Below are 60,948 nucleotides of genomic sequence, written 5' to 3' on the forward strand. Positions count from 1 at the left end.
AGACATGTAGTGTCTTCAGCAAAAAGAACTTCTCATACAGTTCTGGTGGGCATCCAACAGCAATGGCCATTGTCTTGTGTAGTCCTAAAGTCCTCAGTAGCCTCCCTGGCCAGCAACACGCCTGGAACTGAGCCTTTTGTTTAATAGCTTATGGCTCCTAAGGGATGCTGCATCTTTTACCATAACCTTGTGTGTTCAAACCCTGTGAAGCCCAGTCCATTTCCAATTCTGTGTTAGCATTCCACTCTTGTCCTTAAATCTGGTTTTATATGAATATAAAATTACCAACAGCCCTCTTCTGTGCACTACAGGGAAGTCAAGACTTAAAGATTCAGCCACAGAACCCACTGACAGTGTATAGTAGTTGGGATTTCATGCACACACCTCCCTCCAGATGACCATATTGGTTATGGAGGTTCCATATTAGTCTATCTACTCTTCTTCTTTCCCTGGTTCCTGGCAATGTCCTCTCAGTTGCAATCAGGAGTCACTTGTCTGTCAGTTGGATTGCATTCTCTGTCTGTCTGTCTGTCTGTCTGTCTGTCTGTCTCTCTCTCTCTCTCCTTTAATAATCTGCTTCTGCTTAAGTACTCAATACCTGTGCTTGAATTTTTTCAATGATGATGCCAAGAACCATCAGGTCCAGTGACAGGTGTAGGAAGCCATGTTGGAGCATTGTGTCCCATCAATTAGCATGGCTTCTTGCTTGTGGCTTCTGAAATTCCTTTTGTTACTTCACTTTTAGCAGATTCTCTTAGCACCACTGGAATCCAGACACCTGCTCTTCCCTACAGTCATGGCAACAGGCCTCTATGTTTTCTTACTGCCTTTATTATTTCAGTAGTCTTTCTGACCCTCTTACAGCATCGGAGTCCTTTTAGAAATGGATCTCTTTACTTACCTAGTATGCTCAAGGCCCTGGATTAGAGCCCAGGATTAGGAGGATTGGGAAACAGAAGTGGACAAGCCACCATACCTTCCCTTTGAAGCCTGCAATGGCCCTTGTCCTAATTTTGCTTTCTATGACTGTGATAAACACATGACTAAAAGCAATGGGGGGAGGGGAAGAGTTTACTTGGCTGACACTTCCACATTGTAGTCTGTCACTGAGGGAGGTCTGGGCAAGAGCTGAAGAAGGAATCTGAAGGCAGGCATTGGATCAGAGACCACGAAGGAGCACTCCTTACTGGCTTGCCAGTAACATAGAGAGGGAGACAGACAGATACGCAGAGAGAGAGAGAGGGAGAGAGAGAGAGAGAAGGAGAGAGAGAGAGAGAGAGAAGGAGAGAGAGAGAGAGAGAGAGAGAGAGAGAGAGAGAGAGAGAGAGAGAGAGAGACTATGAAAACATAGCAAGAATAGCAGGGTTATAAGGAGAAGAAGTAGCTGAGGGGAGGGAAGCCAGTGAGCTGAGGGAGTTTAGGATAGAGGAAGAGGTGAGATGACTAGGATGCTTGCATGGACTTTGAAATATGTTGCGGGTACTTGTGACACTGAGGGAGCCTGGAGGCCAGCGTGCACTTTGGTATTCTGATAGGTGCCACAGGCAGCCATTTGTTCCTTCTGCCAGAGATAAAGGGAATGGCAAGTTCCTGAGGAATGCTGGCTTTTATCTAATGTTCAGAAATTCCCCTATAGTCTGGGTTGAGCTCATTTCTAGGTATTTAAACTGCCTTTTGGAGTTTGGGGGAACTGGAGTTTCCTTTGGACCTATGCGCCCTGTCTCTCTAAAGTTGCTTTTGTCAGGGCATTTTGCCACAGCAACAGGAAAAGGAACTGAGACGGGGGCCAATCTGTTGTAACTGTTCTCCGAGCTAAGCAACTGATATCTTGGAGAGCTGAGCTGTGCCCTCTTGCAAAATGGTGGTCCCATATGGGCTTGATGACTGTTTATACCTCTTCATGGAGAGGAAGGGAGGGAACAAGACCCTCCCCTGAGTGTCCAGCTATTCCCTGCCATCTGTTATATGTAACTCTGCATAATTGCCCATGGCCATTGGGCTGGGCTAGAGTATATAGACTAAGGAATACAGGGGAGGGATGTTCCATCTATGATCTATGCGGAAGTCTTCATCCCTGCTGAGTACAGGTTTTCCAGGAGCATCCTGTTGGAGGGGAGCATCCACACCCTATACCCTTCACCAACACTCTGTAAGGAAGCCCAATAAACTCATTGGTTCCCCTAGAGTAAACTTTTGCAGAATCATGCCTCAGTTTGTCATTGGGACCTTAGGAGAAGGAGTAGACATTGCTTATATCTCCCCCTGGGAAGTAATTTTAACAACACATTTACATTTGGGATAAGCCTTCCTCCATTAAAGCTTTCTAGAAATGCTCTCATTGGTGTGCCAAGTGGTGTATCTCCTAGGTGATTCTAAATTCCATCATGTTGACTAGGTTAAGCACCACTCGGGTATATGACACCATGGTGTACAGTAGTCTCATGAGGAGCCAAAGTAGAAGAACACACCCCATTCCTGGCTTGAAAGAAACTCAGAGAATCCATCCACTATGTGATACATAAGAGATACTCATCCGGCACAGTGAGATACTCCATACCAGTTGATGTTGGGGTTTTCTAACACATACAAGAGAAGCGGGCCCACTTGTGATGCTTTGGGAAGGCGTTCCTATGGTGGTATTTTATTTGTACTGAAATGTGATTTTCATTGTATGTTAATAAATAAAGTTGCCCGGGGGTCAGAGCATGAGCGTAGCGGTGGTGGTGGTGGTGGTGGTGGTGGCGGTGGCGGTGGCGCACGTCTTTAATCCCAGCACTTGGTAGAAGAACTAGGTAGATCTCTGTGTGTTCAGGGATACAGCCAGCATTGGAGACATACGCCTTTAAGACCTGGAGGGCTGTACTTACAGGCAGTGATGAGGCAGTCATATGTTTGGGTTTACAACCAATGAGAAGGCAGAACAGAAAGACTATTTAAAGACATACACAGAGGAAGTAGCTCTCTTTCGGAGAGGTAGGAGCACCACAGGAGGTAAGATTTTAGCTCTGAGCTCTGATCTCTTGGCTTTCTCCTTTACATTGGTTCTGTGTTTCTTATTTTAATAGGACGGTTGGTTACATCTACATCTTCCTATTGAGCAGTATTCCTTACTGACTCAAAACACTCCCCTAGCATTGACTCTTGCTTCTGCCACCTAGATGAGTCTTTTGTCCTCATAGGTTTGCTGAAGGGAAAAAAAAAATCAGTGGTAGGTGTTGGGTTGAGAATTAGGGGGTTAAGCAGTAACAGGCTTGCAATAGAACAAAGACTGTGATTAAAAGAGCAGAGAGCGAGGTTTGGGCAGTGGCCACCAGGTCACAGATGTCCTTTCAGGAGATTTTGTTGCTTTGTAAGGGGTGATTTTTCTTCCATCTCCTCTGTCTCTGACCAGTCAGTGATTGGCAAGCCATCTTTCTCATTAGCAGGGTGATGTTGAACATTTCTAGCTGGGATCCTAATAACCTTGGTTGGTCGTTTCTATGAAAACAAAAACAAAAACAAAAAACAAAAAACACAAGCAAAGAAACTTTTTCCACTATGAGGAGGTGTCAGGTCCCTTCCATATTCCGTCCACAGGGTAATGCAATTGTACCAAGACAAGAGAGTGTTTGGGGTTTTTGTAAATGTAGAATATTTTTAGGGTGGCCATTGCAAAATGCATTGTTAGAGGCATATATGCTTGTTTTTGTTTTTAAGTTGACCATTGTTAGTTTGGGTTTTTTTATTTTTATTTTTAAATTTAGGACAGGGGGACATTTAGGTATGTGAGCCATACTCTAACAGGTAAGGACTAAGGGACAGTGGAAGAACCTGGCAGTCAGATCCAGCTTTGTTGTGTTAAATAGGCACCTCAGTCTTTTGTCCTAAGTTTGAAACAGATATATATATATATATATATATATATATATATATATATATATATATATATATATATATATGACAGAAGGTAAAGTTAAAAATTAGCTTTTATTTAAATTTTAAATATTGACCAAGATGGAATCTTATCAGAGCCACCATCTGGAAACTTTCTAGTTGTGTGGTTTTGATATATATGTTGTTGGGGCTTAAATGGACAAAACCCATATGTCACAGTACCTTTTTATAAGGCTATGTTGTTATACTTTTAAAAGTACAACTCCTAGAATCCTAGGAAGTTACCTGGTCCTTGGGCAGGTATTAACTTTTAAGAACTACAATTCCCAGAATTCCAGGAACTTACCTGGTTTCTGGGCAGGTGCTATCTTTTAAGAACTGTTTTAATTAATGAGTCTACTTATTGATAAATTTGAGCCCATTTTTTTTCCAAGACAGGGTTTCTCTGTGTAGTTTTGGTGCCTGTCCTGGATCTCGCTCTGTAGACCAGACTAGCCTGGAACTCACTGAGATCCCCCTGGCTCTGCCTCCCAAGTGCTGGGATTAAAGGTGTGTGTGCCACCACTGCCCGGCCTGGAGCCCATTTTTCTATGTCGATTGGCATTATAGGAAGCTACTTTGTTCCTTATGTCAGGAATTTTTATTTTGACTTAGCCTATCTAGCAACTGTTTCCAGCTGAACTGGGGCATAGGTTATCTATGTATCTGTATAAGCTTAGTCAAAGGCTTGCTTATCAGAATCATCTCATTAGCTGCTTCAGGTGAAGGAACAGGGAACATTTATATTGACTGGACTGGTTTATATTAGCTTTTAGTAAATTCAGAGCTTAGTAGCTTGTTTCCTGGATGGTGATTGTCAGCCAGGTGGAAATTCGTTAAGATATAGACTGGGCAGAGATAAAAGTTTAGGAGCTTAAGAAAAAAGAAAAAGAAAAATCTTACATTCGGAACACTTTTTGTTGGATGTGTTGACAGGTGGATCCAAGCCTTATGACTTTGATTCCTTGAAGCTTATATGATTTTTAGTTTACCAAAGGAGATAAAAGTTTTAGATATATTAGCATTACCATTATATTAAAATCATGTTGTAGAAAAGGCAGTTAATGGGTGTCTATAAAACAGGTGGAACAGATTTACACCTTGGGGTCATGGCAAAGGCTATGGCTTTGGGTTAAAAAGCATGAACATTTTTTTCCTCTGTCCAGAGAGTCAGGTATAGATTGGACAGAGATATGTGATGTCTTATGAGAAGCACTTTTAAGTCTATATTTAGAAGACAACCAAAGGAAACTTCAAATGTTGAGCTTGTGACCAATAAGTAGTCAGTGTTTCCAGGGCTAGATTAAGAGCTTGTCAGAACTCCATTCATTAATGCTAAAACACTGCGCTTTTAAAGTCTTAGTATAATAATAGCATAGCAAGCGAGCGAAATCTGGAACATTTTTCATATACCCTAAGCCATTTTTTATACCTTTATAAATTGTATCTATCCAAATATCTTTAAAACGCCTTTTTTAGATCCTCACAATTTGGGTCTTGATGTCTTCAGACCTCTGTAATTTATATTCATATAGCAAAGAGAGGAAGAGTTAATAGCTAACCTCTGTCAGGACAGCAGGCTAAAAAAGCTGATACTCTCAGGGAGGGGGTGGTTACCAACTCCTGCGCATTCTGAAAGTCCCTGTTCCCAGTGCCATCTGTGGTGGTCCTCTTTCCCTCTCCACCTGTTGGTCACTGGGTGGAGAGGGGAAGAGGCAGAAGGGGCAACAGAAAGCTTCACACGAAGCCCATGAGCACGAACAGAGACAGCCCTCCGGGAGACAGACTTCAGTGAATCAGATCAACTTTATTCCAGAGTGTAGGGAATATATAGGATTGGGGAGCCTGGGGACAAACCCTAATTTACATCAACTGTCACGCTCCTATCACAAGGCTTAGTGTGTGGCAGTGGGTCCTATAGCAGAGCCCCTAGAACAAGTCTTCTTAGCAGAGATCTGTGCCAAGGGTCAAGCTAAAGATGAATCAGGCATCTGGTTTAGAGACAGCTTTTAGACAAGGTCAGGCCTCCAGGCCCAGGGACATCCTCCAGATAAGGCTAGGTACATAGAAAGCAGGAAGTTTTGCTGGAGGGAGGGAGCTTCATGTTACCCAGCTGTTAAGATAAGGTGCTAGGCCATGACAGACTGTGACTGCTAACCAGCCAGCAATGTATTCCAACAGGGAGGGGCCAGTTCTCCTCTCAGCCCTCAGGGCCGGCTCTCCTGTGTTGCCCAGGTGAGATAAAAGGCCCCACTCTCTCAAGTGCTGCACTTGGTAGGGGGTAGGGTCAGTTCTCTTGCCTGCTATAGGTGGCTAGGGGCAAGGGGCAGGGAGGGTATCTTTCCCTCGCCCTCGCCAGCCACCACATGGCAGATGAGGTGGGCCGGGCCGGCTATCCCACTCTCAGGATCTCAGGGCAGGCTCACCTGCACCCTGGCCCATAGGATCAGCTTGCTGTGCTGCCCAGGCGAGGTGTGCTGGGCCTGCTCTCCCGAGTGCTGCAGCCAATGAAGGACAGGGCCCGCTCTTTCACTCTTATGAGCCAGGGGCTGCTCTCCTGCCTGCCACAGGTGGTGAGGGGCAGGGGTGGTGGTGGAAGGCATCTCCCCTCCACTCCCACTGCCATATGGCAGATGAGGGGTGGAGCAGGGTTCCCTGAGCGCACATTCTCTGGGCCAACTCACCAATGGGCCCGTGTCAACAGGGTCAGCTCAACTGTGCTGCCTAGATGAGGAGCAAGGCCTGCCCTCCTTAGTTCTACAGTTGATAAGGGACTGGGTCAGGTAGCAAGGGGTGAGGAGGGCATCTTTCCCTCACCCATGCCACAGCATGGCAGACGAGAGGAGCGGAACCAGTTCTCCAACTCTCACACCCTCAGGGCCCTCGCACCCACCGACAGGGTCAGCTATGTCTCGCTGCCCAGCTGAGGTGCAAGACCTGCTCTCTTGAGTTCCCCTGTGAAGGGCAGGGCCATTTCTCCCTAGTGTTGCAGCCAAAGAGGGATGGGCCAACTCTGTGTAACTCTGTCCTCTCAGCTAACAGGAGCCACGGACATCAGCACAGACCACGGCTGCAGCAGGGCACAGGTACTGCCAAGGCCCTTGGCAGCAGCCCAGGCTTGGACGTCACCATGGCCCCTCACGGCAAGCAAGTCACCCACATCAGCCCACTTCTCACCACCGTCACCTCTTAGGATCTGCATCTCTCCACAGGACATGAACCATTCTGCCTCTCTCGCTCATTCATACCCCCATCCCATATTTGCTCACAATAATAGAGCCCGGCCACCCATGTTGTCTCCCCCCCGGCCCAGGGTGGAGAGCTCCAGGCCAGTATGTGGATCTTTGTCTCCTCTTCAATCTCAATGGCACTGGCAGCCTCCTGTTGTCTCCCCCAAACCCATCCCTAAAACTTGCTATTTAGGCAGTTCTGTGTAAAACCTTGCCTGTACCTATTTATCACAACATAAGCATTTTGTTATTTTTAAAGTCTATTTTGGATCAACAGAAGTGTTCCCTAAATTTGTAAAAGGTCTAATGTTTTGATATGGTTTTGAAGCTTATACACACATATGTGTGTATATTTTTGAGTGTGTGTAAATACATATATATATATATATATATATATATATATATATATATATATATTGCTGGCTAGTCTTATGTCAACTTGACAAATAAACTAGAGTTAAAGGAAGGAACCTCAATTGAGAAGATGCCTTCATAAGATCTAGCTGTAAGGTATTTTCTTAATTAGTAATTGATGGGGGAGGTCCCAGTCCATTGTCAGTGGTCCATCCCTAGGCTGGTGGTACTGAGTTCCATAAGAAAGCAGGCTGAGCAGGCCATGAAAAGCAAGCCATTAAATAGTGCCCTTCCATGGCCTCTGCTTCAGGTCCTGCCTCCAGGTTCCTGCCCCATTGGAATTTCTGTTCTGACTTCCTTTGATGATAAACAATAATATGGAAGTGTAAGCTGAATAAACCCTTTCATTCCCAAGTTGCTTTTGGTCATGGTGTTTCATTGCAGCAATAAAAACCCTAAGACATTTATACATAGCATATATATATGCTATGTATAAATGTCTTAGGATATATATATATATATATATATATATATATATATATATATATATCTGTGATGTTAATTGTTGCCAGCTCTTTTTAGTTTAATATATTTACATTCTTCAAGTAGAAAGACTTTTAGAATGCACAGATTAGGAGAACATCTTGCCAAGCTGGTATCCTCCAAAATAGAATTGCTAATGACCCTAACGTTTTCCAGGCTTGTGTTTGTGTGCTCCTAACTGTATTGTGACTTTCAGTTTTAAGTGGAGGCCACTAGACATGCCTTAATGTGAATCCCAAGGAACATCTCTCTGATGAAAAAGTATTGACACTAGTAACCTAAGAAGCACCTCTGTATAACAATATGTTCTACTTTGTTTAGAAATATTTTTGTTTATACTTAAAAGACAAAATTAAACAAGAGATTTTTTTTCTTACATTGAAATAAAACTTAAAATGTATTTCTGAGAAAAAAATTAAGACAGCTTGATCATCCTGATACAAAGCTGTCAATCAAAGTGATTATTCTGAAGTGCTGTATACCAGTGGAAGCAACTAGAGTGTCTGGGCCGCTGCTCAGCTTTCCACAGTGTCCTAACCACAGCTCTTTAAATCTTTCGTCATCCACAGTTTGGGTCCTTTTCTAAAAAATTTATAGTCAAATTCATAAAAATTGACCTAATAAGCAGCTTTTTTTTCTTGTTAAGTGTGTTTTGTATTTTCCTTACAAAACTTTGTAACTGTTTTCTATTGGTATCTATAGAAATATGAGTTCTAAAAAATAACCTGAGCAGTGTTCTTTTTAAAAAAAATTTTAGATTTATTTATTTTATTTTATTAATGTTGCATACATGTATATATGTGTACAACCTGCATGCTTGGTGCCTGAGGATGACAGAAGAGAGGGTCAGATCCCCTGGAACTGGAGTTATGAATGGCTATGAACCACCATGTGGGTGCTGGGAACTCAGCTCAGGTCCTCTTCAGGAGCAACAGCTGCTCTTAGTCATGTAACCATCTTTGCAGGCTCTGATCAGAATTCTTGGGATGCCACGTCACAGGACATACACAGTTGAATTTAAAAATGGCTCCAGGTATGGTTAACCTCAGAGCTACTCCTCTACACCTTTTAGCTGTTTGAATTTGTTTTAAAAAGTGGGGGGTGATATCAGTACTGACTCTGTTGTGGCATATTTGTTCACCCTGTGAAGATGTATTTGCTGTGATTGGTGTAATAAAAAGCTGAACAGCCAATAGCTAGGCAGAAGAGATAGGTGGGATTTCCAGGAAGAGAAAAGAGGAGGAGGAATCTAGGTGTGCAGGCAAAACAAAGGGCCATGGAGAGGAATAGGAGGTGCAAGATGGAAGAGAAGTAAACCACATGATAGAATGTAAATTAATAGAAATGGGTTAATTTAACTGGACGGTAGTGGTGCATGCCTTTAATCCCAGTACTCAGGAGGCAGAGCCAGGCAGATCTCTGTGAGTTCGAGGCCAGCCTGGGCTACAGAGTGAGTTCAGGACTGGCTCCAAAGCTACACAGAGAAACCCTGTCTCGAAAAACCAAAAAAGCAAGCAAGCAAGCAAGCAATGCATTAATTTAAGTTATAAGAGCTAGTTAGTAACACGCCTAAGCTATCAGCTGAGCTGTCATAATTAATAAGAAGTCTCCATGTTGTTATTTGGGTGCTGGCTGGCAGGCCAAAAAAACTCATTACATATGACATCCAACATGGAGGCTTGAATATCCAAACACAGGGCCTGAGTAAGATAAGAAAAGTTCTGGACAAGGACCTGGATGTGGTTCCTAGTCCTGCAGTCTCTCAGGCACGCCAGGTAAAGCATGGGGTTTTTTGAAACAGGATATAATAGTATTAACTATCCACTTGAGAGGATCTAATCTCTTGGGAGATGAGCCTCTAGGATTTTCTTGATGCTGCTGCTAATTGATATGGGAAGACCCACCTTAACTGTGGACCACAGTGTTCTCTGGGCATGGGGTCCTGAACTGTGTACTTGGAGAATCAGTCTTAGCACTAACATGCCCTCACTGCACTCTGATTCCTGACTGTTGGATGCAGTGTGGCCACAGCTTCGAGTTCCTGACACTTTGACATCTCTACGGTAACAAACGTCAAAATAGACCCCTTCTTCACTAAGTAGCATTTGTCAGAGCAACAAGAAAAGACATTCAGGCACAGAGTCTTACTATGTAGCTTTGGCTGGCCTGGTATTATAGGCATGAGCTACCATATGATGCTAACTCCTGGGCTAACACAACCTGGTGTTCCCTGTGCAAACAGCCTAACTCAGCTATGGTATACTCTGACTGGTATTTCAGTAGAGTTTCCTTGATATTCCTTGGTGCCATGCCAATTCATTTCTGAGGGGACCATCTCCCAAGTTCCCCTGAGTCTGTAACCTAACCTAGGGTCTGTTCACAGTGCACTAGAATCTGTAGTAGTTTTTAAAAAATGGGTCTTCCCCCTGACAGCCTGAGCCGGGCTCTCAAGTTCATTTACCCCAGGAACTTGGGCAACTCTTTTGGCCCTTTGATTCAGCTCAGAAGAGTTGAAAATATCCTAGGAGGACCAAGTATAGATCAGGTAGTCAACAAGGACTGTAAATCAGATGCCAAAGGAGGGATGATGGGAAGGCCCATTGACTGACACAGCCTCTGAGAAGCAAGAGCTTTTATCTGCATATAGAAAATCAATAACATGGCATGACCACTGGAAAAGTAAAAGGAAACGTCACTGCTGTTTTTTTTTTTTTTACTCTAAAACCAGAAACCATATATAATAACTGTCTGTCACTGCCTGTGGTTTCTATTTTATTTGATTTATTGGAAATATTCTCAGATTTACACTTGCAATGTTAGGTATTCTGAACATCTTCTTGCTTTGTTTATTCCCAACATTTTATTTGCTGGTCAAAGAGCTTTTTTATAGAAGAGACATGACAAGGAAAGTGTACGGGGAAAGTCCATTTTGTTGTGAACAGCAGAAACAGATGAGCTAGTAAGTCAAAAGACAGGTTTGCTGTCAGGTGAGGAGGTGGACGGTAGAACCTAAGCCTGGCATAGGCTAGATACAGAGACCCACCTATGTGTCGGGACTGATGGGTTACTCCCAGCACCACTGTGGATGTGATTCAGCTATCTATCTTCTGGCTTACATCACACTACTTGAGACTCAGTGTCCTGAAAAGGAAAATCTGATTAGCTTACTGTGTACCATATACCCATCCCAAAGAGGGTAAAACTTTGACCTATGGGGACAAGAAAGCTTGCTCACTAGACCCATAAAGACTCTATCTACTACAGTGAGGCAAATGATTCTATATAAGGCTGCCTAGGGCTGGGGTGCAGCTCCATGACAGAGCATTTGCATGGTGTACACAAAGTCTCAGGCTTGACTGCTAGCCCTAGGGGAGTGTGGGTGTCAGAAGACAAACGGATATCTGTCTCTTGCTACCAAAAAAAAAAAAGGTTCAAGGGGAGTGGGTACCCAAAAAGCAACTGTCTAGTAGGGACAAATACAGATACTCTGCACCTTGGGCACAGTGTAATTGTTCCATGCATTCCTTACCTATGAAAACTGGTTAAAGGGCACTAGCAAGGGTACCTGGGAGATATCTAACATGGCAGCTTGTGAAAGAGCCATAGAGAGAAGATTAATTTTAAAACAGAAGTGGAAGATGCTACGATTGACTCACAATGAGACTGGAATCCTGAAAACATAGAAGGACTGTCAGAAAGGGAGACTGAGAGAGTCAGGATGAGGCTGCTGGAGGAGGGGGTCAGTTGTGTTGTCTTAAAATGGGAGGGATGAATGGGGCTATGATAAGAATAATAGACAGTCCATCTATAGTACAAGAGCTAGAAGCGGTCCTGGATGCTGAAATGACCCTCTGGAATGTCATACCTAGATTAGCCTCTTTTGCCAACTCGATCTTTAAACCACCTTTCAACTCCTCAAACAACACGATCTGTATGAAGAAGAAAGTAAATCAGCCAGAAGATTCTAGTTCTTCATCTGAAGCAGAACGGAGTTCAAAGAAAGTGAACTAGGGAGCAGGGAACATTGAGACAATTCACCTCATTAATTCCAGGATGAAGCCAGGAGCCAGGCACATAGAGGGTTTCCTGGGGACCTACATTCCAGTATCGTCCTAGGATTTGTCCATTGATGAACATGACACCCTTTTCCCAGCCCTGAAAAAGATATGGAGGTTTCAGATTCTAACTTCTAGATATAAAGACAGAAAACAAACAGACCCCTATCCCAAGGGCATACCAAATCTTGGCACAGGCCAAGATAGGATGGATCAACAACTCAGGCCTTTTTGGGGAGGGTGCTCTTGAGTCTGTGCCCTGCCCTGCCTTGGAGGTGGCTCAGCATCAGGCCACAAGGAGGGATCTAATTTCCATCTCATTTCCCCAGGTCTGACTCAAGCCCACAGAGAGGATGTACACTTACAATCCAATTATCATCAAAACACATCAGGCTTTTAAAACATAGCTCAAATTGTAAAATAGCAGAAGTGGTACCCAACGTGCCCTGGATGACATGCTTTGGATGGTGAGTCCATGCCAGTGGTACAAGTCTCTACATCTGGGGTTATGTGTGAGGACTAATGGGTTACACTCACTAAATCCCTGCTACAGGGCTTGCACCAGCCTGTCTCACTGGCACATGCTATTCACACCTCTGTTGTTTCCATTCACTTTCCTTGCCCTAATCTGATGGTCCTCAGAGAGAGACACCTTCAGAATGGCCATGAAGTGGCTGTGACTTGGGGGAGCTCTGTTCCCTGCCACAGAACAAGGTTCATATACTGGAGAACTTTTATGGAGATGCTTTTGGGCCAGGGGCTGGTCACAAGAGCAGGAGAGAAATGGCACCAACCTGTGTTTTTATAAAGATGTCCTGTGGAGGATCTGCAACTCTCAAGTGACTCAGGAAAAAGGCAGGGCCCTGAACATGGCTTGTCACTATTTCCCAGGACTTTGGAAGTTTCCTAAGAGGGAGTCAAGAGCCAATGAGAAGTTATAATTTTCTTCTAACATGCCACCTGTGACCTCTTCTATGAACCCTGGCACCCCACTCCTATTCGGTACCAGCTTGTGTCCTTGGCATGCATGATACAGTAAGGATTAGCCAGTGGACAATGAGACAGTCCCTTCTCTGCCCCCAGGCAGCTATGAAACTTGGCATCATTTCATTTAGTACTCTGGGTCTTGTTTTGTTTTTTTGTTTTGTTTTGTTTTTTTTTCCTGTATGAAAACCAAAAGCTTCATCTGGGGACCTCTGAGCATCCCTCCAGCTCTGTATGTTCACCACTTTGTGGTATGTTTTTATCTCATTTTGTTTATCTGCAGTTCAGTGATGGAACTTGGGGTCTCACATGTGCTGGGCAAAATGCTCTATCACTGAGCTGTCCTTCCACCCTTACCACCTCTGAGCCGCTGAAGCGAAGGCACCTACTTTTGTGTGAATGCGTTTCTCAATTCCAGGCTGTAGATCATAAAATGCCTTAGTGGAGTCTTGTCCAGATAGATGTCTCCAGTTAAACCTGTGGAGCCGGAGTGAAAGGGGAGTGAGGGAGGGGAGAAGGACAGAGGTTGCAGCTGCACTCAGTTTGGGCATTTGCCGTACACAGGTTGCGGTTAGGGTTCTCGCCCTGGAGGAAGGTGCGTTCTTGGCCTCATCTGTCTGGAAGGGTTCTGTACATGCCATAGATTTCCCCCTTCCTCTTGGTGGTGCTGAGGGGTAACTGCCAAGGCTCAACAGGCTCCAGGCATGCTAGGCAAGCATTCCACCGGTAAGCTACCTACGGGCAAGTCCTACTCGGGTATTATCCTCTGACGTGCACGCTCCTAGACAGGGCCTCACAGTCCACATGAACAGCACAAAATCATGGTAACTGCTGCAGATCTCACCAGCACAGGGCTTCTGGCTAGTCTGAATACTCAGGTTTGTCAAAGCACTTATGGTTAAAAAAAAAAAAAAAAGTGTGTTCCTTGGCTCTGCTCAGGAGTCCTGGACCTAAGCAGAAAGACAAACATAAGCCCTGGGTTCCTAAAAATGAAGACATGATATCCCTAGAGAGGAGCCCTAACCAGGGACATCACCATAGCTTTCTCCTACTGGCACCACTTTCAAAACTGCAATCAAAGTAGGTGGCAGTGTGATGGTTCTGGGTTGCTAACTACAGAACATAAAAATATCACAGTTTTTGTACAGAGGTATCTCCTAACCACCAAAGTATGTTCCTTTCCAAACACAAGCCTGTTCCCAGCTGCCATTGGCCTGGGGGAGAACAATTGCCTCTGATACTACATGACCTCAGCCATCTTCTTCTAGAACCCACCTTTTCTCTGCTTGTTAATATCCTTCCCAGAAGTGAGTCTGCCTTGGTTCTCCACCAGGATCCTCAGCTCCTGGGTTTTCTTGGAGGGCTATTCAAAAGAGACCAGAGTAAGCCTCACTTGGCACCTCCTTTAGACAGTCTAGGCCTCCCTGGAGCTGGGACAGGACAGGAGTAGGTGGCTGCAGAACCTTGTAGGTCTCCAGCTGTGGGACAGGCAAGCCCTTGTATTCTCACTTTTCCTCTTTTCTTCCCAGAGTCACCTGAACATTTTAACAAGGACTCTCCTGGACTGGTGATCAAGCCAGAGTGCTCTGAACAGCAAATATTCAAGCGGGGGGGAGTGTGGTATTCACTCAAAGAACATTCACCAGTACATCTAAGATGTACATAACCCTCCCTGTGGTTCTGGGTTCCTCTGCATGGAGCACCATGGGGAAAGGAGTGGAAATAATCTATAATAAGGCCTTGCTAAGTCTTGGCCCAGGCCCAGCTGGAACTGGAATGTCTCATGCATCAACTGTGTTATATACATTTTTCACAATAAGCAGCTCATCGTTGTAATGATCCAGGACTCCTACGTGGTCTTTATCCAAAAACACCTGGCAAAGAAAGAAGAGATCCCTGTTAGGGCCCTGTGAGGCAAAAATGGAAAGCGGCACTGAAAACCCAATAAACAAAGCAAGAGGCAGGATGAACGCCATGTCTCCCAGAACTGCAGAGACTCACAAGTTCACTAAAAACGGGCAATAGTTAAAGCAGGATCGTGAGAAGATGCATGAAGTACAGCCTTGGCTAGAGCTCTCAATGAAAACTGGACCCTGGACCAACTGCAGGCCAAGGAGGGGAGATGCTTAAGACCTGCAGGAAGCTGGAGGCGGGGAGGGGAAGGTAAGGACAGATAGGATAAACATTTTCAAGCTAGCAAAGCGGGGGAGAAGGAACCCAGGGACAGCAACTGTTCTGGGTTTGTCTGCCTTGCCCCCAGGGCCTCAATTCTGCCAGATATTCCCAAATGAAGGCTGGAGAGCCAGTAGCCACATTCTGACTTATTTTAGGGATGATGTTCATGTAAATCCATTTTTCCCTACTCTGCTGGTAGATTTTTGTCAACTTAACAAACTACTGTCACCTGAGAAGAGAGAACGTGGGTTGAGAAAATGTCTCAGATAATTTGGCCCGTAAGCAAGCCTGTAGGCAATCTTATTAATTAACGATTGGTGTGGGAGAGAGCTCAAGACACTGTGAACAGTGCCACCAAGAGCCAATGGTCCTGGGTTGTATAAGAAAGCAGGCTGAGCTACAGGCAGCAAACCAGTCCTTGCCTCCAAGTTCTTGCCTTGAGATCCTGTCATGGCTTCCCACAACAATGGACTGCAACCTATAAGTCAAGTAAGTCCTTTTCTTCCCAAAGCTGTTTGGGGTCACTGTGTTTATGACAAAAGCAGAAAAACTACCTAATAAAACTACTATATTGAGCTGGATGGTGGTGGCACACACCTTTAATCCCAGCACTCGGGAAGCAAAGGCAGACAGATCTCTGAGTTCCAAGCCAGCCTGGGCTACAGAGTGAGTTCCAAGAAAGGCACTAAAGCTACACAGAGAAACCCTGTCTCAACAACAACAACAAAAACCCCAAACTACTATATTGATAAACACTAGATTAAACCACTCAGAGGACCCTAGTCAGGCAAGACGACATAGAAATATTTTGCTTCCTAAATTAATTAATCTAAATCATGTTTTTTTTTTCAAATGTAATTTTGCTAGGAAACTGTAACAATAAAAATCCTTAAGTATCAGAAAACAAAAGTATTCCCAATTTAAGATTACCAGAATCTAATTACAGAAGTTATATGTTTTATGGTCATTTATCAAAAGTCAGCTATCCAAATGTCTTCCTGGAAAACAGGTTGCCTAGTATGAAAAGCACAAAGGAATGCTCACAACACACTCCAACAGCAAGCATGATGCTGTGAGCAGACTTCTGTGGAGGACTTGAGAGAGGAAGAACAGGCCACAGCCAGGCTGCTTTGCAGACATGGAAAAGGGTCTCATGGAGTCAACTGGAGGTGGGCAGCAAGCAGAGAAGTACATGACAGAAGGTTTATCTTGAGCAGGAGATTCGTGGCACTCTGACGGTGAAGTAACAAAGGAAGGTAGAAAGTGATGGGAGAGTCTGAAACAGGAAGACCAGCTGTGTATTTTCAAAAGAAGAAGAAGAAGCAAGACACCAAGACAGCAGTGTGAAATCTATGTGTGAAAATAATTGCATCTGGTGCAGCCCACAGGGGCTGGGTAAAAAGAAGGAACGAACACAAGGTAAAAAAGAACTTCTGAACAGAGATTATATGTGGGAAGTGGTGAACCCGCAAATGAATACAAGGCTGACCTAGGAGAGCAATGTATGTGCCCTGGGAAGGGAGTTTGAAAAGCCAATGGAATGCAGAGTAAGTACAGGTAATTGTCTACCAAACTGTAAGAAGATGTCACTGCAGCAAGAAAGAAAGAAAAAGAAAGGAAGGAAGGAAGGAAGGAAGGAAGGAAGGAAGGGAGGGAGGGAGGGAGGGAGGGAGGGAGGGAGGGAGGGAGGGAGGAAGGAAGGAAGGAAGGAAGGAAGGAAGGAAGGAAGGAAGGAAGGAAGGAAGGAAGGAAGAAGGTGGAGGAAGAGAGGGAGAGGGCTGGAGTTATAAAGACACAAAGATAGAAGAACAAGGTCAAATCTGATGGTGCACACCTTTAATCCCCACACTCAGGAGGAAGAGGCAGATGGATCTCTGTGATTTTGAGGCCAGCCAGGGCTACATAGTTTAGGCTCAGTGTGAAAAACAAACCAACAAAAACCAGAAGTACAGGTTGAATATTATTTATCCAACATGCTTGAGGCAGAAGTGTGTCAGATTTGGGAAGTTTTCAGAGTTTAGATTTCCACAGACTTTAGAAGTTAAATATATCTGATTATATAGAGATAGAGATAGAGATAGTTAGAGATGAGATAGAGATAGAGATAGGCAGACATACAGATCTTCATAGTACCAGAAATTGTTATTCAGGCTGCTGGGAAGGAAGCGTTATCAACAGACTTACCCATCTGTGACCACCATGAGCTACAATAATGACCAGTGTGGCAATATATGCCCGTGGGTGCAATAATGGCATGAATGTTATCATGGTAAACAATTGCTTTCTGATTGGATTTAAGTCCTGCTCCACAGGAGAAACCATATACCTGGCAATATAAATCTAATGAATAACCTATGTTTGAGGAACTCACAGGTCTCAGAGCTGAACTATTATTCAGCTAAATGGACACAGTATTTAAATCCATATCTCACTACTCATTGATTAGAGTAGCTCTGGGTCCTCATCAGAGAAGTTTCTTCATGCAGTGGACAGTGGTTAAGCAGAAACTCACTGATCAAAGTGCAGAGAACAAGTATTTGTGGAGTGCACAGCCACAAATGGGACCTTATAACTCCCCACCCAAAGCACAGGGATCATCTTGAGAGGGGATGATAAGATTGTAAGGGCCAGAAGTCAGGGGGGACCAGAAAAAACATTGTCTTCTGGACATGCCAGTTCTGCTGCATTCATGAACTCACAGCAACTGTGGTTGCATATATAAGACCTAAAGAAGATCAAGCCAGTCAATACTCTAACATGGGGATGGAAGAAGCTCAGTAACCCCCAATGGGAACTGAGGAGCTACAGACAGTTGATAGCTTCTGGGAAAGGGAGAGTCACTTTTCTTTAAGGGTGTGAGCCTATGGATTGACCATACTACTCCCAATGGATTCTCCCATACTCATAGGCAGACAAATTAGACTCTGTGGGTTATTAAGAAGGAGGAGGAGTTACTGTACAAATTGAACCAGCAGGACACAAGAAAGGTGACTGTCGAACTTGGCCAAGACAAGGTAGGACAATTCTTCAAAATTTCCTGCTTCACAGGAAACTCTGTCAGATATGCTAAGCCTGTAGGCCAGAGTTAGATGTCCCAACATTGCAGAATAACTTTGGGTGACTGTCCAGGCAGCCTGATATCCCTGTCATTAGGAAACATTTCATCATTCTCCGGTCTTTGATGGAGTTAAAGACTAACCAGTTAAACTTATAGTTTTACTTAGTTATGATAGAAAGCAAATTAGGTATAAAACTTTAGACACACCAAGATAACGTATATAATAGAGTACTTTTTCTAATGTTGTCAAATACAAAAAGACTGGCTATTGTAACTGTAATTCTTACTTGAAAACTGTTTTGTTGTATATAATTTTACTGTGTTAAAGTTAAAACCTTCCTTTTTAATTAGACAAAAAGTGGGAAATGCTGTGGGATAATCCTTCTGTATATTGTGTGAATATATGTCACTATAATTGGTTTAATAAACAAGCTGACTGGCCAATAACTGAACAGGATAAAGTTAGGAGGGAAAGCCAAACTGAGGATTCTGGGATGAGGTAGAATGAAATTGGAGGAGATGCCAGCCAGCCACTGAGGAGACAGGACATGTAGAAAATGAGGTAACAAGCCATGAGCCACATAACAAAGCATAGATAAGAAACATGGGTTAATTTAAATGTGAGAGTTAGGTAGTAACAAGCTTGAGCTATCTGCGGAACATTTATAAGTAACCTTAAGTCTCCAAGTCGGTATTTGGGAGCAGGTGGTTGGGACAGAAAAACTCTGTCTACATTGGAGGAAGAGGAAGGTGAAGAGGAGGAGGAGGACACAGACAAAGAGAAAGGGGAGAAGGAAGAGGAAGAAGAAGATACAAAGTTGGGAGGAGGAAGGGTGGATCTGGGAGGAGTTAATGAGAGGAGTGGGAATAAATGTGATCAAATACATGGTACAAAATTTTCAAAGAATTGATGAAATATTCTACTTTTAAAAAGTAAAAAAAACCCCTCTGAAGTGTGTGTGTGTGTGTGTGTGTGTGTGTGTGTGTGTGTGTGTGTGCGCGCGCATGTGTGTGTGTATTCATATGTATGGTGGGGTGCACATGCCCATGCATGTGCCTGTGAAGGCAAGAGGTTAAGATTGGGTATCTTCAATCACCCTCTACCTTATTTTTTAAGGCAGGCTCTCTTCATTGAACCTAGAGCTGGCTGTTTCAGTGAGGTTGACTGGCTGGCCATTGAGCTCCTAGGATCCTCCTGTCTCCACTCCCCTGAGCTGGTAGAATAGACATGTAAGACCATGCCTGACTTCCTATATAGGTGCTGGGAGTCTGAGTTTAGGTCCTCATATTTGTGCAGCAAACACTTACTCTGAATCATCTCCCCAGTCCCATCTGGAATTGTTTACACATCACATTTTCACTGAGCATTTCAGATTGTGGACTAGGAATACTCAAACTGAAGCCTTGGGGAAAGGTGACATGGAAGAGATGAAGAGCAGGAAAATTTCACAAAATAGCTCCTAACTTGGAGTGGGCTGGGGCCTTCAATGTCTGCACTGTGACTTCCCAGCTACATCCTTGGAAAGGCTTTTATGTTTCCTGAAGTTATCCTACTTGAAACACATCTCAGACTTAAATGACAAGAGCCAACCTCTCATATGCTATATAAATAAATATTGGGGATAAATATACAGTAAGTATAGTGACTACTGAAGTGCCTCCTGGATTTAAGAATGCTATCAGCTCCTATAAAAGGCAGGAGTACATGCCTAAGCATGTCTATGTATAAAAGATTTCCCTAAAAAGACAGATGATAAGCAACAGAGATAATTTTTTGAAGGTGAAATGATTTGATAACCACATAGACATTTACCTAAGTATCACAGGGTGCTAGTAACATAAAAGTGCCACTAGGAACTTCATATTGTTCCCTACCTGCCCTCGGTCTTGAATATGACCCCTCGAGGTGAGGAGGCCTCCATGGGAGATGGTGGTCTCATAAAGCGTGTACCCAAAGGACTGGCCATTTCCTTGGTTCACAGGCAGCAGCTCCATGGGGATTGGCTTGACAGACTTGGTTGGCTGAGGCAGAGACAGAAGTGACAGCCCTGTTGAAGGGTCAGGCTAGAGAAAAGAAGCTCAGGAGTTGCCACCCATAGCCCACTTCTCCAGGGGGATGACCCCAACAGCCTTGCAAACGGGAGTACTGAAAAGAAATACACAATGATAATCATGCTTACACATAACATATAAATTATCTTTTTTGCTTTCCCAACAAATCTCACATTTCACTGCACATGACAGCCAGTGAGTTATTCTTATAATTTAGATGAAAAGCTGAAATCCAGAAAAGCATAGGCATTGTGGCTTATGCCTGTAATCCCAGCAGTTGGGGAGCAAAAACAGGCGATTCCTGAAGCAAGTCACGAGAAAGACTAGCCAGAATTGATGAGTTCCAAGTTCAGAGAAGAGATTCTGCCTCAGTTTAGATAGATATAGATAGATAGATAGATAGATAGATAGATAGATAGATAGATAGACAGATAATAAATAAATAAATGAATAAATGAATAAATAAATAAATAAATAAATAAATAAATAAATAAATAAATAAATAAATAAATAAATTTAAGCCAGACTGATCTACAGAGCTAGTTCCAGGATAGCCAGGGCTGCACAAAAAAAAACTCTGTCTTGAAAAACAAACAAATAAATAGATTATATAAATTAATTAATTAAAATTTAAAAAATTTTTAAAGTACAGAATGATCAAGAAAAGCACATGACATCAACTTTGAACCTCCACATGAATTCACACATATACACAAACACACATGTAGGCACACATGCACACACCTATACACACTACCCACACAACAACAAGAGCTCTTTAGAATTCCTTGGAAAAATGGATGATTCCAAGTCCAAGGAGGCACACAGCCTAGATCCTCCAGGGGAAGGAAACAACAAAGATGTTCGCAGCTATGGGTGTCCTGTCAAGAAGACACAACAGAGGCAGGCAGATCTCTGTGAGTTCCAGGAAAGGCACAAAAATACACAGAGAAACCCTGTCTCCGGGAAAAAAAAAAAAAGACACAAAAGTCAAACAGAAGGGATCCTGAGAGACTACAATGGGCCACTGTGAGCATCAGAGAGACTATGGTAGTGTATAAACAAGCTAAACCTTACACATTTATAACCATACGAAAACCACAGCAGCGAAACAACCCACTGCACCTTTGGAAGACACATGAATTCATGTTTGTGATTAAAGAAAATATTTGACCTGGCCCGTTCTCTGTACAAACCATGCTTTGTAAGGGTAAAAAGCTGATGAAGGACATTCTTCTGTAGAACTCAAGTTAGTAAATACAAAGGAGTGATAGAACTAAAGCATTTCCAAGGCATTTAATGAAATGTTGGCTTACATTGTCAACATGGCTTATCGGATGTCACCTGTACCTCTGTCTTCTGCCCCCTACTCTTTGTAGGGCTATTTTATTTTATTATTTCACATGTATGTGTGTTTTGCCTGCCTGTATGTCTGGGCACTATATGCATACCATCCTCACGGAAACTAGAAGAAGGTATTGGATCCCTTGGAAATGGAGTTATAGACGTTGTGGTCCATTGGGTCCTATGGAAGGATAACTAGTGTTCTCAATCCCTCTAGCACTATAAGATTATTTTAAATCATACCTCAGATGCCACTGAAATTCAATATTTATCTAAAAAGGGGGAGGCTTTTTAAAAAGAAGTTATCACTATGGTAACATAATCACAATAAAAGCAGTGATGGTTATCATTCCCTAAAACAGGAAATTTTAAAGGAATTTTTTTGGCAACTGACTTTCTATTTATGTACTGTAAATATTTCCAGCATGGTTAATTTCAATGCAATAAGATCAATTGCTGCTAAAACCACTGGGTAGGTACCTGATGAAGAAAGCTGAAAATGAGCATGTACACCAGCACCTAAACCTGATGACTGGCAGTGAAACCATCTGCACTGTACACAGTGCACAATACTACCTGTGAAGGAAGCTCACAAGACAGAGGTGCAGGTGACATCCGATAAGCCATGTTGACAATGTAAGCCAACATTTCATTAAATGCCTTGGAAATGCTTTAGTTCTATCACTCTTTTGTATTTACTAACTTGAGTTCTACAGAAGAATGTCCTTCATCAGCTTTTTGCCCTTACACATGGTTTGTACAGAGAATGGGCCAGGTCAAGTATTTTCTTTAATCACAAACATGAATTCATGTGTCTTCCGAAGGTGCAGTGGGTTGTTTTGCTGCTGTGGTTTTTTTATGGTTATAAATGTATAAGGCTTAGCTTGTTTGTACACCACCATAGTCTCTCTGATGCTCACAGATATGCAAGTGAAAAACAGTGGCATGGCGGTGTGCGTACCTGTAATTCTAGTGCTAAGGAAGCTGAGAGGAGATCATGAATTTGAGGCCAGCTTGGCCTACATAGCAAGACCCTATCTCAAAAACATAAATAAATAAAAGCAAAAGTAGAAAACACCGTGCTTAGTTGATAATGTACTGAGTCTTGTTCCCACCACCACATAAACCCAACATGCTGTTACAAGTCTGTATTCAGCCCTTTCTGTGATGCCTGGCTTCTTTTGTGACACTGTCCACACAGAGCTTTCCTGTGCAACCCTAACTACAGCTCTCCAGACATGCAGCCCTCCCTGTCTTTATAAGTGGATCCAGAGTGCCTCAGCTTCTCTGTCTCTCCACATCACCTGCTGCCATGCCATCTGCTCCTGTTCAGCCTTTCAGTCATAATACCACCCTGACTAGAGTGTTCATGGAATCCTGTGACTGTCCAGCACATGGTCTATATCTCTATAACAATGATAATAAATCTCAGTTCCTCCACCTATGGCCCATAACCCTCCAATCTGTTCTTCATGCATTCTTCTTACTCATTAGACTGAAAGTTGTCTAGAATAACATCCTGATGATACAGTTCCAAAAGAGTGATATTTGGTGAGTTTTGTAGGGATAAGCATGCAGTGTTTCCTTAGACCAGTTTTCAATCTGTGTTCCTGGGAACCCTAGCTAGAAGTAAGAACATCTTAGAGAAGGGATGGCTGCTGCTTACAGAAGAGGAAAGTTTAGTGCTCCAGAACTAACACCCTGACTAACCTCATTTATGTTTTATATGTTAAACTTAACGATAAGTTTAGAGAAAGCATTCCTTTATGAAAAACAAAAGATTAAACAACATTGCCCTAGGTCTAGTTAATGTACTTCCATTATATCACATGTTAAGAAGGCAGGGGATAGGGTTGGAGAGATGGCTGAGTGGGTAAGGGCAGTGTGCTGTTGTTGCAAAGGACTTGAATTCAGTTCCCAGCACCCATATAGTCACCCACAATAGTTTCTAACTCCAGTTCCAGGGGATCTGAGGCCCTCTTCTGGCCTCCACAGACACACAGTGGTCCACTCATACATTCAGGCATTCACACATTAAAGGAATCTTTAAAAAGGAAGGAAGAAAAAAAGAATACAGAAAGAAAGGAAGAAAAAGAGAGAGAGAAAGAAAGGGAAGAAAAAAGGAAGGAAGACAGAGAGAGTATGTGTTCACAGCTAGATCATGAAAGGGACTGTTTCCAGTGTTATACAATAGGTTTCCCACTCTGAAATGTAAAACTTGTGAAGGAACTAACACTTCCAAGGATTCATTTGGTTCCTTGGTCATCTGCTCCTTAGACTTTGAACTGTCCCTACATCTCCTATTTCTTTTTTCCCAAAGTGATACCATGTGTCAATATCCAAGAAACACTCACCCGGGTCAGATGGGGCAGGACTTCCCATAGGGTCATGAAATATAAGAATTTCAATGGTGCATAGGTAAATACATTTGTAGGTTTTCGTTTATTGGAAATATCTGCAATGAAAAGCAGATGGCTGGCCTAAATCCTATGACCGACCCAACACCATTCAAAGACATCAGGTACCCTGCTGTCCCACAGCCTCCCCAAATGAAGGACTCAGTCACATGGTCTGATTTTCCTAACTCCAGGAAGACTTAAGGCAAGTGCTAATGAGTAAGGGTCCTCTCCTATTCTTAGACATTCAAAGAAGGACCCTTATTGTCCTAGAAAAGAGGAGCTTGTTGACCCCAGCTGGTAGACCTAAAGATCTCAACCTACCTGTTCATTAGAATCTCCTGAAGCCCAGCTACAAACACACATGCTCTCAGGCTCCACCCTTTCTTCCACCCTAACCCAGGCATGCTTGCTGAATAGCTCAGAAGAAGGGGAGCTGGAAACTCTGTCTTTTAGAAGGTCTAGAGGATACCAGGCATAGCCAAATCAAGCAACATGGTCCCGTGCTGATCACATGAGAGCAGACCCTGTATTTCGTTTATTTCCAGTGCTGATGCTAAACTGGATCAAACTGGGTTTCTCCCTCAAAAGATCTTCATGCATTCCACCCCACCTCCTCCCAGAGCAGATCCCACTGGAGAAATCTAAGTCACCATTCAGACTGACCTTGCTGGGTACCTGTAACAGAGCGAAAAAACTCTTGAAACACCCTATATTCGGGCGTGTGTGCGCCAGCCTCCGTCAGCAGTGCATTGTAGTCTAAAGGACACAGAAAAATGGGTCATTTCCCCCACGAAAACCTTAGGATTAGCTTCTCTCCTTATGAAGAGGGAAAAAAACAAACCTTAGCTCTGAGCAAAAAGATCCATAACACAGCAACCTCCAGGGGAGAGCTTTGGGTACATGACAAGAGAAGCCCATGTATCTATTAGTCTAGATAAAAGGCCTCTGCAGAGCTTTGATGGGCATGGGGGTGTTAGAGGAAGCAAACTGCACCAGTCCATGGGCTGTAGTAAGTCCTGGCTGACAGCCTGTAATGCTCCATTGCAATGGCTTATCCTTCCTATCCAATTTCTTCTTTCTTGTTCTCTTTCTTGTTCTCGCTCTTCTTGTTCTTCTTGTTCTCTCTTCTTGTTATTGTTCTCATTCTCCTTCCCCTTCTCTTTCCCCTTCTTCCTCTTCTTCTTCATTCCCTTCTTCCCCTTCCTCTTCCCCTTCTCCTCCTCCTCCTCCTCTTCTTCCTTCTTCTTCTTCTTGAGACAGGGTTTATCTGTATAGCCTTGGCTGTGCACCACCAATGCCTGGCCTAATTTCTTTTATTTTTAATAAATCAATACTTTATTAAAATTTAAATTTATGATATTCAAAACACACTGTGAAGGTAATAAAAGACATAGGCTACATACTGTGACAAAACATTTGCCAAGCATATATTTAACAAAAGGCCTTCCATCTGGTGCTCAGATTTTTCAAATTTTCAAAATTACAAAAAAAACAAAGAAGCAACCTTTCTAAAAATACTTTTTAAAAATGGAACAAAGATGTGCATAGATACTTCCACAAAAAAAATTAAACAAATGGCAAGTCAGCAAATGGAAATATGTTCAAAATCATTAGTCATTAGGAAGATGCAAATTAAAACCATGATTAATACTAGGACATACCTGTCAGAATGATTACATTAAACAGAATCAAGAATGGAAAGGATGTGGAAGAAATAGAGATCTCATGTTTCTAAATAAACTATTGGCTTTTCATCTTAAATTTCCCACTTGGTTTCTTGGGAGATTTGGATAGTTTGAATGTAATTGGGCCCCCATAAGCTCATAGAGAGTGGTACTATTAGGAGGTGTGGCTTTGTTGGAGGAAGTGTGTCACTGTGGGGGTGGGCTTTGAGGTCTCATATATGCTCAAGCCATGCCCAGTGTCTCAGACCACTTCCTGTTGCCTGCAGCTCAAGATGTAGGACTCTCAGCTCCTTCTCTGGCACCATGTCTGCCTGCATGCTACCATGTCCCACCATGATGATAATGGACTAAATCTCTAAACTGTAAGTTGCCACCTCAATTGAATGTTTTCCTTTGTAAGAGTTGCTGTGATCATGGTGTCTCTTCATAGAAACCTTAACTAAGATAGAGGCAAAGAAAAATACATTTGTGGATACTCTGGTACTCTTAGGAGATCCAAAGCAACAGATAAAGCCAAGTTCTATGCAGCAGATAAGCAGGACTAAGCTACTAACCTCTCTGCTCACAAAGTCTCAGAAAGCCAAGACCCCAATATCTAGTGTGGTCACAAATAAATACTAAATCTTCAGTGTCCAACATACATAAAGTCAAAACAGATGAAGAGATCCATAGATTTCCCTTAGGGGCCTAACCTAGTATGTTCTATACTCAATAAGAAAGCAGCCTAGATTAGAAATAATTCTGGGGGCCTAGTACTTGCCATAGCTGGTCACTACAGGTAGATAACCATCTGAAGACTCAGCTCCACCTATGAAGCCAAAGTTGGTGCCACCATGGAACATGTAGAAGTTGAAGGAAAACCCAAAGGTGAACATCTCACGCACATCCTTCATCAGCACTGCAGAAAGATAGGAAAGAAAGGGGGAAGCAGAGGTGGGATTCTAGGATAAGAATTCACAGCTTGTGGTGTATATTCAAACTACCTAGACCTGAACCCTTCAAGGTCTGCTAGAGCTCATGCCCAGAAAAACATGTTAGATAATCCAGGACTGGTTGGAGTAGTTGGCAGTGTTTGTTTTCATGATCCAAAATCACTTATTACTTCTTTCTCTAGGTTTCATATTTGGGTGAATCTTTCTTTTTAGCATATAAACTGTATATCAAATATTGCTCATGACTTTTTAGGGGCATACCTGTGTCCAGCTTACTATTTCTATAGCACTTACCAACTTCTTAGTGACTGATCTGAAATGATGGCAGTAGTCACATTGACCTTCAACTCCATTTAAATGGCCATCGTCCATTCTCCAGGGAGAGTAAGAGAATGATGAGTTAAAATCAGCTGAATTGGGGTTATATAACTTCCTACTTCTATATCCAGCACACCTCCATGGTATTTCCATCTCACAGAATAATTTATTCTCATTACTTTTATAGCCTTGGTTAAGTGTATTTATAATGAAAACTATAGAAATTTAAGTTCCTGTTGCAATGACCCCAGAGGTGCTCACACTCTATGGCCACTCCATCTGAGAAGATATCTAGAAGGTATCTACTTAGCTAGGTTGATGTTTATATGATACAACATCTGGGAGTCTTGTCCCTAAACCTTGAGTACACTAACCATTTAGAAAAAAAAAAAGACAGAGCAGTGCCCCTGGTGTCACATGCTTCCCTGAAAAAGTCAGTAAAGGAGGACTCACTCTGTGGATCTCCAAAGTGGCGGAGAGCTCCCCACGTGTCAAAAGAGTTTGATGTATATACCATCATCAGTATAGGGCCTCTACCCTAAAGGAAGGGGGGAAAAAACACATCCATTTAGGAAGCTCTTCCACAATTCTGAAGCACTGACCTACCTGGAAGGGACCTGTGAAGCCCGGTGCTTCATGCCCTTTAACTGAAAGCACCCTGCCACATCCCAGGAGCTCTGAGTTCTGCTCTCCCCTATTCACATGATCATTCCAGCCACATGGTCTCCTCATGTGACGTCACTGATTTCATCTTTTCCAAGCTTTGGGAGGAGGCGTGGACCAACTGCCTTTCAAGACATCCTAAAAGTAGAATCTGGAAATTTCTAAAAACAGAATCTTTTCTTTCTCCTGGGTGACCAGAGCAGAGGTCTGGTAAGAAACGTCAGACACATTTTAAATGTTCGATTTTATGGGGCTGCATTGTTGAAGGGATTATGACAACTGCTGGACTTTCAACTAACAGCAGAAAGCAATTCCCTAGAAAGCAGAGTAAGCAAGAGTTAAGAATACAGCACTCAGCCACTATGACCTATGAACCAAGTGTTCTGGATTTATACAGTTTGAACCTAAAACCACATCTAATAGATATTTAAGGACACTGAAGATTCAAATTTTAACTAAACTAATTACTACTAAGGTTTCCCTCAATAAGTATGCCAAACAGTCAAGGGTAGGGCAAGAAGCAAAGTGTCTGTAATGTCTGATAGGTCTTTACTTGAATGGCTTCGAGGTCTTCATATGTTTGTTTCCTTATATTCTTCATGTGGACAGTGGCCAGCACTGTGGATAGAAAGAACACACATGAGTTCCTGCCATGACCACACAGGGCAGGGGCACAAGACCCTCCCAGAACCAGACTGCAGAGTCTGGGCCACACCTCTTGGACATATGCCTCCCAGATTCTCACTTCAGTACTTCCGTAGCCAGAGCTAGCAATAAAGATATGATGCTACTCTGAGAGCCACATAAGTACATACAAAGGGATTTCACACATGGTCCTTCACTTAGAACTTATAGTGATGATCTTGAAAGTTAAAAAGATGGTTAAAATGTGCCATATGCCACAAATTAATATACAAAAAGAAAATAAAATTAAGACTCCAAAAGTTGACATTTTTGGTTGTGGGGGTCAAACCCAGGACCTCTTTTCATACTTGTTCAGAACACTGTTCTAGCTTTCCAGCTACAACAGAGAAGGGCCACCAAAAAGACCAGGGACAAGGGTCTTGGAAGAGAATGGAGCTGACAAAATTGCTCAGAGGAAAGAACTTCAGAAATTGCTTTTCTCAGTCTTGGTCTCTATGCATTCATTTTTTTCTTCTTTGCGAGATTGACCCCATGGGCACATGCTAAGCAAATGCTCTACCCCTGAGAATTACCCCTCTCCTACCCCACTCCCAACTCTGCTTTTATTCTTTGGACTCATTCATTCAGATAATTGCCAAGTCTGGGTCCATGGCAATCCTACAACTCTGAAATGCCTCCATTCTCTGTTGTTCAGTCAAGGACACTTGTCAGAGCTGGAGACAACTTTTACTTGTCAAACTAAAAGTTTGAAAGGGTGGAGTAACACTCTGGTCATAAGAGCTGGTATGCAGCAAGGTTGGGTCCTACTTCCTAGCTCAGTTTTGACCACAAGTTCTTACCACCAGGAAGTGCAAGGATAAAGCATAGAAAGACCAGTGTAGAAACAAATGCAACCAATACCATACCATTTTTCAAGTGGCCCTTTCTCAGATTCAGACCATCATCTGCAGTCATGAGCAGCTCACTGATCCCTCTTGACACCAAAGCCTAAGGAGAAATTCAGTAAGAGAAATGAGTTGCCCCTCATTCCATGAGATTGCCTCTTCCTAGGGGTGGGGGAAAAAAGCCAAAACTATGCCAATGGAAATACCACAGTGACGTTGAGACATGGAGAGGAGGGCTTGATCCCCCCATGCAACCACTTTTAAGTTAAAACAAAAATATCTGTCCTGCCTCAGTCACACTCCTCAAGAGCAGTTCCAATTCCAAACCTCCCAGAGGAAGCAGAGAGGCAGTTGCATCACCCAATGCACTGATTTCCCCCAAAGGACCTCCAGGGGTTTCTCCAAGCCAGAGAACAGAAAAATGAATGCTTCTGTCCACGCTGCAGCCAAATTACCATACCTCGTAAGCCAAATCCACAGGACACAATTTCTTCAGTAGTTTCTTCGGTCAGTGGGAAGGGCAGGTAAACCTTTTATAATTTTTTTTTTAACTGGGTAAATATCTCTGTTGGTTGAGTGCTTGTGTATCACGCACAAAGCCTTGAGCTGGAGCATCAGCAACACATAGACTGGATGTGGTGATACTCGCCTATAATCCTAGCCCTTGGGAGGTGGAGGCAGGAGGATCAAAAATTCAAAGTCATCCTGAGAGCAGGAGGAAAAGGGACTACAGAACAGAAAGTGGAACAAAGACAAGGGAACAGGTCTAGTACAAATGTATCAGCAACGAATGTAAACAAGCTAGTCCCTCATTCACAAAAGTTCTTGGTGGTAGTGGTTGTAAGGATTATTGTTCACTATCAACGTGGCAGGACCTCAAATAACTTGAGGGGTGGGTCTTCACGCCTGTGGAGGATTATCTCAATGATATTAACTGCAGCAGGAAGATCCATCTGGATTGTGAACAGGACCATTCCCTGGGCTGGGGGCCCTGGGCTGTAGAAAGCACAGAAAGCAAGCTAGGCCCTGAAAGGAGGTGTGATGAGAGCGGCTGTTCCCGGCTCCAGCTGCTTTCACTTCCCCGGCTTGATGGACCTTGAACCGTGAGCTGAAATAAGCCCTCTCTTCCTTAAATTGCTTTTGTCGGAATATTTTTATCACAACCAGAGAAAAAAGAAACTAAGAGAGTGGTATTTGAGACAGGGTCCCATGTCACCCAGGCTGACCTCTAACTCACTCTATAGCTGAAGGTTATCTTGACCTGTTGACCCGCCTGCCTCCATCTCTCCCAAATCAACAACAAACCTGGCTGTGTACAACATATGCTACTTTTAAATACCCTAAGTATCCGATGGATACATCGGAAAGTAAAAGAATGGAAAAGCACATATTGAGTGTCACCCAAAAGGAAGCTGAGATATTCATAGAAAGTAAAGCTGTCCTAGTGTGGGTCTCTGCCATATATCAGAGCCATCTGTGTTATTTCCAGGCCACTGACTAGAATATAACCAAAAAAAAATCACAAATAAAGCTGGGCCCTATTCATCTTCATACTTCACAGTTCCGGACAAGCTACAGGTATTCAGGACATGTTTGCTCCACAATATAACAGACTCCAAGAAGCAGAGAAAAATTAAAAGAGCACTTACTGTTTTTACATACGACATATATTTTTTATCCATATAGTAGGAGCCATATTCATTATCAATTTGCACGGCAATGATAGGTCCTCCTTTTCTATACTGAGGGTCAAGGAGATAAGAATGTAAGAGTGAGATCCTGGTGGGAAAAGACTGGATGTTCTGAATACTGGGCACACATGTAAAAACAGCACCCCCAACCCCAGACTGGACCACAGTGCTGCTCATTTCTCTCACTCAATACCAGCGGCTCTATGTGAGAAGTCAAATGCTTCCAAAATAGTTCCCTTAAAAACATGCCCTGAGTAACTACCATTTCCCCACAGTTAAATGTGTTAATTGTGAGGTCTAACACTTCCAGAGTCACCCTTCCCATCTCTCAAGAACTTTGCATTTACCAGAGTCACCCTTCCCATCTCTCAAGAGCTTTGCATTTAGAGGGGCACTGCCTTCACACCTGCACCCCTCTCATCTTGATTTGAAATACCTTAGGCCCTATGTTAAGATTAACTTGCCTGGACCATCAGCCCCCCTAGTTCCCGCCATCTTGCCCTCTTCACCCTCATAGCCAAACTTATAATATATTTCCTCAAATTTCCTTCAGGAACATGTAGGATAACCACAAGGTACCTCACCTGGCATGTAGGGGCAGGAAAACACTATAAGGAATATATCCATGCCAATGATGTAGTTAGCCATGTCAGAGCATCCAGGACTGTGTATTCCTATGACTGAAGTGTTTGCACACTCAAACCAGACCATAATGACTGAGGAGAAATTTTAGACAGGGTTGAAACTGGAAGATATTAAGCAAACAGCAAACACTTGATCCCTAAGTTTTTTGGCGTGGAAGTTAAAAAGGACACAAGGACTAAAGGTGCATTTTTTAACTTTCTAAACTACATGTTCCTTAGCTGAAAAACATTGAAAGACTTTCAAAACCAGCTTCTTCCCTTTTCCCTTTCACTCCGCATCTCTCCAATGAAGAATAGAGCAGAAAAGAAGAAAGATCCAGAAGCTGTCAGTACCCGGAAAGATCTGAGGCAGAAGATCTAGAATTTGATAAATTTGATTGAAATATTCTAGAGAGGAATTCTCAGTAGTAAGGAAGTGCTGACTCATGAGGCTACAGGAGAATGTTTCCAAGACCCCTCAACATCACTAGGCTCTGGATGAGGTAAAACTCACTCAGCAGTTTCCAGGCTAAAGTTTCAAGGCTGCAGTATCCTAAGTTAGGAAGGGTAAGCACACTGGCTAACAGCAATGAAAAGGTCCTAGGTTCTGTTCTGTTCGGTTCTGGAGACAGGTTCTCACTATGCAGCCTTGGTTGACCTGGAATTCATGAAGTAGACAGTTTGTCCTTGAGCTCTGCCTGTCTCTATCTCCTAAGTGTTAAGATTAAAGATGTACACCACCATACCCAGTTTGAATTTTAATTGTATCAAAAACTGGTCTCAAACTCCTTATGACCAGGAAGATGATCTTGAACTTCTGGCCCTGATGCTTCTACCCCTTGACTTCTGGGATTACAAGCTTGAAATACCACACTGGTTTATGAGGTGCCGAGGATTTAAGCCAGGGCTTTTGTGGAAGGCAAGGACTCTACCAACTGAGCTATATCCCTAACCTGAGGTTCTATTTATGTTCTGCCAATATAATAGCAACCATCTGATTGTAGTTATTGGTACAGTGAAGAAGAGTGTGCCCTGGGAACTTAAGTTTTAATTGTACTTTGTTTACATTAATTTAAGTAGCCACGTGTGTCTATGGCCACTTTGTCTCTGAAAAGGACCATCTCGCCTATCGCCCAAATGTGCTCTGGCATGTGTAGTTTGGTCACTTATGAGTTTTAATATTTTCCTTGAGTAATTATAGTTAGTCTATTCCCAGCAAGTTCAGCCATGTGAAGCATTCATCTAGGCATATGCAATTTGGGACATTGCTTCCATTTAATATATACTAATGTAAAATAATTACTGTGAGGATAAAATTATAAGATACAATCAGGAAAAGGAGTCATCCTTTATATATAACTCACATCTGATCTCATACTGGTCTGCCAGGCCCTCTAGCACAAGGCAATGATGAGATTGATAAATTATTGGTAGGAAATGTGCTGGAGGCCTCAGAATTTCATAAAAAAAAACCACCATGTCAATAGTAAAGGTTTAAAAAAGGATTTTTCCATAACCTGGCAACAAGCCAAAGAAATAGTAAAGAAATGTCCTACGTGTTCCTTCTACAATCAAACACCATTACCAGCAGGATGTAACCCAAAGGGTACTCAGAGGAATGAAATCTGGCAGATGGACATGCTTCACTTTGCAGAATTTGGAAAATTGAAATATGTACACCACACCATCGATACTTATTCAGGATTTCAATGGGCAACTGCTTTGAGTTCTGAAAAAGCTGATTCTGTAATCACTCATTTGCTAGAAGTTATGGCCATCATGGGTATACCTGCACAAGTCAAAATTGACAATGCTCCATCATATGTCTCTGTTAAAATGAAACGGTTTTTTGCTTATTACAATATAAAGCATATTACAGGTATACCACATAATCCTACAGGTCAAGCAGTTATAGAAAGATCAAACAGAACTTTCTATATGCTAAATAAACAGAAAGGAGTAACAAAAACCCCCAGAAATAGACTGCATAATGCTCTATTAACTTTGAATTTTCTGAATGCCAATGAGAAAGGAACAACAGCTGCAGAGAGACATTGGATAATAGAAAAAACTACAGAATTAAATCAGCCTATATACTTTAAGGATGTGCTGACCTCAGAATGGAAACCAGGGTATGTATTACATTGGGGACGAGGTTTTGCTTTTGTTTCTACAGGAGAAGATAAGCTGTGGGTACCATCAGAATTGATAAAGGTTTGATTTGAACAAGAGAGACCTCTTAATTAGAGGAGGTGATAGTTCAGCAACCAGCATGAGCATCCAATTTAAACTAACTTGTACCAGTAACACATGCCTTTTCATTTAATCAGATAATAACTTGCCAAAAAGGAACAGCCCCAAAATTAGTCTTGGGGAAAGGTTTTTGTTTTTGTCTTTTAGGAGAATGAAGGTTAAGGAATCTGAAGAACACAAGACAAATGAGAAAACTGAAGAAAAGGGATAAATCATCTATCCCAGGAAACAGAGTGAAATGGTGTATGGTTATATATTATCTAAAAAATTATATGTCTTCCTAAATGTTTGTTTCTGCTTTTCTCTAAAGATTTAACACTATTGGTCTTCTAATAGTCCCAGTTCAATTAAAATTTAAAGCTGACTTTGGAGTTGGAGAATGGCTCTCTCCTTCTTTAAACTCAAGCACGTTGTTAAAAGGAAAATGCAAACTCCCTGTATCATGCCAGAATAAAAGAGCCATCTTCTGCTATGGGACAGGACAAAAGCCAAATTAATTAAGAGACTATTCTATTACTAATCTCAACTCTTTGATTCTATTCTGATTCTTTAAACTTTTCTTAAAGTATAAATTTTATATCAAAATTTACAAGATTAATATATATATAGATATATATACATTTTAAACTTTGTTAAGATATGAATGGTCATATAGAGTACTAACTAATTCTAGAAAAAAGGCTTCAATTAGCTGCATATATATGTCTTTGTGTTCGAGTCTCTTATCAGTTTTCTGCAGGAAATCACGGCCAGGCCTAACATCAACTGAAGTCTCCAGGAAAAAGATGGGGCCCGACAACAACAATTCCACGTGGACAATAATAATATCACTAAGCTGACAAACATCATCTACAGATCAGCTTTGAACTACAAGGTGCTCAGAGCAATTTTGAGATGACTAGCTGAGATGATCCAGTCTCAAAGACTACTTGAATAAGGACTTGAGATAAACCCTGAACTTTGGCATTATACACAGACTGGATAAAGAAGGATATAGTTATCTTTCCTAGAATTTGACAATTAACCTAAAATTTTTCTTTCAGGATAAAGATAACTTCGCCCATACCCAGCAGGAAGCAATTTTAAGAATATGACGCCCACATTCCCAAAGAGGTGGTGTGGGGTGGGTGGTTTTTTGGTTCTTTTAATGGGTTTTGGGTCTGGGATAATTTTCATTGTTTACAGGGGTTGGTTACAAGTTGTTGTCAAGGGTTAGGAAAAAGGCTAAGCAAAGGAGATTAGATTTAAGGTTCTTGTTTAAAAAAAGAAAGAAAAGAAAAGAAAAAGACAATTACTAGTTTTAAATACTTTACATTATTACCAACTATTAGGATATAAAGAAATGAAAGTTAGTAGTTAGACATTACAATAGAACTTGTAGTCATATTAGATATGCTTTAAAAATTGAGCAGATATATTTTAGACAGGTCATCTTCAATCCCTTCAGAGATCTACAGAATATGGCATTTAAAATGTTTTAATAAATTAGAAATTTTTCTTTTTTGAGACATGTCGGCTCCTGGCAGTACCAATCTACTTCAGAGAAAATATGGGCTTTGAAGAAATTGCATATGGAGTTAACTTTCATTGTGGCAAAAGTTAGCCACTGGACAACAAAGTATCCTCGAATCAACAGGACAAAATGGACAGACAGGACACGAAACAAAGGACTACTGATTCCTGCCAAAACAAGTGTGGTTATGGCTTTATCAAAAGGCATCTTCTGAGGCCAAGACAATATGGCACCATCCCTGAAGTGGCCTTCACAATCCGGAAAAGGTACAGTGCCCTTTTCTTCGAAGGCAGCTGAACAGGTAGTGGGCCGATGGCTTCTGTTGTGCAATGGAACAGCAGCTGAAAGCTCACGCCTCTCAATAGTAGACTGACATTTAATAGAGGGATGTGGAGAAGAAGGGGATGCTGAGATGAAGCCATATATACACAGCCAAGAGGAATGGACAGCTGAATTCAAAAACCATCAACAATTTCCAGAATTTAAAATCCTGAATCATGACATGACACTAGTGGAATTCAGGTGTTTCTGGTACATGGACTGCTTTCACCCAATGTGAGGTTGAACTGTTGACCTTGTGTACATCCTACTTCACAAATGAGTCTGTCAGATACGCTAAGCCTATAGGCTGAAGATGATGCCCCAACACTGCGGAGAAACCTCAGGTGACTGTCCAGGCAGCTGGCTGTTTCTATCAACTCACAAAATTTTTTGGAAGTTGCTTACATGCACTTCCTGTTTTTATTTTTGCTAGCTAATATTATTTCCTCCTTGGGTCTCTGAGGGAGTTGAAGATTAGTTAGTTATAGTTGTAGGTTAATTAGGATAGAAAGTGAATTAGATACATTTTGGACTTACTAAAATAGGATAGATAAGGGAATTATTTTCTCTGATTTGTCAAATACAAATGGACTAGACATCGTTTAGGTATTTGTTACTTGTATATATTGTATATAGTTATTGTACTTTTGTATATAGTTTTTCTTTTGTTAGTTATAACGTTTTGCCTTTTTTCTTTTTATTAAAATAGAAAAGGGGAAATATGGTGGTATTTTATTTGTACTGAAATGTGATTTTAATTGTATGTTAATAAATAAAGTTGCCCTGGGGTCAGAGCTATTAGAGCCATAGCAAGAGCATGGTGGTGGTGATGCACACCTTTAATCCCAGCACTTGGTAGAAGAGCTAGGTAGATTTCTGTGTGTTCAGGGATACAGCCAGCATTGGAGACATATGCCTTTAAGACCTGGGGGACGGTACTTACAGGCAGTGACGAGGCAGTCATGTGTTTGGTTTACAACCAACGAGAAGGCAGAACAGAAAGACTATTTAAAGACAGACGCACAGGAAGTAGCTCTCTTTTGGGGAAGCTAGGAGCATTGCAGGAGGTAAGATTTTAGCTCTGAGCTCTGACCTCTCGGCTTTCTCTTTTACATTGGTTCTGTGTTTCTTATTTTAATAAGACGGCTGGTTACATCTACAGTCTGGTTCTGGGTTTTGTTTTGTTTTTTATAAATAAGACCTTTTAAGATTCATGTTACATACATACACACATAGATAATAGGTAGATACATACATACAGAGATATAGATAGAAGATAGATACATACATAGATATAGGTAGATAGATAGATAGATAGATAGATAGATAGATAGATAGATAGATAGAGATAGATAGATAGGCAGACGTAATTTTTAAAAGACTTAAGCTTTCATACTGTTATCAGGTCAAATGCCCTTATCTCAACTACTATAAGTCAGACACCATTTGGCTGTACTCCTTTTCATGTTCCCGAATTGTTTGAGGGACCATGACCTCTACAACGGGACTCCCCTAAACCACTGTTAGTGATGCACTGGCATGTAGCTGCCTGTGAAAGCTTAGAGAATCATCACTAATTCTAACTTCTGGTAATTCTGAGTGCAAGCTAATAACCAACAGGTCAAAGCAAAGGCACAGAACGTTCTTCCAAGTGTCCTGACAGTGGAAGAGCAGACCAGAGTTGAGCAGGTGGTGTGGAAAGGCGAAAGAGGAGTAGTAGTTAAATCCAGACCCTGCCCCCACTCTGAGACAAGATCTCAGTATGTAGCCTAGGCTGGATCTTTCACATCTCCTGCCAGAGGCTGGGATTAGAGCACGTACCATCATGCCCAATTAAAGTCTAAAGCCACAAGCTTTGTTAACTAAGTAACTGGAATTCCTGGCTACTATTACACAGTAGCCAGCATATGCTCCCTGCTTCTCAGAGCACAGAAAGTGGCAAACACTAACCAGGAAATCGATCTGGCAATCACTTTCCTTACTGGCAGAGATGAGGATTAGGTTTTACCTGGAATGGTGCGATCCTGGGAATCAGATGGTCGAAATACTTATTCACGGCTCCAGTGAATCCCTTGTAAGTTGTCCGCAGCTTCATTTTTGGATCCTTGAGTAACCAGCTATGATTGAAAAGGTAAGATTCAGACTCAGGATGGGAACCAGTCATAAGCAATGTTCCCACAAAGGAGATCTAAAACACAGCCCACATGCGCATGGCCACACAGAACAGTGAGATGTGAGAATGGGGTCCAGCTTTAAATTAAAATGGGGTCCAGTTTAAATTAAAAACACCCCAGCACCCCCAAGATGCGTGGGGAGAGAGGGGTGGGGCGCGGGGGGGAGGACTTTGTAACTATATTCCAAGGCGGAGTTCACCAAACTACACCCAAAAAGCCAAGTCAGACCTGCTGTCTATTTATTAAATAGTTTTGTTGGCACAACTGTACCAGTTGTTTATATATTTTCACTGCAGTTTGCAGGCTAACTTCAGAGGCTGCCTGTGTCTCAGAAAGCCTGAAATATTTTCTCTCTGGACTTTGTATGCAAATCTTGTTATCTATGTAGCACTGACTAGCCTAATGCTCAGGATGTAGCCCAGGATGGCCCCAAATTTGTGACAATCCTCCCACTTCAGCTGGGATCACTAGCTGGCCTTTTGCAGGAAAATTTTATTAACCTCTGTTCTGGAAAAAGATGGTTGCATGGCTGTTTAGAAGTGCTTGTGTTTGTGTGTATGAGAGATGGAGAGCCTGCTCCCACTGGAAAGTCCTCAGCTAGGAAAAGAAAAACAGCACTGACAGATGGTCCCGCTGCAACCTGTATAAACTTTGAATGTATTAACTAAGAGAAAAACAGCCAGACTCAAAACCATACCTGTCAGTACCTGCCATCAATAAACAAAATGGTGCAGATTTTCTAAATGTGTACAGAAGTAAAGCCCTGTGAAAATGCTTCCTACCCAGGGACGTTCAGACCACAACTCACCTGGGCAAGCCTCCAAGGTCTAAGTCACTGCCAACATAGGGGCCTGGACACAGAATGACCCAGAGCCCCTCCCCTGACGCCATGGTGATAAAAGTTCTGGAAAAAAAGCAGTCACAGTAACATTACCCCCCAAAGCAGGGGCTTGGCATGATGGCTGTCCCTCTCTCCTTTCCTCCCTCCCTCCTTCCCTCCTGCCTTCCTTCCTTCCTTCCTTCCTTCCTTCCTTCCTCCCTTCCTTCCTTCCCTCCCTCCTCCCCTCCCTTCCTCCCTCCCTCCCTTTTTCCCTCCCTTCCTTCCCTCCCTCCTCCCCTCCCTTCCTCCCTCCCTCCCTTTCTCCCTCCCTCCTTCCTTCCTTCCTTCCTTTTCAATCATAGCTGGTTACTCAAGGATCCAAAAATGAAGCTGCTGACAACTTACAAGGGATTCACTGGAGCCATGAATCCGTATTTCAACCATCTGGTTCCCAGGATAGCAAGCAAAAAGTTATTAGAGCTTTTGGCTGGCTAGCAAGGCAGAATTAGAGGCTGGGAATCAGTGGCACACAACTTTAATTCCAGCAGTAAGGAAGCAGAGGCGAGCAGACCTCTGTGAGTGTGCAGCCAGCCTGGTCTGCATAGATAATTCCAGGCCATCTAGGGTTATATGGTGAGACCCTGCCTCAAAACAGCAACAAAAAGGCAAGAACCAAAAGGCAGAGCGATACATCCAATCCCCCGGGTACATCCTTCTCTGAATCTCAGAATCATGTAACTAAAGTATAAGCACGTACATGAGGTCCAGGTTTCCAATGAAATGAAACTGGCCCACTGCTGGCTCGTGGAGATTCCAAGGGACATGCCTGTCATGCGGAAAAAGAAAAGCGTAAGAAGCTCCCCTATGGTGCGCTTCTTCTGCACTGACTCCTCCACTTGTAACATAGAAACAAGCTTCTCTCTACTTGGAGGAAGCTGAAAGTTTCAGCAGTGAAGCCTCCAGTGTGGACACCTGCATTCCAAGCACTGAGGAGGCTGACACAGGGGCATCGCCAGCGTAAGACCAGCTGGCTATACAGGAAGTCCTGTGCTGGAAAAGAACAAACAGAAACTGTTGGGTGTGGTGGTACATGCCTGGAATACCATCACTTTGGGGGCTGAAGCGGGAGACTCACAAGTTTGAGGGCAGCCTAGGCTACATAGTGAGAATCTGTTAAAAACAAAAAAAAACCCAGGCCTGGTGACACATGTCCTTAATTCCTGCTAAGGATGATGAGGGGAGGGGATACAAAGTTCAGTGACTAATTCTGGTAGAGAGTTCAAGGATAGCTTCAGCAATTTAGCAAGACCTGGTCTCAAAATAAAAAGTCAAAAGGGCTTGTACCTAGTTCAGTGGTGTGTGTGTGTGTGTGTGTGTGTGTGTGTGTGTGTGTGTGTGTGTGTGTGTGTGTTTGTGTGAAATGATAGATGTTTGGGGTGCAATGGAGAAAAAGAAATGAAATATGCAAGTTGGAACAAACAATAGAGTAGACACCTAGAATAAAAGGCCAGTGGTGGGTTTTTAAAATATAATGAAAGAGCTGGACATTGTGGTGCACGCCTTTAATCCCAGCACTCGGGAGGCAGAGGCAGGCAGATTTCTGAGTTCAAGGCCAGCCTGGTCTACAGAGCAAGCTCTAGGACAACCAGAGCTACACAGAGAAACCCTGTCTCAAAAAAAAAGAAAGAAAGAAAAAGAAAAGAAAAGAAGATATAATGAAAGAAACTATCTTAAACGACAATAGACTAAAATAGAAGACGGAATAAAGAGAGCACTATGGGATGTGCGCATGTGAGATCTGGTCAAGAACTCCAGCATACAAGTCACTGGAGCCCTGTAGCAAGGAGAAGAGCAAAATATACTTGAAAAAAAAAACAGTCAAAATGTTCCAAATTTGATGAAACCAATAAACTATATACAGAATCTACCTCAATAATCTCAACACAGGGGCTGGAGAGATGGCTCAGCAGTTAAGCACTGTTGCTCCTGCAGAGGACCCAGGTTTGATTCCCAGCACCTACAGCCATCCACAACCTCAGTTCCAGGGGTCCTCTTCTGACCTCTGCAGGCCTGTTTACTGCAGGCCCCCAGTTCTGGCATACAACTTTTCATACTGTCTGTGAGTTACTTTAACATCTCTTTGTCATATTCATTCTATTTCTTTTTATCTGCAACATTTCATATATGTGTGTGTGTGTGTATTTCATATACATGTTGAACATATATTTTATATGTATTATTTTACATACTTATATTAATATTATACACACACAAGATAAAAATATTATAGTGTGATTATCGTTGGAATCCCGTATGATTTTGTCAATGAAAAAAAAAAACAGTATGTGGCCATCTGGGTGAGTCTCCAAAACAATCTTTCAGTTTTGTTCTTGAGTTTTGTTTTGTGACAGGGTCTCACTGTATATCCCAGACTGGCCTCAAATGTGTGATCCTCCTGACTCAGCCTCCCACGGGTCAGGCTCATGGGTGTGTATCGCTGCTTTCAGCTCTTGTCATTTGGTTTTGACCCTTCCTGCTTTTGAACTGGAACTTTTGCCATCAGACGTCTTGTTCTTAAGCCTCAAGCCTATAGCAGTGGAGACTTCTCATCCCCAGTAACTGTATGAGCAATTCTTTATCATCACTCTTTTACCTGCTGTGGTGGGTTGAAAGAAATGGCCCCCAAAGGGAGTGGCACTATTAGAAGGTGTGGCCTTGTTGGAGGAAGTGTGTCACTGTGTGTGTGTGGGGGGGATCTCTTTTGCTCAAGCTTCCCTCAGCGTGACTATCAGTCAACTTCCTGTTGCCTGCAAGATGTAGCACTCTCAGCCTCAGCACCACATCTGCCTGCATGCCGCCATACTCCCTGTCATGATGATAATGGACTGAACCTCCGAAACTGGAACAAGCCAGTAAGTACCTCCCCTCCATGGCCTCTGCATCAGCTCCTGCTTCCAAGATCCTGCCCTGTTTGAGTTTCTGTCCTGATTTCCTTCAGTGATGAACAGCAATGCTGAAGTGTAAGCCAAATAGACTTTTTCCTCCCCAACTTGCTTTTTGGTCCCGGTGTTTCATCCCAGCGATAGAAACCCTAAGACACCTGCTGACTGTGCTCTCCAGGAGACACTTGACTAGCACAGAGGATACAGAGAGCCACAGCCTACCAGGAGCTAGGCCTCACCTCACAAAGGGAAGCCTTTGCTGGTGCCAGCATTGCTTAAAGAATGCCCCAACTGCAGCTCATGAGCTGAGATTCGGTGCAGATAATCTTGGTTTAAAAATGCTGCAATAGGGAGAGGCTTGTGGGGGTGTGGACCCCACATTTTCGTGATGTTTACCTCCTGAATCCTAAGTTCTCACTGTAGAGAGCTGAGGAGCCTTCCCTTCTGCTTCCTACTGGAGAGGGAGACAGTGACCATTTGACACGCACTCAGAGCATTCTGTTCTCAGCAAAAGCTCCAAGGAGACTGTTTCACTGAATCCTAGCCAGAGTCAAAAAGAGTCTGCCTCTAACCTGCTCTCTACTTTCACATGGAGGACAAAGCCATTCAAACCTGTGTCATGGTAGCAAACGGGTACTCAAGACATCCTAAACATATGGCACACCTTTTTGGTTAGTTGTTATTTGGGTGGTGCTTTTTTGGTTGTTGATTGGTTGGTTGGTTGTTATTTTTGTTTTGTTTTATTGACAAATATTATGTAGCCTAGGCTAGCTTCAATTTTCTATGTTACTGGGGCTGGCGTTAAAAAATCCTCCTGCCTCTACCTCCTAAATATTGAGATTATAGGCCTATTCCACAAGCTTGACATGCACTCAGAGCATTCTGTTCTCAGCAAAAGCTCCAAGGAGACAGTTTCACTGAATTCACTGTCTCAGTTAGGGTTTCTATTGCTGTGAAGAGATACCATGACCACAGCAACTTGTATAAAGGAAAACTTTTTTGGGGGGGGGGGGGCGGGGTTTCGAGACAGGGTTTCTCTGTGTAGCTTTGCGCCTTTCCTGGAACTCACTCTGTAGCCCAGGCAGGCCTCAAACTCACAGAAATCCACCTGCCTCTGCCTCCTGATTACTGGGATTAAAGGCGTGCGCTGCCACCACCGCCCCGCTAAAGGAAAACTTTTAATTGGGGCTGGCTTGAAGTTCAGAGGTTTAGTCTATTATCATCATGGTAGGAAGCAGGCAGGCAGGCAGGCAGGCATGATGCTGGAGAGGTAGCTGAGAGTTCTACATCTTGCACAGGCCACAGGAAGTGGTCTTAGACACTGAGTGTGGCTTGAGCACATATGAGACCTCAAAGCCCGCCTCCACAGTGACACACTTCCTCGGACAAGGCCACACCTCTTAATAGTGCCACTCTCTTTGGGAGCCATTTTCTTTCAAACCACCACAGTTGATTAACTGTGGAATTAACTTAAACTCAAGCAGCTGGGCATGCCTGTGAGGGATTCTCTTAGTTGGATCATTTGCAGTGGGAAGACCTGCCTCAAATGTAGATCAACTGAAGACAGAAGACCCACCTCAAATCTGGGTTATCTGAGGACAGAAGACCCACTCTCAAATCTGGACAGCCCATACAAAATGACATGGGAGAAGGAAGCTTTTGACTTTTGCCTGCTTGCCCTCACTCTCACTGGCAACCTTGCTGGTACTAGAACCTGCTTCTACCGGACTCCAGTGCAGACTGAAGACCAGCAGCTCTCTAGAACTTCTGTGGGACTCCAGCACCAGATTGGGGCTACTGAGACACCCAGTTTCATGGACTGAACAATTACCAGATCTTTGACCTTTCGATCAGGAGACATACTACTCAGACTGCAGTAAACGACTCTAATAAATGCCATATATATTTTTTTCTGTTCCTTTAGAAAACACTGACTAATAACTTAGCTAACAAATATATTTATTCCTTTTCTTTTCTTTTTTTTTTTTTTTTGGTTTTTCAAGACAGGGTTTCTCTGTGTAGTTTTGGTGCTTGTCCTGGATCTCACTCTGTAGCCGAGGCTGGCCTTGAACTCACAGAGATCCACCTGCCTCTGCCTCCCGAGTGCTGGAATTAAAGGCGTGTGCCACCATCGCCTGGCTAATATCTTTTTTAATAATAATTTTTTAAATGACCGTTCAAATGAAGTCTCTGGTAGGATTCAGTGAAAAAATTCTTATACACGATCCAGAAGCAACAACTTACGTGGTGAGGGTATTGAAGCCACCATCCCGCATCTTCCTCAAGCTGACTCTCCATTTCTGCCTAGGTATCCGGAAGTAGTCAATAGTGCCAGATATGATCCGGAATGGGAAACCTTCCAGTGTGAACTGTGATCTCTCAACTTTCAGACCTACCCGTCGAGTCGCCAGCAACAAGGGGGTCAAGTGAGTTTGATTAAGCCTGCAAGGACAAGAAGGTATAGGGCACAGCTCGGTAAGCCAGGAGTGCAAGGCCAGTCAGTGGGATATAAAGCCCACCCTGTTTCTAAAGAAAGAGAGGAGAGGAGGGGAGGAAAGCAGAGGAAAGGAAGGGAGGAAAAGGAAGACAAAGGAGCTACAGACAGGGCTCAAGGTGTAAAGTGCTTACAGATTCCCAGAATCCAGGAAAAGGCCAGACGTGTCCAATGTGATAGTGCATGTATCTAATCCCATCACCCTTAGGGGGAAACAGGAGGCAGAGACAGGAGGATCCATGGAAGTGGTAGTGAACAAGAGAGCCCCTGTCTCAAACAAGGTGGAAATCAAAGACTAACATCCGAAGTTGTCCTCTGACCTCCACACATGCACCACAGCACACGCACACAAACGCACATATATCCATCATGTGCATGTGTGTAAATGCACACACACAGATTTTTTTAAAGCTTTTCCCTTGGGGGCCCTTTGGTACATCTTAAATGGAACCTCTGCAGCAGTCTGAAGCATACGTACCTGGGTAATTCTTTCTGTTTTTGCAGAGCCATTGCGGATAAGGCAGAAGACAGGCATAGAATGCATTCAGGTCTCCCTAGGAAGGTCCACATGCTAAATGGGACAGAACAGAGGGGTCAGAAAGAGGGGTAGAGAAAGGAGGCAGCTCGGGGCTAAGAGAGACCTTTCTTGAAGAAGGATGGGAAGGAAGAGGGCAGCCTATTGGGAAGGCAAAATTTGTGCCTGGACTTTGCATTAGCTGGAATCAGGGCAGTGTCTTGAAGCCGAGGCTGCTGGCTGGAAGAAGAGTAACTCCACAGCAATCGCTGGCTACACAGCTGGGCTCCCAGGCACCATATGCATTTTGGTGTGGCTCAAAATTGAGTCAAATAATGGTTTTAATACAGTGGAGCATAACCTCATAGATGCTTCCACAGCTGCCCAGCTGCTGAAGAATGGATCCTAATGGTATCCTCCTTAGCAGAAGAGAAATGTCTTCGCGGAGGGGACCAATTCCTTGTCTCCAACTCAATTTTTTATTTGTTTGCTACTGTTGGAGATCAACCCATGGGTTGCCAGAATATACACCTTATCTTTTCTAGGGCCTGGAGATGCCTTTATGGTGCTCATTCTGGGGCAAACTCATCAAAACACTCATGAGTCCAGGAAGGACTGAACTTATTCAGCACAGTCTGGATGCTGCTGTTCCCAGGCTGGGGCTGACACCAGTACTCACAGCTGTGTGCCTGACTCAGCAAAGTTTTCTAATTAATGGTTGATATTCCACTGTGTCTTACAGTTTAAACATAATTTAATTAGTATATACCTATTATTAAATCAATGCAGAATGATGTTTCCAACCTCCTTTTATTCACACAGACACACAGACACACACACACACACAGACACACACACAGGCACACACGCACCTTCTCAGCTTGTAGTAATTACTCTTCTACATTTGGATCAACACCACCACTACCATTAAGTATTTTTGCACAATTACTAAGTTGCTAGCATTAGTAAAACATCTACACTTAGGCAGAGCTGGGAATGAAGTCACAGGAAAATTTAATAACAACCGAAAATTAAACTAAACAAAGACAGTGGAGAAGAGCTGCCAGAATACAGGGCAGGTTTGGATGATAGGAAAGGGTAGAGGACACTCTGGCAAGTGTTCCAGTGAGAAAAGCAGGCACAAAGCAAAACGTCCAGGGAACCTGAAGGAGACCCCCAAGTCAATCTCTTTGGAAACCCCCAGCAGAGGCGTGCAGCTAGCCTTTGAAGGCTGGGGGGTTGCAAGAATCCACAGCGTAGAGAAGCCTGGACTCCACGGAGCCTCGTATAGCCCAGAGGACACCCATCTGGACACCAATGTGCAGTTCATCAGGCTGACCCAGGCTTTGAGCCTTAGCTATTCCAGAGGCCACTGGCACCACACCATGTTTCCAGAGCTTGACAGTAACCCATCACCACGTCCAGGTTGGCCCCTGTACTGCCATGGTGGCTCTGCCCGCACCGGTGGCCATAAGGCCTCCTGTCCACCACAAGCCGTGTGCTTGGCACACACACCCTCCCTTGAAGACCAGCAATGCATCAAGGACCTCTAGGAGGAGATGCCCGTGCCTTACTGGACTGGTCTCTTCCTGAAGCTAGTCACTGTCAGCCAGCAGCTGCAGCACCGCGAGCCTCTCTAGATCACTGAGGTCTGCAGCTTCCTGTGTCCAGACACCTGTCTGTGGTCACCGCCCTTCTCTTAGCCTGTGGGCGTAAGACCTCGTGGGTGGAGGGACGCTCTGTTTCAAACTCGGCCCGCGCAATTTATACTTCGTCCAGGCCCCAAAGGAAGTGAAATGCCTCTTTGTTGCAGATGTACCTGGAAAAGAGCAGCGTAGCCCGTGGGCTCAATCCATCAGCAAGCTAACTTCCCACAGAGGCGGGCAGTGCTCCCATTATCCACCTCTCCTGGGTCACTTTCCAGGTCACTTCCTCTTGCACCCTAACTGTGGCTCTTATTACAGTTCCTTTGGCTTTTGCCTCTAAACTGTGGGAAGTTTGACGTTGGGGGAAGCACTGAGATTAATCATTTTCCCCACAAAATTGATTTCCTTTTCTGAAGAGTTACACTTTTTAAAAAAATCTCTTTTCTAGTCTTGCTTTTCAGACCACTCTCTCTACTCTTGTGCTTTTCCTGGAGTGTGTCAGAATAAAATCTCATTGGGAAATCTACTCAACTAGTGGAGTTTTATCTTTTCTATCATTTTCTCAATTTATAACTATGATTCTTCCCCTACCCAGGCAGGGTTTCTCTGTATAGCCCAGGTTGTCCTGGAACTTGCTATGTAGACCAGGCTAGCCTCAAACTCATATAGATCTGCCTGCCTCTGTTTCCCAAGTCCTGAGATTAAAGGCTTGTACCAGCACCACCCATCTGCAACTATGATTTTAACTCATTATTTTCTCATAAATTCTTTCCTACTTGCCATCATCCATGACTTTATGTTCTGTACTTCCACTTTTACTGCTAATCTCACCTCTTTTTTGTCTAACTGAGGTGGGCAACAAATGACTCCATGCTTTCCTGTCACAGTCTGGAAATACACAGAAGAGGATGAACTATACAGACAAAGCCTGTCTCAGGTCCTTTCAGCAGACTGTCTCCCTCTGCTGCCTGGAGTTATCATCCTTGGTGATATCTCCACCCATGACAATACCTTTTTTTTTTTTTTTTTTTTTTTTTTTTTTTTTGGTTTTTCGAGACAGGGTTTCTCTGTGTAGCTTTGCGCCTTTTCCTGGAACTCACTTGGTAGTCCAGGCTGGCCTTGAACTCACAGAGATCCGCCTGGCTCTGCCTCCCAAGTGCTGGGATTAAAGGCGTGCGCCGCCGCCGCCGCCGCCGCCGCCGCCGCCGCCGCCGCCGCCGCCTGGCGACAATACCTTTTTAAGTCAGGCACCTTCTCACACTGCTTCTTCTCAGAACTTCCGCCTCACTCACCAGCAGCAGACAGCTCGTAGCCAAGACACTTGATCCTAACATTTCCCACACACAGTAGTTTTCCTCATCAGCTCCTCCAAACCAGTTTTCATCATTCTTTGGGTTTCCAGTTTTCTCTCATTTCCTTCCTTTACAATGCTCGTCCTCTAATATTAAGTAATCCACACTTGTGGGGTGTACACTCTAGTGCAAGAAAACATAACCGAGGAACAGCACTAAAGTTTGTACTGTGTTACCAGGTAATGAGTACTTTAGGGGAACACACAACAGGAAGAGGGGGGAGAGTATCGAGAGGAATGGGAGGGAAGGATGATGTCAGAATAAGACACCACTGTAGGCTTGAGGGGGCGGGAGGGGGGGCATCAGGAAGGGTCTCTCACAAGAGGGGAACATAAGCAACTGTCTTAAATAAAAAGTGAGATATTTTAACGCACAGAGGAAAACCACCTTGGACAGGACTGCAAGAACAAAGGCCCTGAGGCGGGAACACTTTGATGAATAGGAGGTATGAAGAAACTTAGGAAACAGGAAGCTGATCCACCAGAGAAGTTAATGCCTAGGCTAAATCATGTGGGACTTGGGAGATCAACGGGAGGGCTTGAATTTTTGCTCTGGGTTGAGAAGGCATTGGGATATTTTGATCTAAGGAACGACATGATCTGAGTTGTGTATTAATATAAGCTAAAATACCAGGGTCAAAGTGAGAAGAAAACAAGATTTTTCCAGCAATGAGGTGAGAATCATGATGGGTTGGACCAGTGTCCCAAAGAGGTAAAGCCACAATGGATTTACTAATGGGTTGCATGTGGTTGTGAAGTTAAAGGATGACTTTAAGATATTTTTTCTTGGGAAAAGTGGGAAATTTGAATTGTCGTTGAATAAATAGGAATGGCTACAGGAACTTAGTTTTTGTTTTTTTTTAAATAACATTAAACTTGATTAAATAAAAAATTCATAAACACAAATGTAAGATTTACAGTTAACAGAAAAATTAAATTCAAACTTCCTATTTATTTATTTATTTTACATCTTGGCAGCAGTTTCTCCCTCCTCTCCTCCCCGTCCCCCCTCCCCAGGCCCCCTCTGTTCCATCTCCAATCCACCCCCCCTCCGTTTCTGTTCAGGAAAGGGCAGCTCTCCCATGAGTATAAACAAAACATGGCGTATCGAGTTGAAGTAAGACTAAGCACCTCCCCACATATTAAGGCTGAGAAAGATGACCCAGGATGAGGAGTAGAGTCCCAGTAAAAGAGTCGGAGACAGCCCCTGTTCCCACTGCCAGGAGTCCCACAAGATCACCAAGCTACACAAACAACTGTAGCAGATATGCAGAGTGCCTAGGTCAGTCCCATGCAGGCTTGCTTGTCAGTTCCGTCTCCGTGAGCCCCTGTGAGGCCAGGCTGGTTGACTCTGTGAGTTTTCTTGTTGTGTCCTTGACCCGCTGGTTCCCACAATCTTTTCTCTCCTTCTTCTGCAGGATTCTGTGAGCTTCACCTAATGTTTGGCTGTGGGAATGAAGCCCCTCTGATGACAATTGGGCTAGACACCCATCTATGAGTATAGCACAGTATCATTAGCAACCATTTCATATATATACTGCCAGTAGTATTTGGTTCTATTCTAGGTCTCGGGGCCATCCAGCCTCTGGGTCCTGGCACTCCGGCAATGTCAGGAGTGGGCTCACTCTCATGGCATGGGTTTCAGGCTGGACCAACCATTGGTTTGCCACTCACACAATTCTCCGTGCCACCCTCACCCCAGTACATAAGCAGGACAGAATATAGGTCAAAGGTTATGTGGCTGGGTTGGTGTCCCTATCCCTCCACTGGAAGTCTTGCATTGTCACAGGAGACGACCAGTTCAGGCTATATATCTCCTATTGCTAGGAGTCTCAGCTGGGATCATCCTTGTAGATTTCTGGGAGTTTCCCTTGGACTAGGTTTCTACCTCTCCCCCAAGTGTCCCCCTTTCCAGTCATCTCTTTCGGAACTCTCCTCCTCAATTTCCCCCACAACCTGATTCATCGTGTCCCATCCCCAGCCACCCCTAGTCCACCCATGAACTCTATTCTGTTTCTTCTTCCCAGAGAGATCCGAGCACCCCTGCTTGAGTCCTCCTTACTACCTGGTCTCTCTGGGTCTGTGGAGTGTAGGATGGATATCCTTTACTTTACAGCTAATATCCACTTACAAGTGAGTACATACCATGTTTGTCTTTCTGGGTCTGGGTCTGTAGAATGTAGGATGGATATCCTTTACTTTACAGCAATATCCACTTACAAATGAGTACATATCATGTTTGTCTTTCTGGGTCTGGGTCTGTGGAGTGTAGGATGGATATCCTTTACTTTACAGCTAATATCCACTTACAAGTGAGTACATACCATGTTTGTCTTTCTGGGTCTGGGTCTGTGGAGTGTAGGATGGATATCCTTTACTTTACAGCAATATCCACTTACAAGTGAGTACATACCATGTTTGTCTTTCTGGGTCTGGGGTCTGTGGAGTGTAGGATAGATATCCTTTACTTTACAGCAATATCCACTTACAAGTGAGTACATACCATGTTTGTCTTTCTGGGTCTGGGGTCTGTGGAGTGTAGGATGGATATCCTTTACTTTATAGCTAATATCCACTCACAAGTGAGTACATATCATGTTTGTCTTTCTGGGTCTGGGTCTGTAGAATGTAGGATGGATATCCTTTAATTTACAGCTAATATCCACTTACAAGTGAGTATATACCATGTTTGTCTTTCTGGGTCTGGGTTACCTCATTCAGGGTGATCTTTTCTAGTTCCATCCATTTGCCTTCAAATTTCACGGTGCCATTGTTTTTAACAGCTAAGTAACACCCCATTGTGTAAATGTATCACTTTTCTTTATCCATTCTTTGGTTGAGGGACATCTAGATTGTTTCCAGTTTCTGGCTATAATGAATAAAGAGAGAATCTCAGGCATTGAATATATGATAGAAGAAATTGATCCATCAGTCAAAGAAAATGTTAAATCTAAAAAACTCCTAACACAAAACGTCCAGGAAATCTGAGACCCTATGAAAAGACCAAAGGTAAGAATAATAAAAATAGAAGAAGGAGAAGAATCCCAGTTCAAAGGCCCAGAAAATATATTTAACAAAATCATAGAAAAACATTTCCCTGACCTAAGGAAGGAGATCCCTATAAAGGTACAGGAAGCTTACAGAACACCAAATAGACTGCATCAGAAAATAAAGTTCCCACACCACATCATAATCAAAACAAGGAAATAATAATACAAAAGAAAGGAAGAATATTAAAAGCAGCAAAGGGGGAAAAGCCAAGTAAGATATAAAGGCAGACCTATTAGAATCATACCCAACTTCTCAATGGAGACTCTAAAAACCAGAAGGGCCTGGGCAGATGTCCTGCAGACTCTTAAGAGACCATGGATGTCAGCCCAGTCTACTATACCCAGCAAAACTTTCCATCACCATAGATAAACCAGATATTTCATGATAAAGTCAAATTTAAACAATATCTATTTACAAATCCAGCCCTACAGAAGGTACTAGAAGGAGAACTCCAACATGAAGTTAACTATACCTACAAAAACACAAAACACAAGTAATAAATAATCTCACACCAGCATAATTCAAGGAAGAAAACCTCACACACATGCACGCACACACACACTCCCAACAACAACTGCAAGTACAACAAAATGACAGGAATTATTTTTTTGTGTGTGAAGTTGAACATGCCTTTAAGACTTACAAGAAAACCTAGGGTCAGGCTGAGACTTGAATGTGTAAGTCATGAGCACAAAAGTGGTATTGATAAACATAAAAATAAATTCAAAGATTTTCTAAGGGTCAGTGAAGATGGAGAAGACTCACATTCCCAGGACCAAGTCTTGGGATGCTAAACAAATTAAGAAAAAGCAGCAAGAACGGTGTGTGCTCGGTCATACTCAGTACTTAGGAGGCTGTGACAGGAGAGTCACTGAAGCTGTGAGACCAATCTGAGCTACATAGTAAGACCCTATCTCAACCCCCCCCCCCCACACACACACAAAGAAAAATCCAAAACAAAACAGCAAAAAACAAAAAAAGCAAACAAACAAAAAAAAGACAGTGGAAACTGAGACTCAGGAACCTCAGAAAGGAAGATGATCAGGTGAAGATGGTATACTCAAAGCCACCTGAAGAAAAACATTTAGGCACTGGGGATTTTGCTCAGCAGTAAAGGGTGTAGGTAGAGCCTAACATGGACTGGGTCATGGATTCCAACACTAGCTCTAAAAACGGAGGGGGGAGTTCAGAATAGAAAGTAAGGATCAACTACATTACTATCTGTGAGTCAACTAAGAACTGATCATTGAATTTAGCTACCTGGATACTTTAAAGACAATTTAACTAAGGTGAGGGAGAAACCCTGAATTAGGTTCCAGTGAGAGCAAGGGGGCAAAGTAGGTCAATTAAGATAGTGCCGGGTGGTGGTGGCGCACTCCTTTAATCCCAGCACTCGGGAGGCAGAGGCAGGCAGATCTCTGTGAGTTCGAGGCCAGCCTGGGCTACAGAGTGAGTTCCAAGACAGGCTCCAAAGCTCCACAGAGAAACCCTGTTTCCAAGGTGGGGGTGGGGGGGAGATAGTGCATCCTTAAAAGGAGCTTTGCTGCAAAGGGACGGACAATGGTGGTATGAAGAATAAATGGCCTTGGGGACAAGCTGGGATGGAGAGGGGGAGTGTTGCCGAATGATGGCACAGCATCTGTTGCCAACTGAAGCACACAGGCACCTTCTGGATCCTTGTTGATGGAAACTGAGGGTAACGTAGTTGGGACGAATGAAGATCACATTTATGATTTGTTCTAGTTAGGACTGCAATCCAGGAGAGGAGAGGCAAGCAGTCTGTTTCACAAAGCAACAGCTACACGGACAGCTTGAAGTCACAGGTGAGGGTGGCGGCTCAGCATAGCTCCCTTTCCCAGAATGAGGGAATCCACTGGGAAACACAGCTAGAGGGGTCCGAATCCGAGTCTGAGATCTGGCTAACAGGAATCTCCCAGCTCCCCTTTCCAGTCTGGGAAACAGAGGTACTGCTGACACCTTTTCTCCTGACACTTGCCAAGGACAGCCTGCTGGGAGATGTCTCGGGGCACTGCAGCACCTGGATTTCCCAGGTGGCACATGCAGCCACAGAGTGGGTCTCACTCAGAGCCTGGCGGAAAAGAGAGCAGCAGCTCAAAGACACCAAGAGACTGAGCCCAGCCTGAAAGGGTTTGGCGTCTCTAAGGCCAGGTGTTCTCTATATTCCAGAGATTACCTAGACAGCTACTAAATCGGCTTGAAGATGGATTTTTCAGCTGCCTTCAAGGGCACGCCTCAGAGCTGGTTTCATATGTTGGAACAATGGAGCGGAGGTCCGGGTCGACTTCTGCTGCCCTTGGCCTCCCACTTTGTTATGGTGTCAGGATCACCTTTAGGGAAATGGGATTGGAAAAACACCTCTATTTCCAAAGGGCAAGCATTATGGGCAAATGATAAAAATAAACTTACAGTTTTCTTATCGTATTTGGACGTGGCAGAGCAATGTCTTGTGTACATGTGCTGTGCATGTGTGCATGCCTGTGGGGGGGGCAGGGGGAAGGAGGTGTGTGTGTGTGTGTGTGTGTGTGTGTGTGTGTGTGTGTGTGTGTGTGTGTGTGTGTGTGTGTGTGCATACAGCAGGCAAGCATGATTTCAGAGCAAGCAAACTTGAAGCAACAGATTTCCACCTTAACCACGCAAGTCTCTGTCATGGGCTCAGTTTTCTTTAGCTTGTCTTTATTTAGCTTTACCAGGCTTGTTTAGTTTTGATACAAGAGAGCTCTAGTCACATACTACGCAGTGGTCTGTAATTGGTCCGACATTTATTTGCAGAGATGCGGTTTTCCGTTGGTGGTGGTTGGCTTTATTTGTTGTTTTCAGGTTTGTTGTTGTTATTGCTTGAGAGCAGGTCTCATGTAACTCATGTTGGCCTCAAATTTTTCCCTGTAGCCAAGGCTGCTTGAGTTATAGGTGTGCATTACCACAGGTGGCTTATGGCTTAATTTCAATTTAATCTTAAATTGTACTGACATCTCAAATCTAGTTAGGATAACTGTATTTTCTTTCACATTATTCAATTTTCTCATTCTTGCATTGATTCTAGGAATTTGTGTCATTTCATGTTTTGCTTTATTTAATTTTCTATTTGCACTTGCGACCTTTAATTTGAATGATGACTTATTTTACCAGTTCTTATATTTTGGGTTGTGAGCCTCGCCTTTAACGGCGCAGCCATCTCTCCAGCCCAGCCAGTTCTTTCAACTATACTTGTGATCTTTATTTTACTAAAATACTGAGTAACTTTCTGGGTTTGTACTTACTGTTTTTTTTTTTTTTTTTTTTTTTTTTTTTTTTTTTTTTTTTTTTTTTACCGGAGCTAGTTTCTCAAAAGAGGGACAGGCCAGCAATTAAGAGCACTAGCTGCTCTTCCAGAGGACCTAGGTTCAGTTCTCAGCATCCACATAGCAGCTCACAGCCATCTATAATTCCAGTTCCAAGGGGTGTGACACCATCTTCTGGCCTCTGTGAGCACCAGGTACAAAAGTCGTGCACAGACACGTGTGCAGGGAAAACACCCATACCCATTCAAAAACAAAAAATAAAAAGCTGTATTAAACACTGGTTTAATCCCAGCACTGAGGAGGCAGAGGCAGAATGATCTCTGTGAATTTGAAGCCAGCATGGTCTACATAGTGAGTTCCAGGAGCAGCCAAAACTATGTAGAGAGAACCTATCTCAAAAACTCAAAATAAACAAATACATATTTTTTAAAAATTTAAATTAAATATTTGCTATATTTGTTCTAATCTGATAGATATATTTACCAGTGTACCTCCAGTTTGTCACTGTCATTTCCAACAGGACAGTAAGATCTCCTTTTTTAACGTTTTATGCCCACTAGCACTGGTAAGTCTATACAGTGTACATACAAAAGGAAATTCTGTCTTAAAAGAGAATTCTGTGGGTAAGCAAAGACTATACAGACACACACATTCCTTAATATCTATACTTAGAGTCACAATAAGTAGCTTCTCATCTCTGACTGCCGAGGTACCTAGGGACATTCTCCCTGACACCCGCACCTGACTCTCAAGTGTGTCTTGTCTTCCTATTTAATTAATAAACTCACTAACTTCGATTTTCTCTGATTTATCCTGAAATTCCTTTCTATGGGGAGCATCGGGTTGTGGTGTTGACAACATTGAGTTCCTGTTGTCAGTGACATTGCTGCTGAGCCACAGCTCCAGCATAAGAATTTTTATTTATTTACGCATTTGTTTATCTATTCATTCATTCATTGTGTATGCACATGCATGTGCATGTGTGTGCATGCGTGCACACATATGTGTGTGTGTGTGTGTGTGTGTGTGTGTGTGTGTGTATGAGAGAGAGAGAGAGAGACAGAGAGAGACAGAGAGAGAGTCAGTGCTTTTCTTCCACCCTGTGGGTCCTAGGGATTAAACTCAGGTTGTCAGGCTTGGTAGAGAAAAAGAGACAGAGACATAGCCAGACAAAGTCTCAATGTGTGGCCCAGACTTGTCTGGGACTCACTCTGTAGACCAGGCTGGCCTGGAACTCACTGAGATCCACCCTGCTTCTGCCTCCTGAGTTCTGGGATTAAAGGTGTGCACCACCACTTCCAGCACACTGAGCCATCTTGCAAACATATTTTACAATATTGTAACCAGAATTTTAGGGCAAAAGCCCTGGTTCTGGCCCTCCTGACTAGCTCAGCTCAGCCACTGTTCTGGTTTTTAGAAACCCACTAATTAAAGGGACAGTGAGGAAAGACAGAAGAGATTGAGTCAACACATCGGGAAGAGAACAAATAAAGGGTTCAGTGATCCCTACCCCAACTTTGGGCGATTGAGCCTTCATGTTTAAACAGAGGAAGTGCGGGGGCAAAGGGTGAGAGGTGTGCAGAATTAAGCAGTCCTCATCAATCTGTAGTTCCCAGGGAGCATTAAGTATCTCAGTGCTGGACAAGCAAGATAGTCAAGAAGTTGTTATTGTTGGGGTGGGGAGAGGGAGGGAAGTCACAAACTGTTCTCAGAAAATGACTACTTATGCTTCAGGGTACAGCCTCCTCCTGTGGATGATTGCCAACAGCTGTTGGGGGGGGTGTTTGTCCCCCTGGACTCTGACTACAGCCTTAGGACAATGAATTTTCTCTGTGCCTTCAGCCTTAAAAGACTGTGAGATAACGTCTTGAGAGATAGCTCAGTAAAGAGTTTTTGCTGCTCTTCCAGAGGATCTGAGCTGGTCAGTTCCCAGCACCCACATCGGGCTGCTCAGAACCACCTGTAATTCCAGCTCCAGGAGATCTGACACTCTCTTCTGTTCTCCACAGGCACCTGCACATATGTCTGCCTGTGTGTGTGTTGTGTGTGTGTGTGTGTGTGTGTGTGTGTGTGTGTGTGAAATAAGTGAGACAGATACTCCTTGAGTGGTTAAAATACCTATTCAGAATCAAGCAAGGATCTGACCCAAAGCCAAGATGAACACAAAGTACAGAGATCTCAGGCTTTATCCTGATTTTAGTCACCTATGTGGCTAAGAAAAAAATTATTTTTTAAAAAATAGCAAAAGCAGTTTCTAAATGCCTGTTACAAGATAAGAAACACAGAACTACTCAGACCTCTTACCTAGTGTTTCCCCAGTGATTTAACATTCTGCAAAACTACAGTACACTATTGCAGGCAGGAAACTGGCCTCAACAAAAGGGAGGTTCGGAGCACTCTGGTGACAAGCATTCCTCAGAGGGCACATTCGTGATCACACTGCCTCTCCCTTCACCCTCTTCCTAGCCTCAGGTAACCACTGATCTGTTTCAAGTAGTCTAATATAATTTTGTCACTTCAAGAACATTCTACACTTATGCCAAGGGGAAGAGAAAAAGCCGGAGCAACATTGGTTTGAGAGCATTGAAAATGCTGAGCAAGGTGGTATACCCTTATAATCCCAGCACTTGAGAGGTAGAGGCAGGAGATCAATATCAAGGTCAGCCTTGCTTACTTGAGACACTCTCTCCACAAAACAAAGTGCAGGGAAATGAAATGGCTGTAACCACACTGGCGCTCTGAACTGGTGTGCACAATAACCCTTTGTACTGAGCCGGCTGCAGTTCACTGGCTTTTGCTTAACCATCTGTGAAACCTCCCTGCTTTGCTTCAGCTACTGACACGTTGAGAAACACCCAATCCCTGCTTAAGGAAAACAACTGGACTCAAAGCAGTCACAGTTTCTGACCAGTCAATTACATCAACTTCATCCTCTGTGATTTTAATCTTTAAATATGTCCATTATTGTAAAAAAGCAAGGAGTACATTTGCAAGATGGTTTTTAAATGTGTTTCCCTAGATTCTAATGCTGATGAGCCCCAAATACATGTAAGTCTTATTTTAACCTGGATTGAATTTTATTCTCAGTGAGCATAGAGAACTACATAGTATGACAAATTTCATTTACTCTATTTTTTGTTTTCCTGTTTTGTTTTAGAGTTTGTTTGTTTGTTTGGTAGTGCTGCGAGAGTCTTGGTGAACCCAAGGGTTCATGCCTGCTAGGTAAGTGTTCTACCTTTGATTAAAATTCCCAGTCCAGTAAATTCATTGTTTCAAATTTAAGTCTATGAGCCACACTGGGTATGGCTCCCCTGCCTAAAGCCTATCCCAAACTGTTATACCTTACCTACTGTCTCAGTGTTAAGTATCCCAATGAGTTGTTAGTAGGCTTACAGGTCACTAAGGATGGATTCCCCATCCTGATAATTAACAGTTTTCAAAGGCAAGAGCTAAAACTAGAGAACTCTGATTACCACTCCAAAGTGTGGGATCTGAGTGTATCTTTGACCCTGGGCAGAGACATGACATTCTAAATTATCCAAAAAGATAGGTAGATAGGTAGATGATAGATAGATAGAGGTAAATTTATTTAAGATTATCATCTAGCCTGAGGCTTTCTGCTAAAGAACAAAGATATAGGCCGATTAAGGTATCATATTCCTATAATCTCAGTACTCCAGAGGCAGAGGCAGGAGGATCATGACTCTAAGGTTGTATAGTAAGATCAAGCCAACTTGGGCTACTTATGCCCGTCTTAAAAAAACAAAACAACAAACAACAAACAAAACCAAGTGCTCTTCTGTAATTCAAATGGACCTCTCAATTACCTCCAGAAAAGCTTCCTGTTCTAAAAACTTTAGAAATCATATAAAGTCTACCTAAAAATGTAGGTTGGCACAATGGTCTCTTTGGCCATTGTTCATTCTCACCCCTTCAGAATGTGCCCTATACTCAAGTGTCCCTTGGTCATTGCCCACAAGAGTATTTCACATTACACTGTAATGAGTCCTATTTCTCTTCTGCATTATGCTTTTTTTTGTCTCATTTGAATTCTTTCAATAGAAATTATGAAAACACGGTGTGTGTGTGTGTGTGTGTGTGTGTGTGTGTGTGTGTGTGTGTGTGTGTAAGGAGTCCAAAGTGAGATCCTGGCAACATCTGAGTAGCAACTCAACTCAAGCTAGATAATCCAGAATTTGCCTTTTGTGTCATCCTTTTCCTAGTATTTAATTTATGTGGGGTTCTAAAGGATGACAGCCCGGGCCCTGTGTGGCTAAGGAAAGTTCTATATATCAGGGAGCTATACCTCTAGCCCTCACGGTAATTATTTTTACATGTTGTTACACTGGTTTCATTGTGAATAATGAATACGGCCAGTTTTAATTATTATATTAATATTTGCTTTGGTATCATTATACTTTATAGAATATTATTAGTATTTTTATACTAACATTATAGCTGTGCTTAAAATGAAAGTATATTATTTCAAAACAGAAAAGTATTAATCAGTTCTGATTAATAACTTGTATTTCAACTAATGGGAAAATATTTTGGATTTCTAAAATTAAATTATTAGACAAAAAGGACACTGTCAAATACTAGGAGACTAAACAATAACCATTTTACATGTCAACATAAAGATTAAACATTAATTTAACTGAAAATCTTGATGTAACAGTACTGAGAAGGTAGCACTGGGGGGGTAGACAGAGGAGGTTCAGGAGCTTAAAACTCAAATGATTCATCTCATTGGCCTGGAGAGATGGCTCAGGGGTTAAGAGCACTGGCTACTCTTGCAGAATATCCAGGTTCGGTTCCTGGCACATATCCAGGTTCGGTTCCTGGCTCCAGTTCCAGGAGCTTCAATGCCCTCTTCTGACCTCCTCAGACACCAGGCGTGCATGTGACACACCGTATGTACATGCAGGCAAAAGATTCATACATATAAAAATAAAACAAATAGATCTAGAAACACTTTAAAAATAAATAAAAATGTGAATTTTCCGTATCTAGAAAAGAATAAGGTTCTCCAAAATATGAAATTAATGAACAGGAGTTCAAATTGTGTTTTGATGTCTGTGGATAATTACTCGGAAACACGAGTGAATATTCTGGAAGTGACTACAGAGCAGCTATCAGGAGAGGAGATGGGAATGAAGCCTACAGCCTTATTAAAAACCGAATGAAACTTGTGCCAGGTGGTGGTGTACACCTACTCCCAGCAACTGGGAGGCTGAGGCAGGCAGATCTCTGTGAGTTCCAGGCCAGACCGGTCTACATAACGAGTTCCAGGCCTGCCAGGGCTACATACCGAGACCCTGCCTCAAAAGCAACACAAAACAAAACAACAACCTTACCTTCCAAAAGCATTTGACTGGAAACATTTATGTGCAGAACTTGAAATAAAACTTCATTTAATAATAGTTTTGTTTTTGTTTCTCTGTGTAAACATGGTTATCCTGGAACTCCTTCCATAGACCAGGCCAGCCTTGAACTCAGAGATCCGCCTGCCTCTGCCTCCTCAGTGCTGGGTTTAAAGGTGTGCGCCACTACCATCTGGCTAGTTTTTTTTTTTTTTTAAAGGAAGCAAGTTGTCAAAGCAGTTCTCTGGCATGTCAGACAGTGCTTTCTCTTGGAACAATGGGGAAGAGAACAATTTTATTCAGGTCATAATTGAGAAATGAAATGAGAAATAAAAGTGTGCACCAGGTCAAGAGAGACTCTGGCTCCTATGCTTTCCCACGCTCTTCACGGTGCCCTGGAGACACGTGGCGCAGAGGAAGCCACAGCCTTTCTTCTGGGGTGTCTGGAAATTAGGCTTACTGGTTTAACCTATAAGCTTAATGTGTGGATCTGATACCAACAACCCTCACACAAACAGGGCTAAGGTCAGGTTTATATGTAGTTCAGAGATGCACAAAAAAAATGATGGTACTGAGCTGGGTATGGTGCAGACTTGTAATTCCATGACTCCAGAAGTGGAGGCAAAAGGATCAGGTGTTCCAGGCTAGCTTGGATTACATAGTGAAGTATGTGACCAGCCTAGAATATGTGACCCTGTCTCAAAATAAAATAATAATAATAATAATAATAATAATAATAATAATAATAATAATAATAAAGAGATGCAGAGATGGCTCATAGGTTAAGAGCACTGGCTGTTCTTCCAGAGGACTGATGTTCAATACCCAGGACCCATATGGCAGCTCATAACTATCTGTAACTTCAGTCCCAAGGACTCCAATACCTTCTTCCAGCTTCTGCAGGCACCATGCAAATATAGTAAACAAATATACATGAAGACAAAACACCAATACATATAAAACAAACATTTTTTTAATTAAAACAAACCAACAACTATGACAGTGAAAACAAACTGGCTGTGCTGGGTCTGATTTGCCCATGGCTAAACTACAACTTCTATTCTGGCACAAGGCTGCTGTGATAGTTTGAATAAGAATGATCCCCTTAGGCTCATATATTTGAATGCTTGGTCATCAGTGAGTGGCACTACTTGAAAAGGATTAGGAGGTGTGGCCTTGTTGGAGGAAGTTTGTCTCTGGAGGTGGGGTTTGGAAGCATTCCTTCCTTTTCTACCTAAAGAATACGTTGAGAAGTACTGACCTTATTTATTCTTCAACGGTTTAGTAGAATTCTGCAGAGAATACATAGATGCTGGGAGGTTTTAAAATAGGAAGTAAATTTTACTACTGCTTTAATTTTATTGCTTATTATAGTCTCGTTTAAATTATTTGTCCCATCTTGGTCTAATTTTGGCATTGCATCTATAAATTTATCAATTTCTTTACATTTTCCAATTTTATAGAATGAGGTTTTTAAGGTATGTCATTACAATTTTCTGAATTTCCTTGGTATCTGTTATAGTGTCTCCCTCTTCATCTAACCTTATTGAGTATTCTACTTTTTTTGTTGTTGTTAACTTGTCTAAGGGTTGTCTATTTTGTTTATCTACTCAAAGAACCAATTCTTTTTTCATTAATTCATTCATATTTTTTTTCATTT

General features: G+C 42.9%; 1 protein-coding gene across 2 annotated transcripts; it reads right to left on the minus strand.

The window, feature by feature from the left end:
• Window positions 1-10,791: 10,791 nt before the first annotated feature.
• On the minus strand, window positions 10,792-46,339 carry LOC102918038 (beta-galactosidase-1-like protein 2). 2 transcript variants are annotated; one of them, XM_076575905.1, is made up of 21 exons: window positions 46,153-46,339; window positions 44,543-44,635; window positions 43,815-44,012; window positions 39,386-39,454; window positions 38,617-38,712; window positions 37,643-37,751; window positions 30,883-30,975; window positions 29,255-29,336; window positions 28,258-28,322; window positions 27,495-27,579; window positions 26,552-26,689; window positions 24,770-24,862; window positions 24,062-24,162; window positions 20,187-20,333; window positions 14,884-14,952; window positions 14,354-14,441; window positions 13,468-13,555; window positions 12,889-13,000; window positions 12,078-12,194; window positions 11,905-11,968; window positions 10,792-11,180 (listed from the first exon to the last, which is right to left on the minus strand). In XM_076575905.1, the coding sequence occupies exons 2-21, from the start codon at window positions 44,632-44,634 to the stop codon at window positions 11,173-11,175; spliced, it is 1,914 nt and encodes a 637-aa protein (XP_076432020.1). In that variant the 5' UTR covers window position 44,635; window positions 46,153-46,339; the 3' UTR covers window positions 10,792-11,172. The 2 variants fall into 2 exon arrangements, with proteins under 2 accessions (XP_076432020.1, XP_076432021.1); XM_076575906.1 differs by having other exon boundaries at window positions 10,802-11,180; window positions 46,148-46,247.
• Between the last annotated feature and the right edge of the window lie 14,609 nt (window positions 46,340-60,948).

Source organism: Peromyscus maniculatus, chromosome 7 (genome assembly GCF_049852395.1).
Source record: "Peromyscus maniculatus bairdii isolate BWxNUB_F1_BW_parent chromosome 7, HU_Pman_BW_mat_3.1, whole genome shotgun sequence".
NCBI lineage: Eukaryota > Metazoa > Chordata > Mammalia > Rodentia > Cricetidae > Peromyscus > Peromyscus maniculatus.

Excerpts from the sequence above, each read along its gene's own strand:
- LOC102918038 (XM_076575905.1), bottom strand. The coding sequence starts at position 44,634 with ATGTGGACCTTCCTAGGGAGACCTGAATGCATTCTATGCCTGTCTTCT. Across the intron at positions 29,337-30,882 it reads ATATGTCGTATGTAAAAACA|GCTTTGGTGTCAAGAGGGAT; the intron begins GTAAGTGCTCTT and ends ATTTCTCCTTAG. Across the intron at positions 24,863-26,551 it reads ACCTGTAGTGACCAGCTATG|ACTACAATGCACTGCTGACG; the intron begins GCAAGTACTAGG and ends TGTGTCCTTTAG.